Genomic DNA, 72,089 nt, shown 5'->3' with positions numbered 1-72,089 from the left:
TGGGCCACCGCAGTGGAGCACGCGAACTTAACCACTCGGCCATGGAGCCGGCCCCACAGTTGTAATTTTCAGTGCAAATTAATTTGTGCAAATTAATCTGAAATTAAATGAAACTGTTCAAAATTTGGAGAGTAGGAATAAAGAGATTATCTTCCTGTTGCTTTGGTTTGATCCTGAAAGTGAGATTTTGGACATTGAGTTTTCTGTGTCAGTATTCTGGCGACTAGACAGATTTGTGACTACTGGGAGATAGTTGCAGCCACAGCAACAAAAGTTTCCTGATTCTTGGATGGCAGCACGTGTAGTGTCAAGAACTCCAATTGCAGCCTTCTGATTTCCCACCTACCTCTTCGTAAAAGAAGTAGCAGCTCTCTTGTTGGGCCAATTCCATAGTTTTGTTCTGAGAATCAATTGTGAAGACCAATCTAGAGTCCACACTTCCATCCATTCAGAATGATTTTGTCAACACTAAATTGAATGTATGAAACTTATTGGGGCCTTAAAATAGCTTTAAATGATTTCCATTTCTTGGAACTGCATTGTTGTAACCAAATATTTTCAGGCAGTCCTCAAAATTGTAAAATGTAACTGGTTATCTAATCTACTTAGTTTTGAGAACAGTGAAAATCTGGTTCTCAAAAGAAAATATGACACTGCTAGTTCAGGATTTGACTTGGCAAAAGAGGTCCTTAAATTATCACATGAGATTATCCAAAATGTCTTGTCAAACACAAACTTGGCAAAGGGAGTAGGTGTTGAGATAACTTCTTAAAATGGAAATGAAGAAAGGGCCATCACAAAACAGATGTTGGGGAACTTAATGATGGAATGGTTGCTTTGCCAAGGTATGGACACACTTTGCTGGCAGTGGAGTCTATTCTGACGGCTAATCTGTGAGATACTAGTTCTGCTTGGTTAGAGATATTTGGCTATTTTCTTCTATAACCATTCTGTCGTGCTAATAATCCAGAAGAAAATCCACACTACTTAATTATATACAATTGTAAGAATAAAATATGTAAGATTAATGAATATAGGAGAACATATTCAGCAGTTATTTGTAAAGAAAAAATAATGTAAGATCAGAAAATACAGAGATGATTACTAAGACTTCAAAGATTATTACAAAAACAAATGATTTCCCAGTTGATCCTGGTAGAGATAGTGGAAAAGCAGCATCAATCCCAGTTGGAGGGGGATGCAGGCCGTTTATTACACAGGAGAGAGAATTACTTTTATATTGTCTTTATACCTGAGCAAGAGGGTTGTATGTATCACAAATACACTCAACAATACAATTATTAAAGGAAATATGTACATTACTATCATATGATATTCAGAGCGCCGAGCTGATACTGTACAAAGTATGAACCAAGGTACTCAATATTTTGAATAACATCAAACAAGTCACTAGTCCAGTCAGGTTCTAGACCCCTTGCATCTCTTTAACTATTTCCTCAAAACAAACGGAGCCTGTTCAGATGTCGTGAAGTTTCATGTGCTCATTACTGTCAATGTTGAAGAGGGACATTGGTTCAGAGTGTAGGGACACTTCAGCAGCAAATAGGCTAATTTGGCAAACCGTTCCTCTCAGAGGTAGTATAACAAAAATTTTTACCTGGTAGCTCCAAGGAGCAAAACAGGATAACAAGAATATGGAAGAATAATGTGTGCTTATTTTATTAATCATGCATTCATACAACAAATAGACATATTCAATGTCTCTATTTTTTGGTCACCTTTGACTCAAATTAAAATTCCATTTATGCTTTTCTTCAGGCCCTGCAAATGTTCCAGGTAGATCTGAATGACTGTCACCTTTATGGAGTCTCTAGATATTAAGGCATATTTTGCCTCCCATTATACTGTGATCACCTCTAGTGCCTGCCCACCCATAGCGAGGTTCTAAATCTTGTCCTACGTTACATCATTGCATGTATAGAACACTATTTACAACCACAGAATACATATTTTCATATTTTTTCCAAAATGGTGCTATAGTGGTGCTGCAATTCAAGTCTCATTCAATCTCAAAGGGTTGAAATTACAATTCTTATGTTATCTGGCCATTATAAAATTAATTAGCAAATCTGAAATTATCACTAATAAGACCATATTTTTAAAAGCTCTACATTTTTAATAAAGCTATACGTTTTTAAATAATTCATAAGTCAATGAAAAAATAGAAATAGAAAATATTTTGAAATAAAGGTTAATGAAGATATTTTAAGATGTGGTCAGAGATTTATTGCCTTACATGTGTATGTTTTTTAAAAAAAGGAAGTGAAAAGTCAATCATCTAAGAATCCATCTCAAGGTATCAGGAAAAAACAACAAATGAAATACAGAAGGTAAGGAAGATAAGACAGAAAATAACAATGAGAAATAAAAATAGCATATAATTGAAGATGAGCACAGACAAAAGTTAGTTCTTTAATATGTCTAATAAAATTGATAAACTCTTGAAAGGACTAACCATGAAAAAAAGAGAGAAGGTATATATAATCAAATCAGAAATGAAAAAGAAAATATCAGAATAGGTCTTTTGGATAGTAAGTCACAATATATGTGTACTATGAAAAATCTTTATAAATACCTGTGAAAATGTTAGCAAATAGAAAAATTCTCAGAAGAACACAGCTTACAAAACTGAAGCAACAATAAGGATAAATTATTAATTATTTGATAAAAATTAGGAAAACCTGAGTCTGAATTTTAAACACTTCCCACAAAGTAAAGTAAATGACCAAAATGGATCACTGGTAGGACTTAAAAAAACTTGAGGAAGAAATAAAAATCTTCATTTTACCAATACAGCCAGAAGATAGAAGAAAATGGACCATTTCCCTACACATTTTATGAGACCATCTTATCCTTCATAGCAGAAGCTGACTAAGACATGATAAGTTCAGAAAATTAGAGACATGGTTATTTGTATTGATGCAAAACCCTAAAAGTCAAACAAACAAATGAATTAGCAAAAGCTGAGAAATTCATGTAGTAACATATAAAATGTCACACACACACACACACGCACATGCACACACTCCCTGCAGGAAAGTAAGCCTTGAATTACATTTGAAAATCTTTATTAAATCTCGTTAACACAATAAATAAGAAAAAAGCATTCTATCATCTCAACAGATGCAGAAAAGACATCTGAAAAACTTGAAATCTATGATAAACAGCTCTTGGTAAGTTAGAAACAAGAGAATCATCCTTAATTTGATAAATGGCATTTACAAAACATTGCAACCAACATGTTTCATGGAGATTTATTGAAAGAATTCCTTGATCAATACAAGATCAGAATGCCTATGATAGTTGCTTAAACTCAGCATTGTATTGGTGAATCAATATAGTGCATTAAACCATGAAAATTAAATAAACTTTATAAAGTTTAGGAACAGAGATATAAAACCATAATTATTTTTAAGCAAAATGTTTTTATAGCAGTAAAATTCAAAACCAGTTACAAGTAAATTATTAAAATTAACAAGTGAGATTTGTAAGTTTATAGGGTTAACACAAGCACCACTTGTATCTATATATACCATAAAGTTAGAATATATCATTTAAAAAAGATGTAATTAACTATACTTAAAAGACTTTTTTAAAATATATCGGCTATATAAAATGAAATGTAACAAAAAATCTATAAAACCTCTGATTGTAAAATTATAACCCATTATTGAGACACATTTTAAAAGATCTAAATAAATAATTATATACCTTGTCCATACTTCAGAAGATTCCATAATGAAAAGAGATCAGCTTTCTCCAAATTATTCTAAAGATTTAAGGTCTTTCAAAACAAGGATCTGAACTTTATTTTTTTTAATTTGGAAATTAACAACCTGTCCATAAAATTTATGCGGAAAGGCTAAGGGCCAGTTATAGCCAAGATCTCTTGAAAAATTAGGGTAAAACTTCATCAAATGTCAATTTTTAAAAAAGAAGTTACAGTAGTTAAAGTCATATGGTGTTGATGAAGAATAGGCAAATAGATCAATGGGTAAAAAGCAGAGTCTAGAAATAGACCCAGATATGTATTCATGCTTGATTAATAACAAAAGCTATTTCTGGGGAAAAGACAGTCCTTTAAATAAATGCTACTGAGCCAATTGGATAACCACATTAAAAATATGATAATTGGGGCCGGCCCGGTGGCGCAGTGGTTAAGTTCACAAGTTCTGCTTCTTGGCGGCCCAGAGTTCACCGGTTCAGATCCCGGGTGTGGACGTGGCACCATTTGGCAAGCCATGCTGTGATAGGCATCCCACTTATAAAGTAGAGGAAGATGGGCACAGATGTTAGCTCAGGGCCAGTCTTCCTCAGCAAAAAGAGGAGGATTGGCAGCAGTTAGCTCAGGGCTAATCTTCCTCAAAAAAAAAAAATAATAATATAATAATTGGATAACTATATCTCTTCACCATGCTAGGCGGTCAATCCAGAAAAAATTGTGAATCTATTTGTAAAAGAAAAATATGAAAAAATAAACAGAATATTAAATAAGGTCGTATCTTAGAATTTACTATTTAAAAGTTTATTTTTGTGATCTTTATGTAGAAAATCATAAACAGAAAGCATTCAGCTGTTAACTAAAGAAAACATTTCTAAATTTAACCGTAATGTTGGAACCTTGAGAGACACCATCAAGAGGGTTAAAGCAGAGTTAGAAGTTGTTTGCAACAATATAGCTGCCAAAGAATTCAAATCAAAGAAAAACCAAAGAACCCAAAAGAAAATGTGAACGACTCAGAGAAGATGTCCAAATAATCAAATTGACAGAAGCTTATTAATAATCGGCGATTTACAAGTCAAATCCACAATAAGTCTCCTTACATACTCAGTAGAATGGCTAAAATAAAGACTGATGACCCCTAAGACAGGCAAGGATGTGGAGTGATTTTAACTCACACAGTCCACTGGGGAAGTGTAAATTGGCTCAGAATCTATAATGTTTTCCCCCAAGAATTTTCATTATCAATGTGTGGTGATAACCACAGTATACATATGTTATTTGTTTTAATTCATGTGTTTATCTTATTTAACTTTAGGAAACAAGATGGAACAATAGAATAATAAACCTTATTCTGGATTAATTTTATTTCTCATGCTAGTAAACAGAGCTCATGTACAAGAAAAATATAAAAAATGCGACATGAAAGAATCTCTGTTAAAAACTAGCATGATTTACTGTGTCAAGTGGCAATCGCATACACAACTCATACATCTTAATACGTGTTATCGCGGAGCATGAGTTGCAAGGCATTTTATTGTGTTTCAGAATTAAAGAGATTTTTATCATTAGACATACTGACACAACTGACAGATTCAGTTAACACAAGCTGTAAAACATTCTATAAAGTCCAACTGGGAGACTCCTCTCTCAGTTGTATTAAGCACTATCTTCTAGCAGGGATGTTTTAAAAAATATATTTTCATCATAGTTTAGATAAGAGTGCAAGATACACATAAAGTCCTAGACGAGGAAGTTTTCGAATTGTCATTGGACCCCTTCTCTATCCCTTCTAAATATTTCTTAGCTGAAAAAATACTTTTACTTTAAACCATTCATGCAGCAATGAAATAATTATTACACATTGGATTTCTTTAAGATCACCAGTTGTCAACTTCTATGATTTTGAAGATGAGGTCCTTAGGGAAAACCAGAAAGAAGTCTTACATTGCTTCTAAATTTGTCTGTCCCCATGAGTTCATGTAATTCTGAGTGACTCCAGTTTGTATTTTTAGAATAAGTTAAGAGGGTTGCTAAAAATTAAAATGAAGGGAACACTGAATGTGCTTCTCCCCCTATATTCCACTTGAATATTGGAAAATTACACCAATCATAACAATGATCTTATCTGTTTGCTTTACAGATGTGATAGTGATCCGTTAAGTGAAACATGTAAAATAAAGTGAGGAAAGGACCACTTAATATTTTTTTGTTCAATGTTCCTGACAACAAATCTCACAGGGTCTAGTATATGGCAAATGCTTATTAAAATAAGTTAAATGAATATTAAGGTACCATTATAAATAAACTGCTTATGTAGCACTTTATTTACTTAAGTAAAAACTAAAATAATACAGGTAATATGACATACATAACTAGTAGTAAAATGGTAACATCTTGCAGGTTCATTTCTATGCCTCATTATGAAATTGGAATGTCATTCACGATTTTCTTTTTAAACCAATAAATTAAGATTTTGAAGGGCTGCCCCATGGCTGAGTGGTTAAGTTCGTGCACTCCACTTCTGCAGCCCAGGGTTTCACTTGTTTGGATCCTGGGCGTCAACATGGCACCACTCATCGGGCCATGCTGAGGTGGCGTCTCACATAGCACAACCAGAAGGACCTACAACTAAGATATATAATTATGCACTGCAGGGGTTTGGGGAGAAGAAGGAAAAACAAAGAAAGAAGATTGGCAACAGATGTTAGCTCAGGTGCCAATCTTTAAAAGAAAATTAAGATTTTCATGTACTTTCAGGGACACAAACATTATTTTATTTATTGTGGATATGGAAATGTGATCTTTCCTGCAAAATTTAGCCACGTTGTGTAAAGAATATCTTATTAGTAAGTGTGGTTTAGAAAATGATAGATAAAATATAAAAACTTTTTAAAATAAATGATTATTTAATATGTGCAATATAATAGGGATGCCTAATTTGGGGGCATGAAATCAACTATCTCACTTCTAAAACGTCAGACACATGAGTTATTTTATTGGCATATCCAAACATAATTTACTAGGATTGATAAGTTGGTAAGATTGTGATATACTTCATAATATAATTTCAATTGGTAATTTCATATTTTGCTGTCACACTTAAAAAAATTTTGAATTATATTTCCTAACCAATATCTAAATCAAGTATATATGATGATTTTTAAAATTATTTAATCATTACTGGGTTTTCTTATTTTGGTTACATTTTTGATTAAATTATGATCTTTTGATATTTTAATAATTATTGGCACAGATGTGATGATAAGTTTACTTGTTCTGCCCTTCCTGTACAAATTCAAGTATTGTTCTTTCTTGTTATGCTTACATATCAATATCATTAAATGATTAGTAACTGTGCCTCAAAATAAATTTAGATGCTTTCATAAAAAATGCTGAGTTCAACCATTAATTCCAACATAGTATATATTTTGTGATTTATGATATGAAGCAACATAGTATATAATTTATGATATGACACAAAATCTAAGATTCAGGAATCTGGTTATGCCAAACTACTGTTTTTAAAGAACAGGAATTTATAAGGAAATAATCTTGTTTTTAGTGTCATGTTATAAGGTCTATCATATTTCGCTCAATTTCTAACCATCTGCTGACTGCCTCAGAACCGTTTATAGTGCCTTTGATACAGACAGGCTTTGTATATATGGGGAATAAATCTACAGGCTACAATGTTTGTAGCCTTTACAAAGTATTAACAAGAACAAGTTGTAGAGTTCAGCATGGAATTTACACTGTTGTGATGCCGGCACAATTTAGCCAGCAGAGGTTAATTACCAAAGGCAACAGTGACTTTTCCAGATGAAGAATCCCCCCTAGCCAGGAGTTTAATGGTGGATAGAGTGAAAGCCGATAAGTATTCCATTTTAGGGGAGAAAACATTATAAAGTAATCACTTGTGCAGTAATGCTTGGACAGGCACTGCTCTTTTATGTAATTTATCAAAGGTTTTCTTGAAAATGCTGGAGTACAGGAGTATAGATGAAGAATTGGGATGGAAGAAATTTGAGTCTACTTTCCCAGCAAAATGAAGCAAACTACAACAATCCTTGAAGCTGTCCTAAATTTAGATGTTTAAAAAGACAGTTGAGGGGTCGGCCTGGTGGCACAGCGGTTAAGCGCACACATTCTGCTTCAGCGGTCCGGGGCTTGCGGGTTCAGATCCCTGGTGTGGACATGGCACCACTTGGCAAGCCATGTTGTGGCAGGCGTCCCACATATAAAGTAGAGGAAGATGGGCAAGGATGTTAGCTCAGGGCCAGTCTTCCTCAGCAAAAAGAGGAGGATTGGCAGCAGTTAGCTTAGGGTTAATCTTCCTCAAAAAAAAAAAAAAAAAAAAAGACAGTTGCTCTGAGAATCTTTATTCTTTAAATTGACCTTCTCATCTTAGTTGATTTATAAGTTGATTTATTAGCTACTGAATTTACAGTCATAGGACTCAAAGAAAATGCTTGTTTGATATTTAGTAAGTCCTAATTTGTTACTTATTAGTAAGTTGGTATAAAATCACTTGTTGCCTTTCTATTTTCACTCTGGTAAGTATTCACATGATACTATTAGGATTCAGTACACTTTGAAACAGAAAATGGACTTTATTTCAAAGAAGTTGACTAGACATTTTGGCAAACTTCTGAATGACAACAGCGAAAAATGAAGCCTGTAAGGCATAGTGCTAAATTGGTACACATATACGTTATGTGTTTATCACTTTAAAATTCATTCTCTTTTAGCCATGCTATTCACAACTTCAAGCTGAAGAACTGAGTTGCTTAACAATGTGGCCAACATTTGTCTGCTGTTCTAAAAATTTGATTTAATGAAATTACAAATAAGTAAAAATGGCTATCTACATTGTCTCTCCTTAAACATTTCAGTTGTACCATAGCTATAATAAATAACTGAATGAAGCAAATTGATCAATTATTTTACATACAGAGTAGCGCAATCTTCATCATTTTCATCCATAAAAAATACCAGCAGTTAGGGGCTGGCCCCGTGGCCGAGTGGTTAAGTTCGCGCGCTCCGCTGCAGGCGGCCCAGTGTTTCGTCAGTTCGAATCCTGGGCGCGGACATGGCACTGCTCATCAGACCACGCTGAGGCAGCGTCCCACATGCCACAACTAGAAGAACCCACAACGGAGAATACAGAACTATGTACCGGGGGACTTTGGGAGAAAAAGGGAAAAATAAAAAATCTTTAAAAAAAAAAAAAAAAAAAAAAAAAAAAAAAATACCGCAGTTAGTTCTAATTTGTCTGATATTGCGACAAAAAGATTTTTTTAAGATAAAATTTATAATTTTATTGGACTTGGTAGAATTAGAGATTTGTGAGGTAATTGACATTCCTGTATCTTATGAAAATAATTCATATATAGTATACAATCCTCCCTCTAATATTTTTATAAAACTATTTAAATAAGCATTGATATTACATGATTTAAATATCATTTATTTAGTAAAGATTATTGGAGATAAATTTCATGATATCATAATTGACATTTCCTTAGTTTATTATCAAATATTTCACTTTATAAATGCCAAATTATTGAAAAATCCAGTAATGAAATTCTCAAAAAATTATTCCAATGTTCAATGACTTGCATTTCCACCCCTCTATCTTCATATGTGGAACGTCGTCTTCATTCGTCAACACCCTTTTAGCGAGTTATCCTGGCCACATTAGCCTTATTTCTGTTCCCTGAACACAGCAAGCCTACTTCACCTTTAATTCATGGGTCAATTCAGAAGTAAATTCTAAAGCTTAAACAGTATATTACTTGTTTAGGAAAATGAATACAAAATTTTAAATACAGCAGTAGCTACAGGGTCTTTGGGGGGGCCTGCGTAAATGTGGGGTCGTGGAACTTAAGCTTTATTAGCCTCATGCTCATGGCCCGTCTGCCTCTGCTATGGGTCTTTGCTAGATGATTAGCTTTGCACAGCGATAGATCCGTGGCTAAACACCTCACATCCTTTAAGGCTCTGTTCCACCATGACTGTTTCAACAAGGCCTGCACTATCTATCCTATCCTACCTAGCCCTCCTGGATCCCCTTTGCGTTTCTTTTTCTTTTTTCCATATTACATCTCTCCTAACGTACCTAAAATTAAATTAGGCATTATGTTTATTGTTTATTTCTCTGCTAGAAGATAAGGTCCATAAGGCCAGGGATTTGTCTTTATTTGGTTCATTAATGATTTCAAATACTTAGATCATTATCTCGCATATGGCAGGTGTGTAAGAAAAAATAATTAAATGAATAAAGTCATAGTATTTTTACCAGTGATTTGTCGATACAGTGCCCATCATTCTTTCTCTAAACACATAAACTAGCTTGCTTATTTCTTTCAAAAAATTTTAAATTATTTTCCATTAATGCTTTCCCACTGAAGTTAAAACTAAACATCAAATTCTTAATATGATCTACACATGCTTCATAAACTGATCCAATGACCTCTCTCCAACTTTCTTCCAAGTCATTTTTTAAAAAAATCTCAACACAGCAATCCACCCAAACTGTATTTCTACCTCATTCAAACTCTCAAATACCTTTGTTTTTGCGTTCATATCCCCCTCATCCTTCATAATCTGCATTCTCTCTCTCTTTCTCTCTTTAAACACACACACACACAGAGTCTTCTTTACTAGATTGTAAGCTTCTTGAAGGAAAAATAAAATTATGTTATAATCATAAAGCAGAGTGATTGGCACATAGTAAATATTAAGCTAGTATTTGGTGAATGCATGAAGTTAACCTATTACATAACTGAAAATTCCTACATGATGTTCTGTCATAACAGAGTGTATGAAAAACATTTTTAAAAAAGGTTTTCAGGGGTTTGGCCCCATGGCCATTTGGTTAAGTTTACGTGCTCTGCTTCTGCAGTCCGGGGTTTTCCAGTTCGGATCCTGGGCACAAAGCTACATACCACTCATCGAGCCATGCTGTGATGGCACCCCACATAGAAGAACTAGAATGACCTACAAGTACTATATACAACTATGTACTGGGGCTTCGGGGAGGGAAAAAATAAAAAAAGAGGAAGATCGACAACAGATGTTAGCTCAGGGCCAATCTTCCTCACCAGAAAATGTTTCCATCAAAAATATCTGAAATCATAGTTGTCACTAAGGAAGTGTAAGCTGTATTATACATGGAAGAAAACAGTTATAAAAGAGTTTCAATGCTCTTGTCTTCTTCATTAAGTATATGGTGATAACCCTAAGTTTTTCTACTGAAATCATTCTCTCCTTCTCAGCTTCTTATTCAGTGTACTGATGCCAAGATCTCCAGGTGACTGGAAACTGATATTCAAAGAGAAAATTTACTGAATCTAGACATTTTGGCACCCACATAATCTCTGTGACCCTCACTGCTCACACATTCAGTCTATTAAATGGAATGGAATAAATCCATAGAGTGCCTGCATTTGAACATAAACTCACATTGTGTGTCCCACAAATTGTCCCAGCCTTAACCCCGGGATGCTTCTCTGTGGGAAGAATGGATAAAGTTCTAATCTTTCTACTCTCTTGGTAGCCATGGTTTTATATTTTTTTCCTTTCAAGATAAATCTACCTTGTTATATGACATTGATATATTTCTCCCAAGTCCTAGTGCACATGAGACCATTGTTGCCTGACATGGGAACACTGAGCACTCATATACATTGTTGGTGTGAATGTAAATGATAAAAGCAACCTGTGGTGGGATTTTTCTGTATCTAGCAAAACTGAAGTTGTGCATACACTTTGAGAAATGCGGTCCCTAGCTCTGCACCCGAGAGAAATGATGTCAGATTGACAACTTGAAAATCCATTGCAGCGTTGTTTAATGAAAAAATAATAAAGACGTTCAAAACATCCTTGAGATGTTGAATCAATAAATATTCTGGGGTATAATCATACAGGTGTGAAATAGATAATAGAGTTATTGATATAAACATTTATAAATTACACAAGCAGGTAAGGTGAAAATTTTTCAGAATAATATATACAATATGCAGCATATACCTTAAAATGGGTGACATCTTAGGTATAAGGAAATAAAAAATACAAAATAATGTTATTTTTCCTAAGCTAAACAGTGAAAATTGACCATAATCTGAAATTCTATGTCCTTGATGAAGTATCAATGATGATTTCTCTTATGCCTAGGAAACAAAGCCTTAAAAAATCCATACACGCCCACACAGGATGGAGGGAGAATATATGATCCAAACTTGGCTAATTACAGTCACCAGGAAATTTCTGATAGAGTTTCAAGAGAAGCTACCAACCGAATGGTTTTGGTAAGCTGGGAACATGCAGTTCCTGGACCGCTTATGGAGCTGTCACCTGAGGGGAGCTTGCCAGATATAGAGAGGGGTTAATTTTGGTTTCCATATTTTCCTTACTCAGCAAACATTAAACAGCATTTCTGAGTTTGAATGCCCTCTTTCAGCAAATTTATTCTTTCACACATGGATGAGAATAGTCAAACAATTATTTAAAATTATTAGATTAATACTGGGATCAGAGTATTTGCGTTAGAGATATCAAAATCTATAGTAAAATTAGAATTCTTAAACCACTGTGGTAACGATGAAAAATGAAGAGAGAAAACAACAAAAGAGATTATTGAACCCCAATGATATGCTGGAAAAATAGCTTAACATTTTTTGTCAAAATAATTTGGATACCTATGGAAATCATTTAAAAGTAGATACCAGGTGGATTAATTAATTTAATGAAAAATGGAGTATAAATAAGTAGAGATAAACATAGGCATTTATTTTCTGAAATGAGAAGGAAGAAATTATAAATAGACAAAAAGGAATTTCAAATTTTTGCATATCATTAATTCAATAAATGCAGATTAAAACAATTTGGTGTTATTTTCCCTATGAGTTTGTAAAAACAAATAGTTATTATGCTAAATGTTGCAAAGAGTGTGATTAAGTAAACATGCTATTGCATTCTTGAGAATAATATACTTAATTTTAAAGACTCTTAAGGAAAATTTGCTAGGTACATCTCATAACTTAAGATTTTGTATACCATTCAACCCATAATTCCACTTTGAGGAATTTTCAAGAAAGTTCTCATCGAAACATAGGTATTATTATGTACAGTTATGTTATCAGAGTGTTATTTTTAACAGAAAAAATAAATACTAAATACTCATCTATAGTGAATTTATTAAATAAATTATGACACATGCAATGTGAGATTGCTATATATTTGTTAACAGTTTCATTTAAAATATGTGATGAAGTATGCTTAAGAATTACTATTTAGGGGCTGGCCCAGTGGCGCAGAGGTTAGGTTCTCCAGTTCCTCTTCGGTGGCCTGAGGTTTGCCAGTTCAGACCCAGGGTGTGGACACACACTGCTTGTCAAGCCACGCTGTGGCAGGCATCCCACATATAAAGTAGAGGAAGATGGGCACAGATGTTAGCTCAGGGCCAGTCTTCCTCAGCAAAAAGAGGAGGATTGGTGGCAGATGTTAGCTTAGGGATAATCTTCCTCAAAAAGAAAAAAAAAAAGAATTATTATTCAGTGACAATTGCAAAGTCAAAAATATTACATGTAAAATTATTAAAAACGTATATCCCTATATTACAGGAAATATAGAGTGATTGTTTTTGTGTGAAACTTGATTTTTATTTTTTGCATATTTTCTATGGTGAACATGTATCTCCTTTACATGATAATGAATCCGAATTCTAAATTAATACAAACAAAATTGTTTAAACGCCTGCAGTTACGTCATAACAGCTATAAGGGGATGACTAGCTGTTCAGATTTTACATTCTTAAATCACAGGTGAGAGTCCTGCAGAGGGTTCCTTTAAAATACACAGAAGAAAGCACATGTAGTTAACAAGGAATGCCCACTGGAAATGCAAATGCTAGTCAAATCTCTAGAGAAACAGTATTTTTGGCGGGGGTGGGGGGGTGGGGGGGAAGATTAGCCCTAAGCTAACTACTGCCAGTCCTCTTTTTGCTGAGGAAGCCTGTCCCTGAGCTAACATTTGTGCCCATCTTCCTCTTCTTTAATGTGGGACGCCTACCACAGCATGGCTTTACCAGGCAGTGCCATGTCCAAACCCAGGATCTGAACCCGCGAACCCCACCGCCAAGAAGCGGAAAGTGTGCACTTAACCGCTGCACCACCGGGCCGCCCCGAGCAACAGTATTTCTATGTTGTTTGTGAAAGTAACTAGAAGATCCAGTTTTTTATTTCATAATTATAATTATGCTGTCTAATTTATAACTGAAGTAAAATCATTAATAATATTTTATCAATGAAAATATTTTATGCTCTGTATTAAGTTCCTATTACTGCTATAAAAACTTCCCACACATTTGGTGGCTTAAAACAAAAAGAAATTTCTTATCATAGAGTTTTGAAGGTCAGAAGCCCAAAATGGGTTTCATTGGGCTAATATTAATTTAACTTCAGGCCTGTGTTCCTTCTAAAAGCTCTAAGATCTATATCTTTGTCTTTTCCATCTTCTAAAACCTATCTGAACTCCTTGACTTGTGGCCCCATATTACTCTGACCTCTGCTGTTGTCACTTCTCTATCCCTTTGCTCCTGTTATCACATTGCTTTCCCTCTCTGCTTCCATTGTGACATCATATTCTCTCACTCTAACCCCACTGCTTCCCTTTTATAAAGACTCATGAGTATTTTAGGCTCACACCAATAATCCAGGATAATTTGCCTATCTCAAAAATCCTTAACTTAAAAATCCTCCATTTGCAAGATCTCTTTTACCTTATAAGGTAACATATTCACAGGGTCAAGAGTTTAGGGTATGGACACGTTTGGGGCCATATTTCAGCCTACTACATGCTCATTGAAGATTAATATTAATTTGGTGTATAAATTAAAATAGCTCTTTTGGGGGTAAGCTGATGTCTAATGTCAGATTTTCCTCTAGGTATCATATATGGGTAATTTCTGATTAAATTCATGACAATTTTAGGTGGAGATTAAACAAATACATTGGCTGTAGTGGATAGATTAGGTGAGAGTAAATAGCTTTCATATTTTTGACAGATTCAATGATAGCGGTAAAATGTGCACACAATTTATCACCACAGGGAGGAAAAATCAGTAAGATATATCAAAATTTATTTAGACATCATCGTCTCAAGCATCATCTTAAACATCTGTAAGTTATAGGATTCTAAACATATAAGATACGCACCATTCAAATTTTATGTTTAGTCAGAAAATACATTTATACAATTTAATATTCAAGCAAAAGTTCTTAGAATTACACGAAAATGTGTTCTTGAAGCCAAAAAAATTAAAAATCTAAGCAATTAATCAATCTCAGTGATTACCCCAGTCTTCTCTGAATAAGTCAAGAATTACATAATGTGATTTAGAATACAATCCCTCTTTCAAATTTTTAAGCCCATAGTATGGTTAACTATTTTAAAAAGTTTTTGTATATCACTCAAGGTAAGGAGAGAATCATTCTGAATGTCCATAGCTGTCATAAATGGCCTTAATTTATTGAAATGACCATTGTTTTCCTTATGTGTACATGTGTCCTTTGACCCTGGTCAACTTAAGAATCTAGTAATGTTAATTTACCACAGAGATGTATGGTCAATCTCAGTCAGTTTTCTTGGTAAGAGATTATCTCTAAGACAACAAACTATGGAAAAAAAAAGCTAAGGAAACAAAAATCTTTATATTCACATTTTTATATTAGAATGTATAGATAAGTAAGTGGCATTTATGCTGAGAAGTGATATATACATATACATTTTTTTATATTTTGTATATTTACACTGATTTTTTACAAGTTAAATTAATAAAATAATCCCACACTTGAGTGACTAAAGATGTCTCAGCTGACACGTTGAATTAATTACTAGTTTAAAAATAGTTTTATTTTTTATTATTATGTAATTAAAAAATAATGCTACAGTTGAAAATCTAATGTAACTAATGGTTGTAACATGAAAAAAACTTGGCAGTTGATGATTTAGGGTACTCATTTCTTGGCTTTTGCTAAAGTATGCTGTTTGCCTAAATAGAACTAAACCACAGATTAAATATATTTGTTGAGCTATAGTCCCTGCCTTGTATTTCAGAGCTAGCAACAATACTTCCAGCAACTTATTCCTATAATATTCCCATAATAGAAAATGTGAAGTTAAATTAGATAAATAATGATTATTCATTGTTTTAAATGAGTTCAACTTAGTTCTTGGGAACTGTGAATAAAGATTTATCAGATAATATAAAAATGTATAGTTATCAAGGAACCCATGGACAGGGAATAACTTTTAGCAAGTTTATTCCTTATCTATGTTTATACTTTTGTTATCAAATATATTCACTTGTTAAGCTTCATTCTCTTGAGTTTACTATAGTGTATATTGTTTGAAAGGACAGAAAATCAGGTAACAAGCTACATGATATAGATACTACGTTTTTTGTCAAAGATTGAACACCATTCAGTTTCTCTCAGATGGAGAATCTTTAGCAATAGCATAGCTATTGATTACAGAATATTTAAGATTAAAAGTAATTATGATCATTGTCATCATAATAATATAAAAGAGCAAGCATATAAAAATAACATAACAATTATTTCCAAGATAACTCCATTCTTATTATCTTTGTGATCATAATAAAAGAGAAATTTTAACTTTTCTTTACAGAACTTGAAACAAACTCATCAGTCTTCCTGCAAGTACTTTGTTTAATTTTACCACAATGGGATTGTACCGATTTCACTAATTCATCACATACGTAATGAATGTCTACTATGTTCCTAGCACTATCCTCAGTGCTAATATTCAAGTTTGAACAAATCTGTTACAGTACTTCCTACAGATAATATTCAGATAAGTGGGGGAAATTAATACTAGATAAACAAACGGGTAGGAAAACAATGGAGGAGAACAAAATAGAATCCTGTGAGAGTCCTTAAGTGGGTGGCTGCTTTAGGTTGGGAGGCAGAAGACGCCATTGTTGAGCAACTCACAGGTGTCTGAAGGATCAGGAGGTTGCCATGAGAATATCTGGATTAGGACAAGATCCTTGTGATCTAAGGACAAAGAACGTCTAGCACAATGAGTGTAAAACAGGAATGATCTTTATGAAGCCAAGAAAACAGGAGAAGGCCAGAAGGCTGGAGCATAGTGAGTCAAAAAGTAAAACATACATGGTAATGATAAAGGCCAATGTAAGAAGATTGGATTTCCTTGAAGGTATAATTGGAGGTCAGGAAACTATTTTAAGTGAGTAAGTGATGCTGACTAACATTTTCTCATGATTTGTCTGGATTTATTAAAGGAATAGAAAACAAAACGGAATTCAAGACATGGTCTAGATTTTTGGCTTGACAACCTTGTGGTATACTGGTGCTGTTTGCTGGAATGGAAATCAGTAAGGAAGAACCAGCTGGAGAAGGACAAAAGAATTCACTCCTGTTCATATTAGTTTGAGACGACATTCAGAGGAGAAATTAAGAAGGCCAGTATATCTACAAGTCTGGTGTTTCAGGATATAAAACCCTCAAAATCTCAGCAGCTAACTAGAACAAATATTTAATTCTTCATCACATTACATGAAAGTTACAGGTCGCCTTGCTTTTGCTATGCTAAGTTCGGCTCAGCCACTTGGGCTCTGCTGGGCAACACCTGCCTTCCAATTCTAGATCCCTGGCTGAAGGAGCATTTACTATTTGGGGAATGATTTTTTCCTAGCAAATAGCAAAATCTCAAAGGGAGGATGGACAGAGACAAACTACACAGTTATACACAAAAGTTTATGCTCAAGAATGGCTTATGTTATGTTTACTCATATTTCATTTGCCTTAGCAAGTCATATAGCAAATCCAAAGTTAATGACGTGGAGAAGTATAATCTTACCATCAAAATGATGGCAAGACTGGAGACAGAACAATCAATTGCTACAGGTCATAAAACTTAACATATTAACAGACATTATATTTTGCCTACATCATTGAGCTATATGATATTTATTTACTGAGTACAATAAAATTCACCCACTTTAGGTGCACTTTTTTCCCCTAAATGATAGAAATGTGATTACAATGCTATTGCAACAGGGACAAGTTGCTATCTGCCAAGATTTTTAAAAATTCATTGCCATTTATCTTAGTAATTCATTATTGCCACTTTCATGACCCTCACTTTCAGTGGCTTAGAAACTGGATCATTAGAGCATCCCTGATACAACTGAGAGGTGCTGTCTCTCATGAAAATCCACACTAATTGCACCCAAAGGTTAGATTTCCTGTTAAACTGTGCTTAAGAAGCATAAACATAGACCATGAATCTCTTGTATGATTTTTAAAGGTTTTAGCAGCTAGTAGCCTGGAAGGTTCAGATCTGTACCCTATAACACAGTCTTGGTAAATATTATTCCTTCTGTGACTGTCTACTCCCTTCTACTGAGGACTGACCTTTCCAACCGACACATACTTTCTATTCATACATTTATACTGTCTTAGAAGACTGGGCTCTGGGGCCATTCTGACTCCCCAGAGCCACTCTGTATATCTCCATTCTGATCCATTACAAGTTCATCCAGTCTTTGTTTTTGAAATTTGTGTCAGGTGTAATGTTTTTTGCTGGGGATGCAATCGCAAGTGATGCAGATGTGATTCAGAATTGTCCTGATATAACAGAGTTTACCATTTAACACTACTAAAACACCCAAGCCCTAAAGCCCTACTGGAAAGGAAAAGAATGTAACGTTACGAAAGAGCTTATTGTTAGTCACTAAAATAAATTGAGTTTAAAAAATACATACCCTGTACTCACATCATGCTTGAGCTATGCATTCCAATACATTTTAGAGTCACTTTAGATTACCTTTCTCTCTTTCTCTCTATCTTCCATTCTCACTTTCTTTCTCCATAGATAGATAGACAGATAGATAGATAGACAGATATATAGACAGACAGTTAGATAGACAGATAGATAGACACACAGATAGGTAGATAGACAGATAGATAGACACATCTCTCTAGGAATTAAGTAATTTACATGAAATAGTAGGCAGTCTTTTATTCAATTTGGAGTTCTTTTACTTATCTCCTCTTCTTGGTTAAAAAAAAAAAAATTAAAACGCAAATGAAAAAATAAACTAATTTTAAGATCCTGAAATTTTACAGAATTCTTAGTATATTTTGTTGCATTAGTTTCTCATTTCTGTTGTAACAAATTACTACAAAATTAATCACTTAAAATGGCACAGTTGTGTTATCTTAGAGTTCTGGACTTCAGAAATTCAAAATGAGTATCAGTGGGCTACAATCAAAATGATGGCACTGCTATATTCCTCTGGTGGCTCAAGGGGAGGATCTGTTCCCTTGCCTTTTCCAACTTCTAGAAGCCACTTGAATTTCTTAGTTTGTGGTACCTCCCTCCCTCAAGGCAACAATGGTCAGTCAAGTTGTTCTCACGTGGCACCGTTCTGACACTGACTTTCTGTTTCCTTACCTTGTGATTATCCTGAGAAGCTTCATAATTCAGGATAATTCTCCTTATCAAGATTCTTAATTGAATTAAATATGCAAAATCCCTTTGCCGTGTAAAATAATGTATTTGCAGGTTCCATGGATCAGGACTTGTTTATCTCAAGCAGCAGCATTATTCTGCCTACTGCATCTGTCTTCTAAAGAATATCGGAAATAGGAAATTCAAATTCTTTCTCTTCAAATGAGCTGAAAAATACACTTAGTAATAAAATACCAAAGGTATAATTAAGATGAAAGACTTGATAGGCTGGACTTAATTAAAATTAAAAATTTCTTCTCTGTGAAGGACACTGTCCAGAAAATTAAAACACAAAGCCACAGACTGGGAGAAAATATTTACAAAAGACAAATCTGGTAAAGGACTATTATCCACAACGTACAAAGAACTCAAAATTCAACAATAAGAAAACAAACAACCCAATTTAAAAATGGAGCAAAGACCTTAAGAGATACCTCATCAAAGAAGATACATGGATGGCAGATAAACATGTGAAGAGATGTTCCACATCATATGGCACAGGGAAATGTAAATTAAAATAGGGAGATACCACTACCTACCTATTGTAATGGCCCAAATCCAGAACACTGATAACACCAAATGCTGGTGAGAATGTGGAGCAACAGGAACTCTCATTGCTGATGGTAATGCAAAATGGCACAGCCACTTTGAAAGACGGCTGGCAGTATCTCACCAAATTAAACATACTCTTACCATGTGATTCAGCAATCTTGCTCATTGGTTCTGACCCAAAAGAGATGAAAACTTATGTCCACACAAAAACTGCACACAAACATATATAGCAGCTTTATTAATAACTGCCAAAACTTGGGAGCAACCAAGACGTCCTTTAGTAGGTAAATGGACAAATAAACTGTGGTACTTCCAGACAATGGAAAAATATTCATCACTAAAAGGAATGAGTTACCAAACCAAGAAAAAATGTAGAAGAACCTTAAATGCATATCACCAAGCGAAAAATTTCAATGTGAAAAGGCTACATTCTCTATGATCCCAACTATATGATATTCTGAAAAAGGCAAAACTGTGGACACAGTGAAAAGATTAGTTGCTGCTAGTGGGTAGGGAGGAGAGTGAAATGAGTAGGTGCAGCACAGAGGATTTTTAGCGCAGTGAAATTACTCCATATGATACTATAATGGTGAATACATGCCATTATACATTTGTCCAAAAAACATAGGCTGTACAACACCAGGAAAGAACTCTAAGGTAAACTAGATAAATTATGAACTCTGGGTGATTTTGTTGTGTCAACGTTGGTTCATCTTTGCTAAAAAAAAAAATTCTGATGAGTGATGTTGTTAATTGGGAGGCTATGCATGTATGTGGGCAGGGGTATATGGGAAATCTCTGTAACTTTCACTCAGTTTTTCTGTGAACCTAAAACTTCTCTAAAAAGTGAACTCTATTAAAAAATACATTTAGAGCACTTTAGTAAATTCAATTTGATTCGCTAGTTTTGTATTCAGTTCAACTCCACAAATATTTTGAGTATTGCATTGTACCAGACATTGCTATAGGTATGGATCGTTTTAAATATTACTATTAGGAATGACACAATTCTTTCTGACACACTATTTGCAAAAAGTATTTTTAGCTTTCTGTTTATTCTGAGATAGTTTCTAATTCTTACTCATGACATTAAGCCAGTTACACTGATATTATATGTCAATTCCTTTTTTCTGAGCCTGAGTGTTTTTACTAGTTCTACACAGCAAGTTCTATTTTTCTTGTCTTCAAGATCTAGATTAAATGCTCCCTTCTCTGTGATATCTTACCTGGTTATTCTAGCTATACTAAGTTGTTTCTTCTGTGATTTCAGAGATCGCTTGTCTTTTATATCTGCCATTAGATCATACTTATTTATTGATTTAAATAGTCATGTCTCCCATTGATTGAGGAGCCCTGGAAGCAGAATATCATATCTATCTTTGTAATGCTTATAACTTGAATAGAGGCTAGCAGTAAATGAAATGTGCTCCATAAATATTTACTATTTATTGAGTGAGTAATTAAATAAAGATGATTGAATCATTGAATGAATAATTGAGGAAAAAAGACATATATTGTAAGGCTGACTTAAAAAAAATACTGAGTATTTAAATATGACCTTCACTCTTCTGCCTCATTTTTTCCATTTCTCTTGCTTTTAATATTAAGGCCAGTAACAGCAGGAATTTTATATTTGCTACTTTAGTCTCTCCAGGTGCTCATAAATGTAGTAGCTTTATGGAAAAGCAGTTGGCTCTGTATTTCTGGGAGTCACTCTGAGAGTTTCCACCCAGGGGCTTATTATGCTGAAAGTCTTGAAGAGTCATTTTCATGTCAACCGTTCTACTCTACAGTGCTTTGCAGTAAGTGACTCCGGGCTGATTCACTTTGTTCTCTAAGTATCATCAATTCTAAAGCAATCCATTATAACTAGATGGCATTCATGTTATTTAAATATCTGCTGACAGTCAAAAACCTATTTCTGTTCTCTTGTGCCATTTTTGTTCATTCAATGCCTGCAGAAGTTTCTCTGAAATTCCTGGGGAAAAATGATTTAAAATTTTCATCTTAGTCTTTGCTACTGAGTAAAGGAATAAAAGGAAAAAATACAAATGAGATAAATTAAACATAGCAGTCAAGCTGTAATTTCAGAATAAGCAGACAATATTAAATGACGCAAATTCCAAGGTGAATATACATTCATACTTGGATATAAGCAAATAATAGGATTTCCTTGCTGTCAATAAAGCCACCTTTCTTTTTACCCAATTCTGGCATCTCTGTTATCTCCTTATCTAGTTGTTTCCTGAAAGTAAGGATCATACAGCTGTTAAATAGGAAAGTGACTTTCCTGTGTCTTTTCATGACTTAACAGTAAAGTCTTACTTTAAAAAAGCCAAAGACAGTGGTGTGAAAGAAGGAGAGAATTGTTTAGACTTTATGCTTTGTATTTAAATACTTACCTTGTAAAGACAAAAAGTTAAGGAGGAGCTGCCTATTTAGTTCTTTCCATATATATGTGTATATATACATATATTTCCAAGCAACAGTTATTTGTTCTTCACAACAGTCCCTCCCCAGAGGGAGGGAATTCTTACTTTAGTTCAATCAGGTTATTTACACAAGCATTACTCACATAGTAAGAATACATAAAATTATACAGGTACCAAGGCGCTATTGTATAGCATCACCAAGTTCCCCTAGAAAACAGTTCCCCGTATTAACAGTTCAGCATTATATTGTGCAAATCCTCTCTGAGTCTCCAGAATGTTAAATTTCAAGTGAAACCAACACATCGCTCAAGATATTCCTTCTTAACGTACTTAAACCCAGTACGTCTTTTGCTTTGGCTGGAAAACTGGAAGATACAACTGCCTCTCAGGGCCCCCTCACTGTGTAGCTTCAGTGAGCCCATTTCTTGGATGCCAAATTAGCATAAAAACAAACTGGGGCTTTTTCAGTGTGGCAATACTGTTGATACACAACCTACATGTAGATTAAGGGAATCCTGGAATATCCTGGCTCAGCTGACAGAGTCGGATACACCCAAACCCTAACTTTTAAGAGACTCCCAAGAATTCTGCAGCCATCAGAGTTTACCTGTATATTAATTTTTCTGAATACAAGAAGCATAATGACATATGATTCTTAACACTTATTTTCTTTCATATTCTACTGAATTTTAATAATCAGTAAACTGACATTATGCCTGTGAATCATTACCGCAAGGCACTGGTTTTCTATAGATCTAGCATAATTCCTAGCAGAGATGGAAGAGGTTGTGATGGACGCCTAGCCATTGGGATCTTTATATGGTGCTCTGGTACATGACTTAAATTTGGAAGAAATCCATTAATGCTTTCATCTTCTACATAGTTCTATTACTTTTATTCCTTTTCTGATTGTTCTTAGCCATTTTTACCTATTTACACTTCCAGAAAACCTGCATTTTAAAGTGCTATTCAAAAGCAGGATTAGTCAGTGTCGCCCATTCTCTAAATTATTATTTTGATTGAGATCACATTTAATTCATGGAATCGTTAGGAATTATTGACATTATGGAATCTCCTATCCGTTGACATGATGTGAATTTCCATTAATTCAAATGCTCCTTTCCATAACTCATAGTATTTAAGTTTAATGTGTTTATTTTTTATCTGCTTGCTTATTTTCTAGAAGCCACCTTTTAGACATATCTCTTGAGAGGTAATGAATTTTGTTGCTAAACAAGATCTCTATTTTAATTACTACAGTTTATCTATAGGTATGTTCTTAATTTTTATGATTATCTTATAAAATGGCATTTTATAAAAGTAGATGCATGCATTTTGAATTTGCTTCTCTTTAGTTTTCCAAGTATATAATGATATCAACAAATTATTCAAGTTTAATCTTTAAATACAGGTTTTCAGAAACTTCAAAAACATTTTTCTAATATACATAATTATATAAGGTTTCCTGAAATAAAATAGACTTTCCCAGAATCAATGTCATTTTATTTACTATTTTTATTTCATAATTAGTTTCCTCACTTTATCAGTGTGTATTTATGCTATTTCTTTAGGACTCTTTTATTCTTTTACAACACCAAGTGCACATTGCAGAGTTTCCATTGTTTTTGATTCTCAGTATTTCTAGCTTGACCTATAAGCTCATACTTAAATACTTTCAAGAATTTGGGGAAGAGATTGTCCACTCTTACTTCCACTGCGCTCCTGTCCCACTGCCCCAATCGCTAATCAGCCAGAGTAACTCTGTCTGATAGGGGAGATTAAAATACCTATATGCATAGCTCAGAACTTCTTACTTCTCTCTTCATTTGATAAATACTTCACTGATCCCTTTTCTGAAGACAGGAAAAGGAAGAACAAAGGACAGTCTCTTGTACCGGAGGCAGCAATTTCCCTTGCAGTGGGCTTGATGTGAGTCATTAGTTCCACAAACCAAAGGATTCCAAAATCTAGACATGAGGGCAATAGTTGAAAGCCTGATTTCAGCTATACATCTAACTTGTGCTTCCTATTCCAGATATACCATCAGAACCAGAATTTGATTCTTGCCTAATACCTACATTTATTTCTCACATGGATTGGAAGGCATAAGAAAAAGGTTGTCGTAGCAACTTTATACAGAGCTATGCTACAGAGTGACTTGGCTAGGACCTCTGGAGAAAATATGCTTAGAGACAACTGTAAATAGGAAGACTAAAGCTTCTGTTATAACCAGGGTGGAAATATCTACATTTTATGTAAACAATGGATCATTGCGATTCTAATCTTTGCCAGTCAGTACTGATACCAGAAAGCAGGGGATAGGATGCGCACCTAGTCTTTTCAAGAAGACCCTCTGTTGCTGATCTTGATCCTTCTAAGCTGATTCAGATAGGAGCAATTTTTTGGCTAGATTACCAGCAAAAGGGAGTTAATGAGTCCCAATAATGATCAGACTCAAAATGGACAGACTTTCAGATTAGTAGGTGAGGCTTTGCTGGAAAGACATTTTGCTATATAGTCTATGCTCCACAGCAAGGCCCCTAGACTGGAGTTCTGTAAAATGGCTGACTTTCAAATTATTACACAGGATTTTAAATTCAAGTCTTGGGCATTTGTAGTATTTAGCCACTCTGATTTTTTTTTATCTTATTAAATACCTATTCAAAGATAGGAAAAAATGATAGACAGACTAACCTCTTGAATTCAAGTGCATTTTTCAGACTCGTTCTTTAACATATGGTCTTATTATGACTGTGTTTGTTGACCATATAAGCAGTGACAACAGCTTAGGTATTCACATAGCAAGATTGCGGGTTCCATTACAAATAACTACCTTCCATTTAAAGATTATAGACAATATACAGTATACAAATATAAAGGATGTCAATCTTAAAATGCAAACTCGTTTTTTTATCTTTCAATTTTCGTCTCTGATTAACTGTATTATACTGTGATATTGAGTTAAGAATATTCATATTTCATTTTCCTAAATTTACATTTGATATCACTTAATTACATTGATGTATACTTGCTTTTATTTTTTCATTAAGATAGAGGTTATGCTTTTAGACTAAGGATTTTAAAAGCTAATTTTCTATTAATACTTATCTAGAGAAAAAGTAAAACACATGATAGTAGCATTAGAGTTAATTCTTAAACTTTCAAAATTCTCTTTCATTATTAAGGAGTGCAGTGGCCTAAAAGATGTAATAAATTCTCCCAATTGACAATGAAGAGCTCTTATCATTTATTCTACTCTTAAGAGTTTTCATGCTGACTAGCACTGGAAAGACATCTATATATTTAATATAAATGGTGTGTCACTTGCTGTTTCTGCTATAAAAGGTTAAACTATGTGATTGCTACATTATGTATTTTCAGCCTTTGAAAAAATGTTAGATTAAATGTTGTTCTGGAAGACAGAAGAGAATGAAAATTAAACTTTTATAAACGAGGAATCAAGATAAACCAATGCGTTGTATACTAAAGCTTAATGTTTAACTATATCACTATTGAAAAGACTAACATAAAACGAGGAATGCCAAGATAAAAATTGTAGGGAAAATATTTTAAAATTAATATGGTTCAATTATGTAATAAATGGTACTTTCATTCTAAAGTACATGATACTTTCAGGAGGGTAATTTAAGTGTCTGCTGTGCAGATAAGGAATTTATATTTCTCCTTTATTTGATTCAAATAAGCACTAACAAATGCACACTAAAAAAATATCTAGTAGGAGTCATGACTTATAGCTGCTTTCTTGTGTTATGTATATGAGGCAAATTTATTGTGTCATTTAGCCTCAAATAATATTTACTCTATGTATTGATTGTCACATAGCAAAAGAATAAATGAAGCACCGTCTTTTGAAACAAGTTGTATTTTTTACATGTGTTTGTAATTTTTTATATTAGGTAGACAATATTTATTTATCAAGGCAATTGGGCTTTTTCAGACAGATGAACACAGCAGCAAACATGGAGTAAACCACGGAAAGTTTCATCTACTGTCAGAGATACAGAAAGACTGTTTTAGCTACTGCTCCATCAACTGTTATCTTTCCTGACAGTTGAAGTGGGGGAAGAACTACTCTTGGGTATTACTTTCTTGATTCATGGCAGGATAGTTAGAGACTTCTGAAAGATTGGTGGCATGGAGAAAGACAGGCTATGTATTTGTGTGATAGATCTGGGATTTGATAAAAAAGACTCTAGCACCTTTCCATCAGCTGAGACGGTGATGTATGATGAATAATTGAATGAGACCATGACTAAGATAGCAAGAGTCAATGAGTTACATATCTTATCCTTGAATGTGACAAATCCATGCAAGTGAAAAATCCAAAATCCTTGCTGTAAACTAATTTTGCAATCAGTATAAAGGTTTGAAACATTGCCCGCATATATTTTGGTAGACTTTAATTATGGTAATTATTGTCATTGCTCTAATAGCCATATGCACAGTCAGAAGCTTTTATATTACATTGAAAGCCAAGAAAATATGCATCTAACCTTTTGAAACAGACTAGATTCTTTTTGCCTTTTTTAGGGTACCCTCCTTAATTCTACAACTCCCTTTATCCATCCTGATAGAGACACCTTTTCTACCTCAAAGGATAAACCCATGTTCATCCATATAGCATAGTTATAAAGAAAAGTAACTCTTAAAGAGGAAGAGATAGAGTTGAGTTGTATTTATTCCTGAGGACTGTCATAATAAAGTATCACCAACTGGATGGCTTAAAACAACAAAAAAATTCTTGTCTTCACAGCTCTAGAAGCTAGAAGTCCCAAATTAAGATGTTATCAGGGCTATGCTCCCTCTAAAACCTCTAGGGGTGGATCCTCCTTTGTTGCCTCTTCCAGCTTCCGGTAGCCTCAAGAATTCCTTAGCTTGAGCAGTTTAACTCTCACCTCTACCTCTCTCCTCACAGGGTCAACTTCTCTGTGACTGTGTCTGTGTCCAAATTTCTCTCTTCTTATAGAACCAGTCATACTGCATTAACAGCCCACCCTACTTCATCATGTCATCTTAACTAACTACATCTGCAATCACCCTATTTCCAAATAAGCTCACAGTCTGAGGTAGTGGGGCTTGGGTTTTAATATACCTTTTGGCGGAAAACAGTTGAAGCTAAAACAGATATGTCTGGAGGAAAAGGAAAGGAGAAAATGACAAGAAGGAAATGCATTTTTGCTGAAGATACTTTCCTGAATTCTCAGTGGAAGTTTGAATTCTAGCCATTTTCTTATTATAAGTTTAAATAATGTTAATTTTAAAAGGTCAAGCTATTTCTACTTTTTTCCCCTTTTTTTGGTGAGGAAGATTTGGCCCTGAGTTAACATCTGTTGCCAATCCTCCTCTTTTTGTTCAAGGAAGATTGTCACTGAGCTAACATCTATGCCAATCTTCCTCTATTTTTGTATATAGGATGCCATCATAGTGTGGCTTGATGAGTGATGTGTAAGTCTGAATCTGAGATCTGAACCTGCGAACCCCAGGCCACCAAAGTGGAGCATGCAAACGTAATCATTATGCCACCGGGCCAGCCCCTATTTCTACACTTTTTTCTTTATAAAAGCTAAAATATTTCTAAGTAAAAAGGATCATCTTAAGAGCTATTTAGCCATGCCAACATCAGAAAATTTATTTTTCTTGGGCAGATTTTTTCACTTGAAATTACCCTAATGCATAGGCATCATACTGAAATGTAAAAAGGCATCTTATATCTAATTTCCTGGTTTAGGACTTACTTTCCTTGTTTAATACCATAAATTATTTTAAGCTACTGTACATTGTATTAAATAAAATTGACCGGTGCTGCCAACATTTAGAGAACAGCAGAAAGGGCTCTGTCCAATATTCCAGTTAAGGCAGACCTGAGAGATCTGTGGCAGCTGTGAAAAGCAGGGACTTGATGAGACAACGGAATGTGACAGCTAGTTTCTTTTGTTGTCTACGCAAGCAGATCCTATCCCACTTTTTCAACTACTAGTACTAACTATCTCCTCTAGTCAATGGAGTGGATGAATGATGAAAGCTTGGGCAATCACACCCCATCCTACTTCCTTGGCAATATGGAAAAGATCAAGCAACAAACTGCTGTGACATGGCCAAATCTTATAATGAGTGTTGTCCTGATATTAGAATCAAAATAGTGGACATAAGTCATACTTGAGTGTTAGTAGATGTGAAGTTGCTAATTTGGAAAGATAGATATTTTGATTGACTCCCATTATAATTCAAAACATTTTTGAAACTCCTCTTCAGTTTTCTTTAGATCCTTTCATGTATTGTCTAAAATATAATAAAAAAGTTACAATATTTTCTAAGTTAGCCATTTAGACCTTTGGAATTAATCTAATATCATGAATGAGCTAAATCTGCTGCCTGAATTGAATGACTAAGCTGGACAATAGAAACGTGATGATAAAATAAAACTTTTTATGACTTAAAATATTTTCACTGGCAGCTACTCTAACCTGCAAATTATGAAGCTTGGGAATTAGTGATACACAACAGGGCACTGCATACCCTTTATGAACAAGCGGTTTCAAGACATCAGAATACACGAATTATAAAAGTAATACTATCCTTACATCAATGTGCCAAGTAAAGATTCCATATATCATATTGGTGGGTCAACTTATAATCATAAATATAAATTTACTCACACACACACACGTGTGCATGTATGTAAACACGTGCACACGTGAAACAGGTCTTGAAGTAAAGGGAATTGCTCCATCAACTCAAATCACTCTACTTCTTCCTAATCATCTGGATTAACACAGACCAAGGAATAACAGCTTCAATATTAACAAGTAAATGTATGTTCTTCAGATTGTAAAACTAATTAAATCCAGCAGTGCTATAAGACAGAGTTCAAGGTTAAAGCCTGAGCATCATTAGATATTGGTAATACAATAATGCATATTTTATTAACTCCTTTCATTTTGTTCTAGTCAAAGAAATCTTATTTTATTCATGAATTTAATAAATGCAATATTCATTTTTATTTTAAATATACTTTGATACTGTTTAGACACGATATTCGATGTTCGTAGATCACCTCTATGTTTATATAAGAGAAATAGCTTCTAAAAGTTTCATCAGTGGTTACAAAAATAATATATCTCTATATGTAAATGCCTTAAGAGTGTGAACATGTCACCCTAATCACCTAACTTATGGAGAAGGATAAAGCCAGTTACTTTGATTTCTTTAGTCATTTGAATATTTCATTTCATTGACATAATATTTTATAGAAAATAAAAATTGAGTAATAAATATAGAAAACTTTACCTTAGAGAACATTTCAACTGATTAAATCCCAAACTATGTATGGAATTTTATCTATCTATATAAAATATATATGAATACATGTATATTTAAATATATATATCCAGGAATATATACATACATATTTATATAAGTGTATGTACATATGTGTGTTTACAAATAAATACTAAGTCTAACCACCTTCTGATTTCATAGTGGTTCCAGAAATTCTCTCCACTTATATATCTTTTTCATCTTTGATTATTTCATTTGCATCTTAATGCTATCAGCTGAATCTGTCTTGTAAACTTTGTTTGAAATGAATATCAAAGGAGTAGATCACTTTAATGAAAGCTGTCTTCACTCCTATTTATGGATGTCTTGAACTATAAATATACATATGAGTATTATCCAGATATAAATATGAGAAAATAAAGTGTTATTTTTCATTAGGTAGTTTGTAAGTTATTCTTCAGTGTTCAAATTAATTCTGGGGAGAAAATGATATAAACATAGTAATAAATTTGCCCCTTTCTTACTCAGTTTAACCACAAAGTGCAGATTCCTGGCAAGGTCAACTTACCAAATAATACATGGGTGATTATAATACCTCGTTTTACAAGAAGTTCATGTAGTATGTTGAAATATTACTTATATTTGCATAATGTTTGCATTTATTTCTACTTATAAGAAAATCAAAATCACATTGTGATAAGGAACTATTTATGATTTATTACTAAATTCAGCATTTATAAAATGTGTGTGCAGTAAAGAATGCAGAAAACTGGAATTAAAAAAAAAAAACAAAACTGGGAAATATTTGCCATATATGTTATGAGAAAAGGACTAGTCTCAAGAATATATATCAAACTGTTAATTATCAACAAGAAAAGATTCAACACCTGAATAGAAAAACGGTCAAAGGATGTGAATAGATAATTAAGATATAATAAAACTGAAAAGGACAATGAAGATAAAAAAATGCTTAACCTTATAGGGAAAAATTGGGAAAATTAAAATTAAAATTGCAGCAAAATATGCTCACACATCCATTTGACTGGCAAAAATTACCAACAGTCAGGGCCAGCCCAATGGCGCAGCACTTAGGTTTGCATACTCTGGTTTGGAGACCCTGGGCTCACCAGTTTGGATCCTGGGCATGGACCTATGTGCTGCTTATCAAGCCATGCTGTGGCAGGTGTCCCACATATAAAATAGAGGAAGATGGGCACGGATGTTGGCTCAGGGCCAATCTTCCTCAACAAAAAAAATTTAAAAAAGAGGAGGATTCGAAGCAGATGTTAGCTCAGAGCTAACCTGCTTCAAAAAAAAAAAAAAAAATTACCAACAGTCTGGCAAACAGGATGCAGAAACACACAATTGCTTACATGCTATTTTCAAATTGGCAAAAACGTTTTGGAAAGCAAGTTGAGAAAAACCTAGCATATCTTACTTCTAGCTATGTTCTCTGGAGGAAAAGAAAGAGAATACTCATAGTATCATTGCTTTTAAGAGCAAAGAAAACAGAAAACATAAATTTCCATCAAACGGAGGTTAGATAAATAATTTCAGATATGTTCATGCACATGGATTGTATATAAGAAGAAGAATGCATTAATTATAATCCATCTCAGGAAGAATACTGAATGACAAAAGCAAGTAAGGAAAAGAATACAGAGAGAGAATGATATGTTTGACTATATTATAAATATTATAAAACATTCAAAATTTATTAGCAATACATATATATTTAGTAAAAGTCAGTGAGTTGCATGTGACTGATGAACACTAAATTCTGAATCCTAAAATTTGTGCAGAACCACAAAAGACCTGGAAGAGCCAAAGCAATCCTGAGAAAGAACAAAGCTGGAGGCATCACTGTTCCAGTTCTTGCTTTTAAACAATATTACAAAACTATAGTAAACAAAACAGCATGGTACTCGCATAAAAATAGACACATAGACCAATGGAACAGAATCCAGAGACCAGAAATAAGCTCCCACATATACGTTCAATTAATATTTGACAAGAGAATCAAGAATACTCAATGAGGAAAGGACTGTTTCCTCAATAAATGTTAATTAAAATGTTAGTTAAAAAATTAACTCAAAAAGTGGGTTAAAGATTTAAACATAACACTTGAAACCCTAAAACTCCTGGGAGAAAATAAAGGGAATAAGCTCCTTGACGTTGGTCTTGACAATGATTTTTTTTATTATGACACCAAAAGCACAAGCAACAAAAGCAAAAATTAATAAGTGGTAAACTAAAAATATTTTGCACAGCAAAAGAAAAAAATCAACAAAATGAAAAGGCAACCTATGGAATGGAAGAAAATATTTGCAAATCATATCTGATAAGGGGTTAATATCCAAAATACATAAAGAGCTCATACAACTCAATAGCAAAAAAACCCCTAAAAACAATCTGATTAAAAATTGAGCAGAGGAGCTGAGTAGACATTTTTCCAAAGAAGACACACAAATGGCCAACAAGTCCACGAAAAGGTATTCAAAGGTGGTGAAAAGGGAAGCAAGTGCCTTCACCCTATGCATCTGTAAATACAACTAAGTGATGATATCAAATCTTTTGCTTTTAGTCTTTCACAAAGCACCAAAATAATGTTAGCTTTTGCTTTTTGCATTATCAACTTACCGGCTTCCTTTCCATCACAATTGCTCCCCTTGTTCCAAATTGTCATCAATTTTTGCTCAGAGCTAACCCTCCCTCTCAGGCTAAGACCACCAGTTTCAGCCAAAGGACTGACGCATCAAGCTAACAGCAAGATAAACTGGCCGACACTTCTTCCTTTGTCCATTCCTAGTCATATTGAGTAGATGGAGCAGAGTTGGATAAGTATTAGCTTATGGAACTGTCTCATCCATTGAACAGGAAAGAAGCAGCAACTGTTAATACTAGCTTAGTGGCTGGCCCCGTGGCCGAGTGGTTAAGTTCGCACACTCTGCTGCAGGCAGCCCAGTGTTTCATTGGTTTGAATGCTTGGCGTGGACATGGCACTGCTCATCAAGCCACGCTGAGGCAGCATCCCACATGCCACAACTAGAAGGACCCACAGCGAAGAATATACAACAATGTACTGGGGGGCTTTGGGGTGAAAAAGGAAAAAAATAAAATCTTAAAAATAAATATACTAGCTTAGATAGGTGAGAAGAAGAAATAACCCATCCCATTATTTCCCTACGAATTCAGTGAGTAATATTTAGAGAAAATGTCATGGCATCATATTTAGAAATTGTTCCTTCCACCAGAACTCATTAATGCAATCCAGGTCCTGGTTGTTCATGAACCGGTGGAAAAAATAAAAAGAAAAGAAAATGCCCCATTTTCCCCAAAATAGCTAAAAAATAAACATGTTAAATTCTAGTATATACTCATTCAGTCTTTTTGGTCTCTTACCACACAGTTTAGTAAGCAGATATTTCAACTGTCCATTTCAGTTTTTAATCAATTTATTTTTTATGGATGATAAGATACATGAAAATTTCATTATAGGATGTTTCTTAGTCCATTATTGCACTGTTTCGGTACTAAAATGAGTTCCTTGATTAGATGATACATAAGAGGTCCAAACTGAAATAATATTTTCAGCTTTAAAGCTCTGATCATGTTAGAGATGATTGCTTCACTTAATGAATATACAAATCAACATCCAGAATGTGTCACTATCCTCATCAAGACTCATCAGTATCTACCTGAAACTATGGGTAATAGGCCAATGTAATCTGCCTGCCAGCTATGGGCTGTCCAGGTTCTGTCAACAGGCAATACGTGTCTGCTTTTAGGTTCTTTTCTTCTTCACAAAGAAAGTGTGGTATAGCAGACAGTTGTGCAAACTCTCCAGAAATCTGGTTACGTTTTTTCCACATCCCCAGAGCATTTTACTCATTCTGATCCAAGTGGCCTTGGGTCCCCTCTTGAGGGTTGGACCTAGAAACCTGGCCGTCCCCTTCTCTGGGTCACAAATCCTCTTTGCTGGTATCCTTTATATATATATATCAATATATATATCATATATATATATCCTTTATATATATATATCAATATATATATCAATCCTTTATATATTCTTTAAGAGATTTGTGTGTATATATATATATATATAAAGGAGATATATATATATATATACATATATTGGCATTTCACAAGGCTAGGATAAATTGAGCAAATCTTTTCTTTGAGGAGTTGATAAAACATTAAAAATGGTATAAAAATTGAGGAAATAAATGGAGTAGCTACTAAATTTTTGATGGATCAGTTTTAAAAGCATGTTCACTGGACTGAACCTACTTCTGGTTGGTTGATTTCAAAGTAAGAGCCTGACATTAATTGGTTGGTTTTCACACCGTGTTCACTGATTTAGTAGCTACTTCATTTATTTCCTTGATTTTTATGCCGTTTTTAGTGAAATATCTCAACACTTGCAATCAATTTAATCTTTCCAAAGTTTTTCCACCACTTTCATTTTTATTGTTTCTTTTATTTTGAAGAATACTATTTTTTTCATATTATTCAACCCCACTTTGGGGAAGCTGAGAGAGGAATACCATGACAGATTATTTCACATTATCCTGTTCCCCCAACATTAGTCACATAGGGAGTTTAACAGTTGGAACCCTTTTTATTACATCATTAATCATAACTTGAGTTAAAGGAATTAGAAGAAACTTAGTATCGTTATACGACCAATCCAAAGTTGCTTGCATTCTTAACATTCTGCAAACTTCGAAGTAGGATTCTATTTAAAACTTAGGGGTGGAGTAGGACAATTCCTCTTTTCAGGACATGTGTCACACACCTCTGCTTTTATTCAGATCTGTGTGTTGAGAGTTTGTATATCTATCTACATTTCTTCAAAAGTTTCAGCTATCTAGGTGCCGGCCCCGTGGCCAAGTGGTTAAGTTCATGCGCTCCGCTTCAGCCGCCCAGTTCAGATCCTGGGCGTGGACATGATACCATGACACTGCTCGTCAGGCCATGCTGTGGTGGCACTCTACATGCCACAACTGGAAGGATCCACAACTAAAAGCACACAACTATGTACTAGGTGGCTTTGGGGAGAAAAAGGAAAAATAAAATCTTTAAAAAAGAAGAAGTTTCAGCTGTGTAAATGTTTTGAGTAACACTGAAAATACCTCTCTATCCACAGTGTCGAATGCAAAAAGATGAGGTCCTTAATATGCCATGCGTAAAATCCATTTCAATAGCTGTTCCACAATGGGTCACAAAAATGATGTTAAAAGTGGCTCCTGATTCTCTCCCACTGAAACTGTGCAAAGCTTTTCAGAGATTATCTGTAGGAAGGAGTTATTCCAATCAAAGCACATCTTCCCATCACCTTTTGAGTTTCTATTCCTCCATCCTACCCATTCATCACCAACTGTAACTTCATCCTTGGACAGCCTCAGGTTAGTCCTTAGTTACTTTCAGTTTTAATTAATTTTCCCACTGCCTAGATTTTCCTTTTTGATCTATTAAATTTCCACTGACCTTTGATCTATCACCTCCAAGTCATTTATGTGATTTTTCTTTTATAATTAGTCACCTTGCTTGAGCGACCTCTCATCAGCTATGGCATAGAAGCCATTCTATCAACAAAGGTGTTTACCACCACTTTCCTCATCCCTCCACTGTAAAAATAAATAAATGATAACTATCACTTAAGTTATACCTTCAAGGGTTGGTTTAATTACCCCATTCATAAATATGTGCATGCAATGATTAAATAAAGAAAAAAGATAGAGAGAAAAATTTTAAAAAAGCACAAGTCATCATAAACAGGTCCAAAAGCGTTGAGGCACCTCTCCCAGGTTGTGTGGGCAGATAAAACAAGCATATATCATCAATGTTTTCATCCGTAAACAATGAAGGCACTCTTGCATTGGGGGCTTCCAGGGAGTTTGAAACTTTAAATACTTCAACCATTAAGAAAATTATAGAGATATTCTTAAAAACACTAAAGTGCATGTAACAAGATGGGATCCTAAAAAATATTCAAGTAACCCACAGAAGACAAGAAAAGAGAAATAGAGATAAGAGAAGTGGAAGAAAAAAACAGAAAACCCACTATAAAATGGCAGATTCAAGATCTAACATAACAATTATTACCTTGAATGTAAATAGTCATGATACATCAACGAAAAGGCAGAGATTGGCAGAATGGACTTAAAAATAAAAAGCATGGCCCAACTATACGCTGTTCACAAGAAACACTCTTCAAATTCATGGCTAGATAGATAGAAAATAAAAAGGGGGAAATAAAAAGATATATTAAGAAACTAATAAAAATTAAAGAAAAGTAGGAGAGGCTATAATAATGTTAGATAAAATAGAATTCAGAGCAAAGAAAATTACTACAGACAAAAAGGACATTATGTAATGAGATTGATTTATTAGGAAGAGATAACAATCCTACAAGTCTACACACCAAGCAAATATACTTGAAGCAAAAATGGATAGAAATATAAGGAGAAATAGACAAATCCAGTTATAAGTGGAGACATTTTATTAACTGACAGAAGCACTAGCGAGAAATCGTCATGGATACAGAGATCTGAACAACACAATCAACCAAAAGTAGCTAATTGTCAGTTCTTCCTAAACTGATTTGTCAGTATAATGAATTTTTGTTAAAAATCTCATCTTGTTTTTTGTAGAAGTAGACTAGTTATTCTAAAATTTATATGGAAAGTTACTGTCTCTAGCATGGGTAAAACAATCTTGACAAGAAAGGAAGTGGAGGGAATTACTCTGCTCAATATTAAAGTTTACCAAAAGAATAGTAATCAAGAGCATGGTAAAGGCAGAAAGATAGACACACTGAACAGGGAATGGAACAGACTTAGGAAATACACCCACACGAACAGGCCCCAACTTGTTTCTTTACAAAGTCACAACCACAGTTCAAGGTTGAAAGGATAGCCTCTTCAACAAACAGTGCTAGAGCAATTGGGCATCTATAGACCAAAAAAACAAAAAAAGAAAAGAAAAATCATCTTTAACTAAATCTCACAGCTTATAGAAAATTTGATCTAAAGGGTTACATACCTAAATGTAAAACATAAAACTAGAAAATCTTTAGAAAAACAAACAAAATAGCAACACAGGAGAAAATTATCAGGATCTAAGCCTAAGAAAAGAGTTTTAGGACCTGGTACCAAAAGCATGATATATTAGAGGAAAAATATAAAAATTTTATACTTTTTCAAATTAAAAAATTAAATTTGAAATCAAAATTTAAAATTAAAAAAATTTTTCTCTGTAAAAGACCCTGCTGAGAGAATGAAATAACATGTTAAAGACAGTGGTATTATATTTCCAAACCACCTATCTGACAAATGACTAGTATTTAGAGTATATAAAAAATCTCAACTGAAGAATAAAAAATAAAGAATAAAATTAGAAAATGAGCAAGAGACATAAACAGCTATTTTAGAATAGAGGATATACAATTGCAAAAAGCACATGAAGCAATGTTCAACATCATTCCCCATCAGAGAAATACAAATTAAAGCAGAATGTCCAAAATAAAAGTAATAACAACATCAAATGTTGGTGAGAAAGCAGAGACATTTGATCATCTCATTGGAAGAGTAAAATAGTACAGTCACCTTGTAAACAGTTTTGGAATTTCTTATAAAATTTCCATATGTTCCAGCAATAGCACTCTTAGTCGTTTATAGCAAATGAAAACTACATTCACACAAAAACCTGTATACTAATTTTAATAGCAGCTTTATACAGTAGTTAAGAGTCTCAAACTGGAAATAACCCCAGTCTTGCCTGAATGGTGAATAGTTAAGTAAATTGTAGTACTTCATACTGTGGAATACTAATCAGCAGTAAAAAAGAAATGAATAGTGATAATACACGAAATTTGGATGAATATGAGGAAATTATGAGGAATAAAGAATGTTAATATCAAAAAGTTACATACTGTATGATTTCACTTAAATAACATTCTTTAAATGACAAAATTATAGAAATGGAGAACAGAGTAGTGGTTGCCAGGGGTTACCAATGGGATGGAAGAAGGGAACAAAAGAGAAGTGGGTAGAGTTATAAAAGTCAGTGGTTAGGATCTACGTGGTGATAGTATTTTATATTAATTGTGGTAGTCGATGCATGAACTGCACATGTTGAAATAGCTTAGAACTAAAGGTAAACACACACATACACATACACACAAATGATTACTAGTAAAACTGGGGTTATATCAATCAAAATAATGGGTTATACTAATGTCGATATCCTGGCTATGACATTATATTATAATTTCGCAAAATTTTACCATTGGTGTGAACTGGGTAAAGAGCTTGGGAGATCTCTTTGTATTATTTCTAATTGCATGTGAATCTATAAGTATATCTCAAAACTTTTAAAAAGCTTAAAAATTGTACTTATAGAAATATTTTGGGCCTCAATATAATGGTATTTTCCATCAAAGAAGACTTTCAATCTCTCTTCCTGCTATTTGCCAATTTGCACTAGGCATCTGGGAACGCTTCAAACCCAGTAGGCATTGAGATGATTGGAATTGAAGGCATTCTACCATTGCCTGTGTCCTTCCAGTTTCCCTACCTCCTAGGCTGCAACCCCTTGACCTTCTGCCAAAACAAGAAGTTTACACTGGTGCCACCTCTTTTGGCAGACTCTGGACTCCAACAAGTGTTCCTCTAGCCTGGTGGTTCTCATGAGCAGCAGCATGAGAGGGAGAGTGATTTTGCTCTCCCAAATCACAAACCCTGGGAATATTTGGCAATGTCTGGAGACAATTTGGTTCCCACAATTGGATGAGTGCTACTGGCATTGAGTGGGTAGAGGCCAGGAATGCTGCCAAATATTCTATAAATCATAGAGCATGCCCTCACGAACAGGAATTATTTGGCCCACAAGGTAAATAGTGCCAAGGTTTAGAACCCCACCAGCTTCAGGAGGCTGATGTTCATCCCTTCAGCCTCATATTATAAAACTGAATATAATCTTTTCTAAATATTTTTATATATATTTTGACATTTCAGTAACACCAAGTGGAGATAAAATTATGATTATACCTTTTTGAAAAAAATAATTAAAGACTGCAAGGAATGGAAAAATGGGAATGGCAAATTATAGTTAAGAGCATATATTATTCTAAATGCAGCAATTCTGTTCTTTTGGTTTTTTTTAACCACCTCAGGGTATATACATCACATAATATGACTCTGTATAAACTGGGAAATCCTGTAGCAAAAATCGATCACAGCATCATTTCCTTTTGAGCCTGAACACAACCCCAAAATCATTTAAAATGTAGAAAAAAGCCATCACTAATAGATCATAATTCACATATGAAATTAAACCTATTTCCTTTGCTTAAAATATTTTAATACTTTTCTGTTCAAACTGGATGATAGAGTAGTGATCACTCAGAAAAGAATAAAACTAAAGACAAAAATGTTATAATTGCATTTCTTGAACATTAAATTAGTATGAGATACCATTTTTGGATCTGTAGATTAGTAATTTAGAAACATATTATCTCAGAGTTAATTGTTTGATTTTACACAAAAGAATATTCTATAAATAACATATATATATAAACTGATGTCTATATACTAACAAAACTAAAATATTATGAGTTAACTCCTCTAAAATCATAATATTGTAATAGCATAACTTGAGGTTTTACAAAGGTAGGGTTCATTTTCTTATGAGAGCTATTAATATTTATATTCTGAAGCCTTTGTGGTTGAGAAATCTTAATTATAAATTAAATTATACTCATACATAAATTTGAATATTCTTTTAGTCATGTCTATGTGTAAATATAAATATGTCTATATCTATATTTATCTATGTATATATATTAAAACACACTAATTAATAAAAGTGCATGGATCAACAGAAAAATAGAATTATATGCCTGAGACAATTCATGAGATAATTTTATATATTAGTATCATAAATCTATGTATTAAATAATAAAACATATCTAAGACAGAATTTTCTCTGGAAATACATATAATATGCACAATATTTTACACAATAAAATATACACAGGTTTTACATAAATATAACAGTTTTATCAAAAGTTAATTCCTTGTATTTTGAAGCAGAATGTTAAACTCCTGAATAATACAGTTTTTAAAATATTTAGTTAATAACAGGTTTTTCCCCATGTTCTTGATCGGAGTATCAATTATTTTATAACAAAGGCTTGCTTCAGTGTAATTTTATCTGAATGAAGTGTTTTGCTTTTAAAATATGAAAACCACTACTATTTGGCAGTTATCAAAAATCAGCTGATTTTTGACCAAAGAATAGTGTGGTTTTGGCTAAACAAAGTCTGTGTGTCAGAATTTAAAATTCCTCAGTAAGTATGCTGTATCTAACAATATTAAAAATATTTTGTGCAATCATCAAATATAATGTCCAGAAGAAATACAAGTAATGACAAATTAAATATGTAGTCACACAGGTCCAACATTTTGTGATTATTTTAGTGCTAACATAAAAAGAAATATTTTTAGCAGTCTTAGATGATTGATTTGTCCAGTTACCATTTTGAATCAACACTTTTGAAATGCAGTCCCATATGACCAATAATTTTATTATGTATTTTGCACTAAAGTTATCTCTTGAAACTAGAAAAAATAAAATAACTAATTCAATGTAGATTTGTAAAACACCTTTCATGAATTTAGACAACGGGTTATGAGTGAGCTTATAAGCAGGATTAAAGACTTCTTGATCATTATGTGTGAAAAGAAATCTAATATATCTTGTCAATGTAAGTCCTTCTTGCTTCTTCCCAAAAAGGTATTTTTGGAGCATAGACTTTAGAGATGCATGATATTTTAATGTTTTTCATTAACTTGAAAATTCAGATTTTAGCTCTAGGATCATCATAGCAAATTATCAGTGCAACCTGAAGCCCTCAACCTCACATGCAAAATTTTCGCACAAGACTTTTGAACTTTTTTAGATTCAGTTTCCATAAAAATGCACTTGTAAAAATTAAAACATATTTTAAAGAATGTTTTACAAAATATGTTTTTATATATTAAAATATAAAAATATAAATTTTCTCTCTACCTTTCTGTCTCCTAGTCTCTGTCTCTGTCTCTCTCTGTATGTATGTATCGTAGAACAGCTAAGTTGCAAAGTTATCAGCTCAATGACTGTTTGGAGTCTCAGGACCTATGCATATGTCTAAAGAGATAGGACCTTCCCAGGATTTAACAATACACTGCTTCCACCATCATTATAGGTTCTATTACTCTCGACAGGTCTCTTCTCCATTGAGTAGAAGAGAGATAACTAAGTTGCAGGATGGAAAACAAATTATAGGACATTGCTGCTGGGGCACATCTTTCTCTCTGTGGTTACTCTGGAATGGGACATTCAGATAGTGTCAGAGCCAACTTCACTCTCCAGGAACTGAACTTCAGAATTGGATGGTATGAAAATTATGTGACCTTGATTACAATTCCTGGTTGACCCTAATGATGTGTAGAATAGTAGTTTCTTACCCTTTTGTTTCTCTGACTCTCTGAAGTTTAAATCATTTATGATATGGCACCTGAGCAGTTCAATATCATCACTTTGATTAATTACATTGAGTAATTATGTTATATAAAAAATGCCTTAATTGTGTTGACAATATTTTAGTGGAGGATGCAGATAAATAATCACCCAAAGTAGCATAGGACAAAGTAAATGCTCTAAACTACAAGAGCAATGAAAGTTTTGAGAACTGGCGTGATCACTAGAGCACTCTGGGGACGGTTTTTCTGGAAGTGGTCCTTAACCAGGTCTTGACAGACATAAAGAACGTTGGTGAGTGAAAAATCAAAACACAATTTTACAAAATCTATGGAATATTGTGAAAAATATTAGAGATAAATAAGTATCTGTGGTTTTGTATAGGGAAAGTGAAAAAAGCAATTTGGTTAGAATTAAGGGATTTAGAGAAAACATAGTGTGAAATCTATTAGGAAATTTATAACGTGGCAGATTGTAACAGTTTATCATTTGTTTTTGATTTTATTCTACAGACTATAAAGACAGCCATTGTTCAGGGGATAAGAGAGAAACAACACAGAAAAGACTTTACTGCCTTAATCGTGAAGCATAATAATGAAAACTTCAAGCTATTTTGGCATCAGAAGTTGCTGATGAAAACTTAAAAAGAGGTATAAATTATAGAAGATCTCATTCCAATACACTATTGATTTCTGTTCGATGATTCATTCCTCTATATCATAAATACTGACTTAAGAGCTGTTTGGCAGGCCTGTACATGCACTGAGTACATGGACAGAACAGGCATGCCATCTACCCTTACAGAATCCAAACAAATTGAAAGCAAGCAAACAGATATCTGTTCAAATCATTCATTCCCTAGCATGGTGAAAATTTCCCTAATCACTCTCCAAAAAGATTTGATCCCTTAACATAATAATAGAACATTGAACATGTATTTGTTGATGCATTTATCTCACTTTTTAAAAATTTGTATTTCTGCCTCTCAAGCAAATGTGAACATTTTATGTACAGAAATCTTGTCACTGTGAATACAATAGAACCTAACTGAATGGTGAATATTTTGAAATGGGTTTGTGAATGTGGATGTCTGTATACACATTTATATTTGCATAGCCTGATAGACTCGTTCTTTTACTTTCATGTCTATTTCTATTTCCATGAATAAGAAAGTAAAAGTCAAACCAGTCAAGGATTAGATCTCAAATGTCCAGTAAAATTTCCAATGTTAATAGGCATATGCTTGGATCTCAAAATATCCTGTTCAAGAGGGTTGGTACCATTACTCAAAGGTTTTTTCTTGCTGGTTCAGTGAGAACCATCCATTTACAGGACTGTAATGTGCCCATAATTATTTCTTTCCCTATAATAAAACAAAACAAAAAACAGAACAAATGTATTTCCAAAGATACCTATAGTCCTTATTTTCAAGACCATATGAGCATAAAGCAATATCAATCACTCTTTCAATCTTTGGACACTTCTGACTCCATATGAATAAGGTCTTTTTGTAGTCAGTGTTCATGCACCTTGGTTTTATTCATGTGTCTCGTGCGGGGTTGCTCCCTGCTCTCCATCACTGCCACCATTTCTGTTTTATTTTTTTAATTCACCTTCACCAATCTCATCTAGAGATGGTTCTTTCTATATAACCAAGAAAATTTGGATAACTTGACATTATCTCTAGTAACACCCCTTTCTGCTTACTGAATTAACTAAATTCAAACCATTTTTAGTTTCGGCCTCGGAGTAGGAGTTGTCCTTAATTGTCAAACTCAACAGTTCTTCTCAACTGTTCCACCCCTCATATATATATATTTTTAATTTTATAATGAAACACTACACTTTATTTTTTAAAACCAAAGTAAAGGTTGTGGCAAGAATAGTACCACTGAGGCTTTCAGAAGGCCAGTTAAGTAGTTGCAACCTTGTGCTTCTCAGCCTGGCTTGCCCTTACATTCTTCTCTTCCTCAAGCTTCACGCTGTCCAAGCCTCTCGAGAAACCACTGTCACCATGGGGAGACACACAGAGTCACAGGCACTGAGAAGAAATTCAGAGAAGGCCTTCAAGGTATCTTCCTTCTCAGTGCTGGGAGCTGTGAATGGATTCTCCTGCATTGAAGGCTCGCTCTGGGATTCCCCAGCCAAGCTGCGGGGATTCCTAAATCCCTCCAGAATACACAGAAGAAACTTTCTACTTCAAAGAATGGCCTTCTCTGAACCTCTACTGGAGGCATGACCCAGTAGAAGAGGCTTCAGTAGGGTTTGGGGAAAATCGACACACTAGCTCAGGACAGCTTCAAGCAAGTCCTACAGTTCTGTGTATTGTGTGGGTGGAGCACTCTGATGATCCTTCCTTTTCTTAGCTTCTGGTGGTTGCTGGCAATCCTTGGCATTCCAAGGCTTGTAGCTGCATCACTCCAATTTCTGTGACTTTTTCACATGGCTATCTTCACTCTGTGTATGTCGGTGTCCTGTCCAAATCCCCCTCTCATTATAAGAACACCAGTCATTGGATTTAAAGCTCACATTGTATGATCTTATCCTAATTTGACTGTATCTACAAAGGCTTTAAATTTTGTCATTGTCATGTAAGGGTAAAATTTCTGTTGCCTCAATGTCCCTCCCCTGCCCACTTCTCTTTGACCCATTACCTAGTGTCCCTGAGTCTGCTCAACATTCATCCACTTAAACATACGCAACCAAGTGAAAAGCTTTGTGATGATGTCTCCATTTTCCCCCAAGATCACACCTTCCTGTTGATTCAATACATTCAAATTAACCAAGAATGTGCTTCCAGGGTGCTATATAGCCACTCCACCCTTGACTACCAGTAAAGATAGCTGCCTACCAGTTGTTTGTCTCTCTCTGTGCATTTGGCTAGAGAAACGCCACCTTGGGGTTTTGGGTACCCTGTGTTTGGCCGCCTAGGCATGCAATACCTCCCTTTTTTAGGACCTGTGAGTACGTAAATCACTTTCGCTTTGTAAGTCTCTCCATGCTACTATTCTGTGTCTGCACCAGGCTGATCATCAGGAAAAAAAACTCATTTTAAGTAACCTGATTATTCCTTACAAAACAGTCACCATCAGGTAGTTGTTTGACCTCCTAAAGATTATAGAAGATAAAAGCAGAGACTAATTCCGAAGGTTTTAGACAAAAGTTTCTCTTTTTATATGGACAATGTGGACAGACGCCTAAAGTGTACTGTTCAGAGATCTATCATAAAATTTGAAGCAGAGAAGGGACATGGATTTGGGTTTTGTGGATCCGAATTCTAGAAACACAAACATCCTAAATAAATTCAGGAATAAAACAAAAATGAGAACAAACACATAGAATACAAGCAAGCAAATTTAGAGGCCTGATCATGCTTACTAATCATAAATCTGATGTAAAAATTTCACGCATCCTTCAAAGGTATGCAGAGGCAGAAGCGTTTTAAGCCATCTGACTAATAAGAAGTCATACTAACGGAGGTGACTTTAGTTTGGCAGTAAAATTAGGATGATACAAAGGGATCTTAATTAGAGGAAACAAATAAAAAATAATTGATTTAAATGTCAACATTTTATGAAATCACTAAAAATAATATGCTTAAAGTGAGTAATGTAGTGGCCCATGCTTTATTTACACGAATATGCCAACACTGTGAGGAAATTTCTCCCAGGAAAATAAATTCTCCACCATCAATTAAATATTAACTAGAATGCTATTGCTTCCTAGAAGTACTTAATAAAACATCAAATCAGTAAACATTATTTTCATTTTTAAAACTGAAAAATAAAACTGTGTTCCTTGAAGTACACTTTGAAAAAACTGTTTAAAAAGCTTAATTTAAGACTGGACCGCCACATGCAAAAGAATGAAACTAGATCACTATCTTACACTATACACAAAAATTAACTCTAAACAGATTAAAGGATTGACTGAAGACCTGAAATGATAAAATTCCAAGAAGGAATTTTCATATAGGTGGTAAGCTCCTTGACATGGGTCTTAGAGGAATCTTTGTGAAACCAACTCCAAAGGCAAGGGAAACAAAACAAAAAATAAACAAATGAGACTATATCAAACTAAAAAGCTTCTGCACAGCAAAGGAAACCATCCTCAGAACAAAAAAGCAACTTACTAAATGGGAGAAGATATTTGCAAATCATCAATCTGACAAGGAGTTAATATCCAAAATATATAAAGAACTCACAATGCAACAATAAAAAAACAAAAAACCTGGTTAAAAAATGGGCGAAGGACCTAAATAGACATTTTTCCAAAGAAGACATACAGATGCCCAAAGACACATGAAAAGATGTTCAGCATCCCTGATTTTTAGGGAAATGCAAATCAAAACCACACTGAGATATCACCTCACACCTATTAGAATGGCTATTATCAAAAAGATAGGAAATAACAAGTGTTAGAGAGAATGTGGAGAAACAGGAACACTAGCATCCGATTGATGGGAATGTAAATTGGTGTAGCTACCATGGAAAATAGTATGGAGATTCCTCAAAAAATTAGGAATCAAACTACCACATGATCTAGCTATTCCACTTCTAGGTGTTTATCTGAAGAATACAAAAACACTAATTCAAAAAGATACATGCATCCTTATATTCACTGCAGCATTATTTACAATAACCAAGATATGGAAAAAACTTTAGAGTCCATTGATGGATGAATGGATAAAGAAGATGTGGTATATGATGGAATACTACTCAGCCATAAAAAGAATGAAATATTGCCATTTGCAACAACATGGATGGAACTTGAGGGTATTATGATAAGTGAGATAAGTCAGATGGAGAAAGACAAATATTGTATGATTTCACTCATACGTGGAATATAAAAAAAAATGAACAAAACAAAAACAGACTCATAGGTACAGAGAAAAGATTGATGGTTACCAGAGGGGAAGGAATTTATGGGGAGGGCAAAGTGGGTGAAAGGGGTCAATTATCTGGTAAAGGATGATAACTAAACTTTTCGTGGTGATTACTTTGTAGTGTACACAGATGTCAAATTATAACGTTGCACATTTGAAACTTATATAATGTTATATACCAATTTACCTTAATAAAAAATTGTAACTTAAGAATCCATCATTTAATTTAAGAATACATAAATATAATATTAGTTTGCTAGGGCTGCCTTAAGTAAATACCACAAACTGAAGGGCTTAAACAACAGAAATTTATTGTCTCCGAGTTCTGAAGGCTAGAAATTGAAGACGAAGCAGGAATGGCGTCAGCAGGATTGATTTCTTCTGACTACGAAGGAGAAACGATTCTTTACTTCACTCTTTGTTCTGCGCCCCTGCTGGCCAACTTTTGTTTTCTTGGCTTGTAGATACATCACCCTAATCTTTGCCTTGATGTTCACATAGCATTCTCCCTGTGTGCATGTCTGTCTCCAAATTTCCCTTTCTTATAAGGACATCAGTCATTTTGAATTAGGGTTCACCCTAATGACCTCATTTTAACTTGATCACATCTGTAAAGACCCTATCTCCAGATAAGGCCACAATCTGAGGTATGGAGATGAGTGCTTAGGATTTCAACATATGAATTGGGGAAGAGGATGAATAATTCAAGCAATAACAAATACCATTAACACTGTGTTAAATTTATTTCATCAAAAACAGCTGTGGGAGGCCGGCCCTGTGGCCCAGTGGTTAAGTTAACATGCTCTGCTTCAGTGGCCCAGTGTTTCACTGTTCAGATCCTGGGTGTGGACCTAGCACCGCACATCAGGCCATGCTGAGGCAGCATCCCTCATAGCACAACCAGAAGGACCTACAACTAGAATATACAGCTATGTACTGGGGGGCTTCCAAGAAAATAATTTAAAAAAAGGAAGATTGGCAGCAGATATTAGCTCAGGTGCCAATCTTTAAAAAACAAAAATGGCTTTGGATATTTCAGGAATCATCTTTCATATGTCACTTTTTCCTACCATATTTTCCATTAAATAATATATTAATAGCAATTCTTTAAAAATATTCTTGCTTGAATAATGTATCAAGCAGCGTTCAACTATAGAGACAGAACCAATAGGAGATTTTATTAGTAAATCTATATCTAGATATCCATGTATCTATCTTCCAATTATCTATTTGTCTGTCAGTCATTTATCTATCTATCTTTTACGGGGAGTTGGCTTATGAAATGGAGACGTGGTTCAGCAGTCTCCGCAAGGCTGTTGTCTCCAGGTCTGATGTTGGAGCTTGAAGTAGATGGGCAGTCAGAAAGGGAGGTCGCAAGCACGTTGAATCTCTGAGCAGGAGCTGCATTCCATGAGGATAGATTGAAACCTGTGTCTGGTCTTGTTGCCTCTGACCTTAGTAATAAGATTGTCTTGCAGAAGCCAGGGACCTTTCTCATGGGGCTAAAGCCACACAACCAGCCCAGAAGATGCAAAGCTGAAGAATCCAGAGGAAAACTACAAGCCATATCGAGAGCATGTCAGGAGTGACTTACTGACCACACACACTTTGTTCGGAGATTGAGTAAACCTAAACACTAATGTACCAAATTTAATTGGGCAAACTTTCTATGCCCTGTGCCACAGACATCTTCTTTAAAACACTTCCCCCCGGAAATCACTCTTTTGTTTACTATTTCCAAAGTTCTAGTCATCTTGGTCAATGTGTGGTACATCAGAAGCTACAGTGCCACTATGTGTAGCATTCTTCACCAAGTTATCCAAAACCAAAATGAAGGGTCTTCTTTCAGCTGCAACTCTGCAATCTGCACCTATGGACAAACTGCATGGCAGGAAATTAGTGTTAACTTTATTCATCTTTTATGTTATTTGTGTAAAAAATTTCTTGGAATAGAAGTATTAATTATATTGTAATTTTGGATAATTTCATGCGTTGTAAAGTACCTTAAACATGTCCTGATTTTGCCCTGACCAGGATTTTGAAGCAATCCAAGCACTGAAATAAAAACTTTAACTCCACAAAAGAGTAATTGTGCCCCACATATGTTTCATGCCAAGGAAGAGGTCAGCAACAACATGAGTGTGTTACAAAATGGCTGTTTTCCTTCTACCTTCCCAAATCTTATGAGAATTTTCTTTGTGGCACACTCTCATTAAAAACATAAAAAAAGGAGTTCTGGGAAATATAATTTAGTTTTCCTAAATTGACACATTAACAAAACCATCATACATAATAGTCTTTTATATGTTAAATTTTCCCTAGAGTTTAATTTTCTGCTTTTTTTTTCAATTTTCTGCTCTAAATAACACTACTACAAACTTCTTGATGTATAATATTTGCAAGACTTTCTTAGAACTGATTACAAAAAGTAGAATTATAAAGTCAACAGATCTGCACATTTAAAAAATTGCTCTATGTGTATTTTCAATATAGAAATTCCCATTTTCAAAAGCAATGGGATTCTTCAATATTTGTATATGCATAGTGAAAATATTGTTTCAATTTGAGTTTTACACTACTAAATGCTTACCACTACTGTTTCAAATATTTATTGGCATTTTATATCAGTTCTATAAGATTTTCTTATCAAGTGATTTAGTAACTTTATTGTTGAGACAAAATATTAACAAATTTCTATCACATACATTTTAAATGTTTTTACTCATATTTTAAAATTTGAGCTTAAAGGACCCAGGAAAAAGATAGTAGGATTCAAGTTATCAACCTCAGTAATGACATCTGGGTATCATTACTCATTCCTCAGTTATTGAAAGGCTAATAAGGAAACAATGAAAACAACTTTATGCTCATGAATTTGACAACTTAGATGAAATGGAAAAATTCCATGAAAGAAATAAAAGCACTATTGACTCAAAAAGAAATATATGTATTCTGAATATTCCTCCATAAATTAAAAAATAAATTAGTAGTATTAGATCTTCAAAAAGAAAAACTCCAGGCTTAGACGGTTTCACTGGTAATTTCTGCTAAGCATTCATAAGGATGAAATGACAACAATTCTTCACAATCTCTTCAAAAAATGCATGAAGAGAAAAACTTCCCAACTCACTTTGATGAGTCCGTCATTAACTTTATCCTGAAATGAGACAAAGATAATACAAGAAAATAAAACTAGTACCTACTATAAATATTCATGCAAAAATCCTCAACAATATATCAACAAATTGAACCCTGCATGCATAATAACAATACATCACAACAAAGTATAATTTATCCCAGGAATGCAAAGCTTGCTCAACACTTAAAAATCAATGTATTTTGGGCCCGCCCAGTGGTGAAGTGGTTAAGTTTGCATGCTTTACTTTGCGGCTCAGGATTCATAAGTTTGGATCCTGGGCACAGACCTAGCACCACTTGTCAAGGCACACTGTGGCGGCACCCCACATAAACTAGAGGAAGATTGGCACAGATGTTAGCTCAGGTCTGATCTTGCTCACACAAACACACAAAATCAATGTGTTCCATGACATAAAATGACATGTTAAAAAATAATCATATTAATAGATGAAGAAAATATATTTGACAAATTTAATATTCTTTGATGGTAGAACCACTCTGAGCAAATGAGTAGCAGAAAGAAACACTCAATTTAATAAAAATTATCTACAAATATTCTGCAGCTAATACCCTACAAAATGATGAAAATAAAATTGTTTTCCTCTACTACACAAGGAAGTTTACTCACACTACTCATTTCTTATCATACAGGAAGTTCTAGCATTTGCAATAAGTCAGGAGGAAGAATTCAAAACCATTTAGATTTTAAACAAATAAATAAAATGATGCCTGCTCATAGACAACATGATTGTCAATATAGAAAATCCCAAGGCACCTATTAAAAAGCAACAACAACAACAACAACAACAAACCTCTTAGAACTAGTAAATGAGTTGAGCAATGTCACAGGATATCAGATAATCATACAAAAATCTATCATATATCTGTTCACTAACAATGAAGATTGAAAACAAAAATAAAATAGAATAAAAATACCATCACTTAGATGAGTTCCCCTCCTAAAGAAAGTAGATTTAAATCAAATAAAATATGTGCAGGGTCTGTCAAATTACTGATGTAATATCTCAAAGAAATGGAAACAAATGTAAAGACATATCATGTTAATGGATTTGAAAGACCCAAAATAGTTAAGATGTCAAATATCTCAACTTGATCTTTAGACAATGTAATCTCAATAAAAAATCATAGTATGATTCTTTGTAGAAATAGACATGTTGATCCTAAAATTTCCATGGGTAAGTAAATGGAACTAGATTATCCAAAACATTTTGTGAAAGAAAAATAGAGTTGGTGTACTCAAAGTGTTACGGGTTAAATAGTATCCCCCCTCTAAAAAAATACATTGGAATCCTAACCCCAGTACCTCAGAATGTGACTTTATTTGGAAATAGTGTCTTTACAAAGGTAATTAAGTTAAACTGAGGTAATTAGGCTGGGCCCTAAACCAATAAGATTGGTGTCTTATACAAGGGGAAATTTGGACACAGAGACAGAACACATAAGGTGTAGATGAGGTGAAGAGGCACCAGGAGAAGATGGCCGCCGATAAGCCAAGGAGAGAGGCCCAGAACAGATCCTTTCCTCACAGCCCCCATGAGGAATCATCCATGTGGACACTATGATTTCAGATTTCTACTCTCCATAACTGTGAGACAATAAATTTCTGTGTTTTTAGCCACACACTTTGCGGTACATTGTTAAAGCAGCCATAGCAAACTACTACACACAGTAAGTGATTTTAAGAGTTAGTACAAAGCTACATTAGTCACGCCAGTGTGGTATTGTAAGAAAGATAAACAGAAAGACCAATGAAGCAGAATAGAAAATCCAGAAACAGACTCACACAAATAGGGTTAACTGATTTTTGACAAAAATACAAAGGCAACTTAATGTAAAAAAGACGGTATTTCGTCAAATGGTGTCAGAACAAGAGGACCTCCATATTTTAAAAGAAGATGAAGACTAAGACAGAGAGAAGAAGGAGAAGGAGCAGAAACAGCGCAACCTACATTTCACACCATAAAGAATTAGCTCAAAATGTATTATGGGCATAAATATAAAACTATCTATAAAACGCATAAGAGAAAATACAGAATATCTCCATGACCTTGAATTAGACAAAGTGTTCTTAAAACTGATATCAAAAGTATGCTCCATAAAAGAAAAAACACAGGATAAATTTCAGTTCATCAAAATTAAAAATAGTTTTTTCTGTGAAAGACGCTGTTAAGAGACTATAAAGACAATCCAGGGACTAGAAGAAAGTACTTGCAAATCACTTAGTAGTAGAAAAAGGATTTGTATTCAAAACATATAAAGAATTATCAAAAGTCAAGAATAAGTAAACAAAAACCCTATAGAAGTTAAACATGAATAGAAACTCCACCAGAGAAGATAGACAAACTATAAAAATGCACATGAAAAGATGCCAAACATCATTAGTCATTAAGGAAATGAAAATCAAAACCATGATGAGAGACTAGTAAACAGCTATTAGAACAGCTAAAACAAAAAGTTCTGAGAAAACCAAGTGCTGACTGACCCAGGGGGCATTAGGATCATTTGATATTGCCACTCAGGGTGAAAATTGTACAGCAACATTGGAAAACAGTTTGTTACTTTCTTACAAAACTAAACATACACATATATTATGACCTAACAATCATGCTTCTAGATGATTATCCTAGACAAATAAAAACTGATATTCAAATAAAAACCTGTGTACAAATGTCTATAGTGGAATTAGTCATAATTTCTCCCCAAACAACCCAAATGGCTTTTCAGTGGGTAAATGGATAAATAAACTGTGATATATTCACACAATGGAATGTTACTCAGCAATAAAGAGAAATGAACTAACACTTTATGGACAACATGGATTGCAAATGAATTACACTAGGTTGAAGAACCTCAAAAAGCTTTGAATACTATCTGATTCCATACTTATGACATTCTGGAGAAGTCAAAAACATAGGAACTAGCTGTTGCCATGAATTAGGAGTGCAAGAAGGGTTTGAATACAAAGGAACAGCAGGAAGGAATTTTTTGTAGTGTTGGAATTATTCTGCATCCTGGTTTTGCAGCCTTTACAATAATATAATTATGCCAAACTCACGGGACTGTGTATCAAAGACAGTGAATTTACCGTAAGAAAATTGAGCATCTTAACTTTTTTACTAATGAAAAAATTAATTGTGGAAGTCAAGACTTGAATAGAAAGATTTCAATTCTTCAAAAATCTTTGATATTTTATTCAATGTTTCTTTGTGCTATTTGCAGGCCAATATGTGTAAACAGTAAAGAAATCTGGGAAACTTCATGTAGATAACTATTTATCCTTTGAAAAAATTCTCTGCAACATCACGGCATTTAACATGCTGAAAAGAATTACCTGTTGACTCTTTCTCAGGAATATAACTTCAGTTTAATACATTGTGTACTTTTATTATTTTTCTGCAGAGCCTAGATAATATTTTTAAATGATTAACAAGTTACTCATTAAAATTAAATTTAAATTATTACAGTAAAAGTGCAAGCACAAATGAAACATTTATTCCTAATGTACCTATTGTGAGGTCAAATAATGTCACTTACTTTCACAAAAATTGCAGTCTAACCTCAAAACTCAGAATTGAGTAAATTATACTTATTTCCTCAGAATATGATTCTTTGGTGAAACTATCAAATCATTTTGATATAGAGTTAATCCCAGTAGAACCATTTTTGCATTGTTAAATCTAAAACTTAGGAAACTATACCCATGCATTTATTTGTTGCTGCAATATAGTTTGCATATTGAAGTAAATAATACCAGATTGTTGAACAAAAGGAAAATACATTATGTTGTTCATCTTCTAAATACTAATGAATGTCAACTTGTGTTCTAATGATCCCTCTAAGGGGAAGCCTATTGATCAAAAAAAGGCTGGATTCCAGAAAAAAGAATCCCAAGGCAGCGATTCTATGCTAGTCATAAAGCAAATTATAATCAAACAGATGATGGTTTGTTCTTTTTACAGAACACAAGTTTTAATATATTGGAGTTCATAACAATGGATTTATTCTTAAGAAAGTTCTGTTTATAGAGCTGTTTAATTATGGGGAAAGGCACAGAGTAAGAAATAATAAGTTTGGAGCATATGTCTACCTGATGACATACTTCTGGTAAATGGGGCAACTTTTGATGCTGTTTCAATATTTATTATATTGTTCTCAAAAAACGAATAGAGTTAGTTACTCTATGAATGAAAAATGATAAAAATCCAGGAATACACTATATAATACTATTCATTCATTCAAAAAATATTTCTTGATTACTTACTGTAGCCCAGACCCTGGCCCAGGAGGTTGGCACATATCAGGGAGCAAAACCAATAAAAGCATCTACCATCTCAAATTTTACATTCCAATATACAAAATAAATCTAATAACTAAGAAAATCATACAACGCTAGGAAACAATAAGTCATAACAGAAAAAAAGGAAAATTACAACGAAGTAAGGGAGATTGGGAAGTCTAAGGTTGCATGTCTAAAAAGGGGGCTCATGATTGGCATCACTAGGAAGATGCTATCTAAGCAGACGTTTGAAGAATGTGATACGGTCAAAGTTGCAGAGAACATAAAATTGGATTTTCTTTGAAAACATTAAAAAACTAATTCCTAAGCCACAAATTACTTTATAACTCTTGGACCCCAAACAGTGATTTGACACATACAAGATAGTCAAAAAAACAGAAATTGATTCCTAGTAAATTGTTTAGACCAATTAATATTTTTGAGAGACCATGGAATTGAAGTTCACTTTATAGATTTGAAGAGATTCTCATTTCTATGAATCTTTCTACATATAAGAGTGCCATAGGCATTGATCACACTGGAAATGAAGTGCTCAGCTGCCAAAGCAGTGCAGCAATCCAGGGAAGTCACAGCAAGAAGTCCCGGGGCTATACTGAGCAGGATGTCGGTAATAGTGTTAGTGAAATTCCTCTCTGACATGCCTTATTCTGACAGACAACCTCAACAAGAAAAAGCCCAGGGAACATACAAGACCATGATGCAGAGTAATCTTGGGACAAAAGAAAGGAGATAACCAAGAGTGATAAACTTTTTCCCAACGTAGCTCGATTCTTCTTTCATAAGAAAGAAGCAACTAGAACCACTCCACTCTACACAGCACCTTATTTTAGATGGTATAAGAGTTTTGTTAAAAAGAGAAACAACTGGGACCAGCCCGGTGGACTAGTGGTTAAGTTCATGCACTCCGCTTCCATGGCCTGGGGTTCATTGGCTGGGATCCTGGACACAGACCCACACACTGCTCATCAAGCCATGCTGTGGAGGCATCCCACATAGAAGAATTAGAATGACCTACAACTAGGGTGTACAACTACTTACTGGGGGTTTGGGGAGAAAAGAAAAAGAAAAAGAGGAAGATTAGCAACAGATGTTAGCTCAGGGCCAATCTTCCTCACCAAATACTTAAAAAAAAGAAGAAACAACAAAAACAACAAATTAATAATACCATGGACCTCATCATTTCTCAGAAACTCCCAAATCACTACATGAGCATTCAGATTTTCAGTTAATATATGACAGGAGAATTTTTACAGCATTCAAGTAGAAACTGGAGTTATGGCACAATAAATATGTTGATTGGGGACAAGTACAAGGAATGCAATTTAAGAATAAATAAATATGACCCAATAAAAGGTCTGAAAATAGAATGAAGTATAACAAAACACATAGCCCTCAGGTGGTAGATAAGAAGAAATTATTTAAGGAAATTAACTTAAATTGTTCCATGATTCAACCTGCAATTCCGGATATTCCTGAGTTCTCTTTTCCCTTCTGATCCCCTTCTCCTTTGAAGGCATCAACATCACTTAAATTATGTGGGTTATCAGAAGGTGCCTCTCGTTTCCACATAAATGCTGTGAAATATACTTCCAGGTTTACGTGTCCTCCCTCCATTTCTGGAATGCAGTGGGGAAGGGTGTGGGATAGGTCCTCCTCGACATTGCCACACTGTCCCTTCTGCCTTCAAAGCATTCGCACAGTAGGTAGGGTAAGTAGATACAAATTTCCTTCCTGAATTATTATTTGTAGGCAATCTAAGTAGAAAATTAGAACATAAAGAATTGAACTTCAGACTTCTAAGCTAATTTGAATTTATTTTTAATTTCATGCTAGAGTACTTAAAACTTTTAGGCTTCCACAACCCTATCTGCCCCCTACGCTGGCTGGGCTACTGTAAATTCACAGCATCAAATAGTCCAGGCAGTTTTATATTACAGAAGAGGCACATTAATCACATATTCAAGGCACCTGAAAAAGAGAATTTTAAAAATCAGAAAACAAGTATTTTTTGGAAATAGTTTCATGTATAATATATTTATGATATATGTGTGTGTATATATATATATGTATCTCACAGGAATGAGTGATCTTTTTGACATATGTAATAAGAACACTACTCACGATCCAAGTAAAGACATTTTTGTTTAAGGAGAGCACAGAAATAAAGCATATGAAATAAAAATATTTCTCTTATTACCAAGGATCTGGATTTGCTCTTGGAGACGTGAATTTTTATGTTAAGATTTTGGCAATTTTCTCATCAACTCATGCAACTATGGGCATCAGAATGAGACACATTCACTTTATTTACTTTTTGTAAGCACTGAAGTGAGTGTGTGTGATTTTAAAAGTTTACTAGAATTATTTATAAAATACATATGTGTATAACCACTTTTTGGATTAAGAAATTTAGTGCCAGGTGGGCCAGCCCAGTGGTACAGTGGTTAAGTTCACACACCCTGCTTCGGGGGCCTGGGGTTCACTGGTCCAGATCCTGAGCGTGGACCTACTACACACCGCTTATCAGACCATGCTGTGGCAGGCATCTCACATATAAAATAGAGGAAGATAGGCAAAGATATTAGCGCAGGCCCATTCTTCCTCAGCAAAACGAGAAGGACTGGCAGTGGATTTTAGCTCAGGGCTAATCTTCCTCAAAAAAAGAAGAAAAAAAAAGAAATTGAGTGCCAAAATTTAGAAGCCACTTGTAGACACTCATAGAGCTCATAAACTATTATTCTGATTTTTGTGACAAACCCTTCAAATTATTTTATATTACCTTAACTATATATTTGACTATTGTAAATATTCTATATTATCATTGTACATATGCTGTATCATATTATTATATATAATCCGCACCGTTTGTCAACAGCCTTTAAATATGACTCATTACAGTAAGTAGAATCAGGGCAATAATGAGGGTAATGTGAGTTAAACACTCTCCATTCTCCTCAGTCACAAAATGTAATGGGCAACCAAAACCTCAATAATAAAGTAAATGATATTTTAATACGATATTTGAAAAAAGTTAAATTTAATGTAAAAAAAGTTAATGATATCAAAATATCAAAATTCTAAATAAAGACTGGATGGCACTATTCAGTTGCACAACTTTCCCTCACTAGCTTCACCCTAACCTTGGCCCTAGGTGGGATACATTTTTCTTCGCCATTGATGTTCAGATTGTCTATGCAACTTGTTTTGATGAATGGGATGCTAGTATATGTGAGGCAAAGAGAGTCTTTCAATGTGACTGTGTAGTTTTGCTTGACCTCTTGCACTCTATGATCCTGGATGAGAAAAAAACACCTTGGAGAACAGCTGGTCCTAGCACATGAATACAGGAGACATAGATAAATATGACCCACAGTTTGGGAGCAAGATCAGTCAAACTGGGACAAGATCAACTGGACTCTAACAGAATGTGAACCAAGTTTAAGGCCTTTGAACGAGAAACACAAAAAAAAATTTGTTGTAAAGGCACATAAAAGTTATAGTTTACTGAACATTCTTCTTATTATAACAGTTGAAATATATACAAAAGCTTTCGTGTTACAATGCAGTAAAAGAGATTCACACCATGAGAATATAGTTTGTGAATAGAGAAGAAGGAATACATTAAAGACTAAACAACCGTACAAACAAAAAGAGAAAACCAAAGGGGAAGAACAAGTCATCATGAGGCATTACCATTCTCAGCTGTCAATAGTGTTTAAATAAGCAAAAAATGTCAAAACATGTCTTTAATAAACTCTTTAATGAAATTAACTAGAATATATAAAGAAATACATGAATACAAGTGTGCAGCTTCACGATTTATCAAAAAGCACACTCATGTGCTTACCAACCAGGTCAAGACATAGAACATTACCAGCAGCTCAAAAAGCTGTCAGGCTTCTTCTCAATCATTAACATCTTCCTATTCATATAAAAGTCTTAATGTCACCTTCTATCATAATTTAGTACTTTCGGTTATTTGTGAACTTTATATTAGAGAATTAACGTGGTGGTGTTTTTTTAATCCAACATTCATTCACACTATTGGTTTTAGAATTAGTTTGTATAGTTTTATTATTATATACATTTATTGCTATATATATTTATTCACTCATTATGTTATTGATGGACTTCTTTTAAATATTTTTTCCTATTCTGGTGCTATTCTGAACATGGGCATTAATATAACCTGGCATGTCTTTGGTTTACATGTGTGCATTTCCACCGGATATCAACATAGGACAGGAACTGGTGGTGCATAGGGTATTTGTTTACGCAATTTTGAATAGATACTGCCAAAGAACACTCCTGACAGTATTGGATAAGATAAAGACCTGAGGGAATAAACAGTACTGACAGTATTACCAAATGATTCCAATTTAATAGAGTGAAATTTTGCAGTATGTATCAACATTTTAATTGCCAATTCCTTCTGACCCTATAAATTATCAGAAAAGTTTTCTAACCATCAACAAAATGAAGAGACAACCTAATAATTGGGGGAAGATATTTGCAAACCATACATCAGATAAGGGGTTAATATCCAAAATATACAAAGAACTCATACATCTCAACAACAAAAAAAACAACAACCCAATTAGAAAATGGGCAAAAGATCTGAACAGACATTTCTGCAAAGAAGATATATGGATGGCCAACAGGCATATGAAAAGATGCTCAACATCATTAGCTATCAGGGAAATGCAAATCAAAACTACAATGAGATATCACCTCACTCTGCTCAGAATGGCTGTAATTAACAAGACAGGAAACAACAATTGTTGGAGAGGATGTGGAGAAAAGGGAACCCTCTAATACTGCTGGTGGGAGTGCAAACTGGTGCAGCCACTATGGAAAGCAGTATGGAGTATCCTCAAGAAATTAATAGATCTACCATATGATCCAGCTATTCCACTGCTGGGTATTTATCCAAAGAACTTGAAAACACAAATGCATAAAGATACATACACCCCTATGTTCATTGCAGCATTATACACAATAGCCAAGACTTGGAAGTAACCTAGTGCCCATGAAGGGACGAATGGATAAAGAAGATGTAGTATATATACACAATGGAATATTACTCAGCCACAATAAATGATGAAATCCGGCCGTTTGTGACAACATGGATAGATGACGAGGGTATTATGTTAAGTGAAATAAGTCAGAGGGAGAAAGTCAAATACCATATGAGCTCATTTATAAGTAGAAGATAAAAACAACAACAAACACACACACACCAATGGAGATTGGATTGATGGTTACCATAGGGGAAGGGGGAGGGAGAAGGGTGATTAAGCTCACATGTGAGGTGATGGACTATAATTAGTCTTTGGATGGTGAACATAATGTAATCTACATAGAATTCGAAATATATTACAATGTACATCTGAAAACTATATAATGTTATAATCCAATATTACTTCAATAGAACAAACAAATAAATATTTAAAAAAATAAAAAAATAAAGTCACATCTCATAAAAAAAGAACTATTTGGGTCAGAAAATAATCACCAGATAACTAGAAAGAGTAATTCTTACATATAAAAATAATTTCTGAACATTAACTTCATAACTTTCTATAAGTCATATAACAGAGAATGAGTACAATATGGGAAACATCAAGTCAGAGCTCCTTCCCAAGCAAAAATAAATTTCATTTCTACCCCAAAAGAAGAAAATGATAAGGTAATTCAGATAAAATATTATGTAAGTATGCCCAGGATATTTTATGATAATAGAATACTGGGAAAATTAAATGAATTATAATTTTTAGAAGATTGATTAAATTATTCTGGCTGCATGTTGAAGGAAAATTATCTGTCAAATGTTTATTATGACTGAAAATACCATATATATTTAAGAGAAAGAGGACTTTTAAAGCAAATATACTGAGTGACTTATTTTTGATAAAATGCATCATACATATTTTGATAGGAAAATATATGGGAGGATATACATCACATATTTAAGATTCTTTTAAAAAATGTGGGAGATTTAGAATGATATTTGTTTTCTTAATTCAATGTTCTGCGCTGTTTAATAATACTATATTTCAAGTATGTTTTTACATATAACATTTATAATAGCTTAAATGTAAACTAAAAATGTTACCCATTGCTTTAAAAAAAGTATTTAAAAACCTTTAAAATGTCCTCTAATTTTTGTATTATATGTACATATTTTTCTTTTTAAAGATTTTATTTTTCTCCTTTTTCTCCCCAAAGCCCCCCAGTACATAGTTGTATATTTCGTTGTGGGTCCTTCTAGTTGTGGCATGTGGGACGCTGCCTCAGCGTGGTCTGATGAGCAGTGCCATGTCCGCGCCCAGGATTCCAACCAACGAAACACTGGGCCGCCTGCAGTGGAGTGCGGGAACTTAACCACTCAGCCACGGGGCCAGCCCCTTATATGTACATATTTTTACCCAATATGAGTTTCTTATGGACAAAGGATTCATTCTCTTTTATCTCCACAATCCCCAGTGTGTATAAAGAGACTGGATGAGAGGTAGCATGCTTTAGATAAACAACTGTACTGGATTACCACTGATTTGGGAATTAGTTTTGAAATTAAGAATGATTTAAGACTTTAGCATATATAACTTCGAAACAAGATATCCATAATGTGCTTAAATTAATAGTTGTTTAGTGAAATATTTGGGGAGTATTACTTAAAAATCACAGCCCCTCAAGCTTATAACTGAAAAAAAAAAAGAAATAATAACTACCTTGAAGACTTATGGTTAAGAATTAAAGATAATCTATATAAACTTCCTGCAGTATTGAGTTGTTAGAAGTTCAGCGGATATTGATTTAAACTCAATAGCAATTATATTTTTCCTGTTTCAACATAAATTACCACTTAGTCAAGTAGAAATACAAATTAGAATGAGCTTATCCAGTTTCCCAATACTAGATATTCTGGAAAAGACAGCATAAGACATATATTTACTTTGAATTGTAGCTGATATATATGTGTGTTTATATTGAGAATGTGCCTCAGATATACACATATATATATCTCTATACTTTATATATATATATATATATATATATATATATATAGTGCAAAATCTCACTTTTAACTGAAAATCAACTAGACAAACCCAAGCAGAGGAATTTACAGAAAAAAACTGAGAAACTGAATTAAAGATGGTTGCATTCATTTTCACTGACTGCCTCCATGCAAAGTACCAGTTTCAAAGGATTGCAATGGTTAAACCTTAGGCCTGTTTAACAACTGATAGCTTGGATATGGTTGAGACTATTCTAAAGTACAGAAAAAGGATAACTTTAAAATCCTTTTTCTTAAAACCAGTATACAAATAATAAAGACATCTAACAAGTAAAAATACTGAAATATTTATATACACATGTATATACTTTAACTAGATAAAAGTATTTTAAAAACCTATTGACAAAGTGTAGATAACACCTGTCTGACTCAGTTGCACACATATACATGTATATAAAATATTATATGAATGTATAGTTATATAGTGATTTTTGAATGACAGATTTTTTAAGACAAGGCAATGTTTGTCGAAAAGTAGTATTTGATAAGACTTAATATCTTTCCTGAGTAAAAGAGAAGTTAAATCATAGAATTGCTATAACAATAAAATATGTACTAGCTCAATACAAGATGTTGCTTCTATAGGTCATAGCTCTATTTCATACTATTATTTCTTTAGGAGATGTTTCTTTTATTCATATCTTATACTGAAAAGTGAATTTTTTACTAACGATGTTTTTTCTAAAACAACACTGTTAAATTTCCTAGGAACCCCCTGTTAAATTTGTCAGTTTTCATCTTTCTTACCTGACGTGCTTTTTTCCTTTCTTCCTGATTGAATTCATCCTCACCAGCCTGTCTGTGGGAGCTCATCAGCACCCTCTATGGATCCTCACTTTCCTTTTATCAGCTATGAATTAATGACAATAAAAAGATAATCTTTTAAACTCTCAACTCCTAAGTCAACATGAATTTCCCAGCTTCTAACTCAAATTATGTGAATTTGCCTTCAACTGCTTATATCACAGCTCCACATGGATATATCGTTATTATTTCAGACTCATCCTGCCTAAAAGTGAGTAATATGTCTTAATTCCAATACTGACTTTTATTGGAATTCTGATCCTTATTCATGTTGGATAGTAGCATCAAGATTCTTTAAAAGGTTTGCAGAGGCAATTATTTTTAAGAGTTGACAATGCCTGTGTGAAGTTAGAATAACTTTACTACTTTATTGGGCAGATTAAATGTTACAGGCTTTTAAAAACAGAATGCATTTGTTTCATTTTCGATAATACATTCTAGCAGTCTGTAGAAGTGGCAGTGAACACTGATGGTTAGCATTTCTAACAACACAAAACTAACAACTATTAACTACTTGACTGTAGCACTTCAGGCTTAGATGTCTGTAAAATAATCATGTTTTACATATGTAATTCTGCTCATGAAAAACAGCCGCTAAGCTTTTAAGAGGACATTTTACAATTGATTATTGGATATGGCCATATCTTTTTTCTAATGTTATGGCACAAATAGGAAATGATTACAATACTCAAATATGTTTAGCTATAGGTCTCAAAAATTAATATATCTTGAAAATTAAACACACGTGCTGTCAAAGTTATTTAAAATCACTAAGATGAATATTTTTTTTGTAATTCTTAAAAAAAAATGGTTCACAAGAGAATCAGAGTACTAACACATGGCATAACTCTCTAGAGAAATTATTCTCTCTTTTTTTTGCCCATCAACCAGTGGTAAATCTTGGAGATTTTCTTGATAAATCTCCACTCTCTTTGTCACAAATAATACCCTCTCTATACTTCCTTTTACACTGCTCAGCATCCATTTGTATCAGGGAAAAAATGACACACATGACTGGGATGGTTCCTCACAAGCTTTTTTTTTACCCCCAGGAATTCCCTCCTCTTAACTATACCCCTTACATTATTCTGTTTACTACTAACAACTCAGTATTAGTACAATCCCATGAATTCAAATGTCTTCTCAGAAAACATTTATGCAACTCAGACTGAATATCTAAATAACGTAAAGATCACAAATTATGTTATTTTTCAATTGTAGAGACCTTATTGACCATCTAATTCACTTTTAGGACCAGAAAAAAAGGTAAAGGGGAAGTATCTGAGACAAAAAAAAAGACGGTATCTTAGGAAGAACTTTCCTTCTCATTCTCAAGCCCTAAAACTAAATACCAATCTCTTTGCAGCCGTTTTTTATTTTTCACTATCTTCTGAAGGTGTAGTTTTTCTCTGTCATTTTCTCTTCCTTTCTTAGCTATTGTTTTCTTCCACTATGAACAGCAAAAGATTGCTTGCCAGAGTTCAGTAAATCACATATTAAAATCCTTCAAAACAATTAATGTTTTTGCTCATTTTCATATCCCATCTATACAAATCCCTTCTACCCCACAGATTCCTAGTTTATATAAACTTATTATGAAATTTTTATAGTATCAGAAAGTATTCAAATTTGAACTAGATCTATGGGTTTATTCTCATCCCCAATTTTTTAAAAATTTTTAATTTATTACCTATTTATTTATTATTTGTGAGGAAGATTTGCCCTGAGCTAACATCTGTGCCAATCTTCCTCTATTTTGTATGTGGGATGCTCCACAGCATGGCTGACGAGTGGAGTAGATCCACACCCAGGATCCTAACCTGTGAACCCCAGACCGCCAAAGTGGAGCGCGCAGACCTTTAACCAATCGGCCACAGGGTCAGCGCCTTCATTCCAAATTTAACAAAGAAAATATGGTTAATCCAGAGAGTTTAAGTGTTGTGGTAATATTGCTGAAGATAAAGGAGGCTTTTCATATGAATAAGAAAATAGAAAAAGCTGGAATTCGAGATATAGGCAGTTGTGGACTTTGAAACTGTTTTCTGCCTTGGAGACCTAATAAAGTAGACTGAACTATTTTGTTGATATTCATGGTCTTTAGTCTATCGGCACTGAAAGGAACAAAGTATAAAACAAAAGGCTCTTCTAAGAAAGGATAAGTTTTTATGATGCCGGGAGCACTATTTCTTTCTGTTACTTAAAAACTATATGGTAAACTACTTTATCATGCTGTCAATGACAACTGCTAGAAAACTTGAAATGTCACCAATTGTTTCCACACCAGGTACCATTCAAGACTTAAGTTTTTCAAAGGTTAACATATCTAATATTTTGTTTAGTGACTGTGAAATTATATAACAACACATTTTAGTTCACCACAGTTTCAAATATTTTACGATAAGAAAAACTTCATCTTAAGCTTCAAGTCAAAAGATATATAAAGCTTTAACCTGGGGTTTATAAAGTTTTAACCATGATTATTTGGTGTGAAATAACAAAAGTGCTTTCAACTAGTGTGTTTTAGCCTGGTGGATTCCTGAAAACATTACACAGATGTGACAGCAAGCTTTGGAAATTTTATCTCATACATATTTGCATTTATATTGACAAGCATGACTACCTGATTGAAATTAGAGCTGAGCGGCCCATGACACTCAACATAAATATAAGTAAAGCAGAGTGAAATTTATTACATTTTGGCTTATAAAATGTAATCAGTACCACAGAGTTAGTGTATACTTACTAGAAAATATAAGAAATTTTCTGCCTTAACATTTAAGAAAGTGATAGGTCTACTCAAGTAATTATACAGGCCTGCCGCCCAGCCAAGTGAAGAACGAATGATTGTGAAAGATGTTGATTTGATATAAAGCTGAAATTTAATTACTATCCACTTTGTAATGTTGATTTGACCATCTTAATCCTTTTGAACTAGCTTCTCCAAATTCTAATATCTGAATATGTGTTTCAAAACCAAAACAAAGCAAAAGGATTGCAAATAAACTGGATTAAGCCAGATTGTTGGCAATGTAATATAACAGTGTTACATTGCCAACAATCTGGCTAATGCTAAGAAGTGCAATGAAATACTTTCAGACCAACTTGGATTCATTTATAGATGAACGCTTAAGGAAATTCTAAATGTAATCAACCCACAACAAAGTGAAATCTTTCAACTGTTATATAAGCATAGAACCAGCAGAGCACAAAATAGAAATGCAAAGAAAGGCACAAGACCAGAGAGAAACTATACAGAAAAGGAGGAAATGTCAGTGAAAGACCTAATAATATCGACTGTGTGGCTCTGTCAAAGAATGACTTGTTCCTCATTCACTCACTCAATTTATGGCAGCCAATCTGTTGGCAAGTCCTGGTTGTGAACAGAAATGCCTATAAGATTTTAGCTGCCTCAGTCTTATATATGAGCAGCCAGCCAAGAATGATAAAATAATTGACAAAAGTTCTCAATGTAAAAATACAGATAAAAGATAGGATAAGGGAACATGAAATATGCAGGAAAGTTAAATTCTAGGAAAATAAGACTGAAAAATAATCTCACTTATTACAAGCACGGAAGAAGAGAAGGTCCATTAACAATGCCACTTAAGTAAGATCCACAAATAAATCAATACATCAGGAAAGAACATTTGGAAATTTTTCTATCATAATTTCTTGTTTTTCTAACTTTGATGGCATAAAAATCATAATTTTGGTATTTACGCTATCAGAATGATGGTAGACTCTTTTTTATAATCAAAGTGTTAGAAAATAATGTTAACTACACCTCCTTGAAAGTAGAAGTGAAAGATAAATAAACCGTAAAAAAAGAATATACGAAAAAGAGAGTCAGTGTATGTCTAATATCCAACTATAGAATGAGAAAAATAAAGTTGAGCAAAAAATTCAGAGAAAAACTAAAATAAATTTTCAAAGAGAAATAAAATTTTACACTTACAAGAGCTGTTAAACTAAAAAATCAATGACTATAAAAACATACCCTATAATATACCACCACCAAACTTCAGCAGGCATATAATAAAGAGAAGTTCCTTAAAAAGTAAGAAGAAATAAAAAGGGAACAAGAAAGAGCAAGTACCGTAAAATGCCAAGAAAAAGTCATCATCATGTTTCTCAGTAGTCACATTTGAAGCTAGAAGACAATGAAGCAAGGCCTCCACATTATTCTTCGCATTCAACAGTGCAAAGTTGTTTCCCAACTGCCAAACCCATGTCACATTCGACAACGCAGAAGGAGATGACGCAATTTCCTATTCAACTGAAAAGAAAGAGATGACACTATTACACACATACAAAGTCTCATTATACGTATGCTCCCCTGAGAAACTTTTTAAAGTGAAGTCCTAAGGAATGTACTCCAACACACTATCTATGAAAGAAGCATATAGCATCCAGGAGGTTGGCTACAGAAAAGAGGATAGGAGTAATAGGAAGTCTCAGGATGAAGGTGATGGAAAGATCAATTGTTAAGACTGTGTCAGGCTCAGGGAAAACACATCCAGATGAGAGTACAGATATGTAAGGCTGCAAGAGTGGTACCAGTGAGTAAAAAGTAGATATACCACCTCATGGGTTTGGAATATTTTCAAAACAGAATTTAAATTCTATTTAATACTATGAGGACGAATGAACGATCACAAAAACTCAGTTGTATCATTGAATACAATTCAAAATTCATTTATGAGTCATTAAACTATGATACTCAATAAGAGTTTTAGTATAGTCAAAACTATCATATCATTAACTGCTTACTTAACCAAGATTGTTGCTATAACTCTAAGAGGAGAATGGAAGGAGTGCAGGTGGATATGTTTAGGTGTGGGGTGAATGAGATGACTCAATTTTCACTGTTAATGATAGAATGTCAAAAGATAAAAAATTAATCAATACGTTAAATCAAATGCTATTTTGATAATATCAAAGGGGACTGCAAGAGGACTTGAGAGTGATAGTCTGGGGTGTGTGAATTGGGGATGGAGACTATGGCAGTAAAGGACAGTTGATTTTTTATTATTATTTTAAGTCTGACAGTACCATTTAATGTTTTATACCACGTTCGTAGTTTATTTCACTAGAAATATAAAAATATGAAACATTTAAACTTTAAATTCATATATTTGAAAAATTATTATAGTCTAAACACATAATGAATAGATTTAATTACTTGTGCATGTATGTGTGTGTGTAAATTCAGTACAGCATCCCCCTTCCTCTCCTGAAGTCTGAACTAACAGAGCAATAAGGCCGAAGAGTCCTCAGATAGAGATCACAGTATCACATTACTGACATGTGGTTCATATTTGAACGCAAATGGGGTGCCCAGACCTAAATACCACACCTGGTAGCCAAATCCACCCAAATACAGCCAGTGAAACCCAAGTGCAAACCCCTGTTCCACATGGGGATCTGCCCTTGTGAAACACATGCCATGGAAGACAGAGACTGAACATCTGCTCACTCTATTTCTATGCAACAGCCTGCTGCCAAGAATAAAAAGAGAGAGAATAGCCAATCTTGCCTAGTTTACTCTCTTAATTTTTCAATAAACAAAAGCATTATTTATTTTCTAGGGAGAAAAATTGGAAGAGATAGATCAATGCCAGAAGCATTAAATGACTGGGGCTTCTTCCACTAGCAGGAATGGAAAAGATACCAGGAGCATGATTATACATCCAGAAAAGGAAATCTGTACTTGTATGGTTCTCCACCAACTCTTACCTCCTATTGCTCTTTTATGTGTTGTCTTGGGATCCCTGATTTGTACTGTAGATTTTTACATCAGAGACCAAAAAATGGTCATGAATTAATCAGATAATTTCACTAAAGTTACTTGTCTTTCAAGGCTGACAATTCACGCACTACTCAATTGTCCATCCCAATACATATTCAACTGCACAGTCCACCATGTATCAGAGGTTCAACAAAGACATCAAATGACATAAAGTGTTTTCAACAATGAAAGTTGAATACAAATATGCCCCCAATTTCAGTATAAATCCTTTGATAGTTTCAAACCATCGAAGGATTTGTACGTGTATGTACTCATGGAGAAATTAAAGCTTAATTTTAAATTCCTTCAAGGTTCAAACTCAAAAAGGCAATTCCCAAAGGACGTAAATTCTGCAATCACATTCTCTTTTTTCGGTGAGTGAAAAGGATCGTAAATTTAAACCTATCCTCGTATTTTCTTTTTTTATTCTGCTGATGTGTCTGTGGAGATATTCATATGGAATTTAGATCCTTTCAGTAAATGTAGCTTAATGCTGCTTCTATAGAAATGGGTTTGGTTTCCTCACAAATTCAAAAGTTGTTTTAGTCTCTCACATGCCTAATTTTTAGAGAACAAAAAATTAACAAGATATACAAGATGACCACATTCCAGGACCCACGCCCACTCTATTTTGAAGTCAAACAAATCCCTGGCTCCTTGAACAATTATTCCAATTAATATTTTGTCTGAAAGTCATTCAATTTAGGTTATTCTAATCCAAAAGCTTTGATAAATATTTACACAGAGATGCAGTGTTATCCATGTGATAATGGATATAGTGTAGACAAAATCTTATTTTAAGTTTCAGAAAGTTTATGTTGTTTATGCTAATTGTTTAGAGTTTACAACTTGTGAATTTAAATTTAGCTAAGACAACTCACCTGTGAACCTGCCACAGTTTATTTAAGTCGCATACTACTTCAAGAGGATGATACTGTATAGAACGTCTTCTTGCAGCAGAGAAGGCATGTGTTCCTCAAAATCTACACCGCCTTTCTCGTCACAAAGCTAGATTAAATTTCCCAATCTCATTGCAGTCAGGAGTGGCCAGTGAATGTGATGTATGCCACCTCCAGAACCAACCTATAAAACCCTCCTGTGCGATCTGCCTCTCTTCCTTTTCTCTCTACTTGCTAATAACAAGGATACAAGTGGGCTCTGAATTCCTAAGGGTTGGTGGAAGCACCAGATCGAAGGAGCATAGATCTCTGAAGGACTTAGCGGAATGCTAAAAGCCAAATATACATACTGAGGTGTTAGATAATCAATGAGAACAATAACAACACAACAGCGAACTTTCCATTTTGTTGTCCCCGTGATACTTGGACAGCTTATTACAGCTTACACTGCATAATAGAGAAGAGAGATGCTACCCCAGTAAAATCTAAAATATGTGACATGGGTTAGGCAGTTGGGAAACCAGCGGCAAGGAAATAGACATAACAAGGTGAGAGTTGGAAAGCCATTTTATGTACTGCAAAAATATTCTGCAAAATGTTGTCTGTGATAAGTTGGAAGAAATATGATGAGTTTAGTGACTCTGTTAGGGGTCAACTATTTGTAAAGGGTCAGGTAGTAGAAGTCTTCAGCTTTGCAAGCCATATGGTCTCTGTCACAGTTACCCATCTCTAGTATTGTAATGAGAAAGTGTCCATAGACTGTTTGTAAAAAAATAGGCATGGCTGGATTTGGCCTGCTGGCACTAGTTTAGTGACCTTCCTCTAAGGGAAGTGTTCCCAATAAGTCATAATGATCATAAATATTGAAGGGGGAAAGGAAAAATTCAGAATCCTCGTAGGAGGATTGAACCACAAAACAAACCAGCCATGGGACAAAAATAAATGTAATGGCGTTATCTTCCCACCCAGGCTATTGTGTCAAGTAGTTTCATCATTGCCGCTATTAAGTTGAGACACTGAAGCACGGGGTAAATAATCAAAGATATAATTCAGATTAAGAATTACATCTAGTAGAGAACTTTGGTGCATTGACTGTCCCAAAGAACTGACAAGGAGTGAATAGATCACAAGGTGCCTGGTAATTGTGGAAAGAATTGTATTGCCAGAGAAAAAATAAGCCATAATAAAACAAAAGAAAAAACAAAACAAATCATTTGTGTTTTAAAACAACCCAAAGGTTCCCATGCATGCCCCCGCCATAAGTGGACATCTACAACACCCAACACAGATAGGCACATGGAGATTAACAGACAAGAAGGAACCTCCCAAAGGGCAAAACTAGAACCTGAGAACAATTAGCAACTCCTTCGCAGGGGGCAAACTCAGGGACTAATCAAAGCATTTTTACCTACCGCTCCAAGTTGATATGGACCAATAGCTTTTGTGTTGTCTCTCATTCTCATTTTCCAAATTGACGTTTTTTTGTTTTGTTTAGTTTTTTTTCTTCGTGGATTTCTGTCTCTATTGCTCTGTTGTACACGGGTTATGTGTGGGAACAGGACTTGGAATGGCAGATAACAGTTTTTCTTTCTTTAGATCACAGGCCACAAGACCAAAGGAAGCCACATCTGTATATCGTGGAAAAGTCTGCAAATTACCCACTGATCCTGGACTTTGAGCTGGATGCATTAAATGTATAGGACTTTGGGCTGTCTCATGTTTCATGGTTGAAAGAATACATGAAATCTTTGTGACCATTAGCAGACAGACGAAGAGATGGATGGCAGAGAGATTTTTGAGCATATAAAAACAATTTCCTCTTCTTCCCAGGCACAAAGAATATTCTTGAACTTTCCTTGCTACTAAATGTTTTCAGGTGACTGACTTATAACCACTATAAAGTGAGGGGAAACAATATGGTCACTTCTAGGACTAATCCATACAATAAAATTCTCCTGTGAGTTCCTTCATGCTTTCCTTTCCTACCACGTGATGCAGAATACACCACAGAGGACGCTGAGACTCTAGGGCAGGAAGCACCATAAATGGAAGATGCTTAGATCCCTGAATCTATCGGGAAAGGCCACCCAGTGAATATTATTATCAAACTGTTAAGCATGGAATGGAAACAGCTTCTCTTGTGTTAAATGATGAGATATTTTGAGTTTTGTGTATGACAGTTTCTATTCTAAATAATATGCTTCACTGTCAGAGAGTAAAATCTAGACACATTTTTACAAGGTTTAGAATACAGACTAATTTGAGATGGCTTTCTTTGACTACACACATATTTAATTCCCAGTTCCACATTTCACAAACTTAAACGTTGAACTGTTTCTGGGATATATCCTATGGCATAGTCTCCAGTCTTGGGAGTAGACAGTTTTAATCCTTTTTCACAATGTTCATTGCCAGTCTCCCTTCTGTAGAATTGCTTAGGAAATTATCTTCTTTTCTCTCTCATCATTAGCTCATGCAGAACACAGGTGAGCATGAAAGAGATGATTACCTTCTCTAGAATGCATATGTTAGGCTCAGGCAAACTCAAGCCCACTTGCACTGTTTTTTTGTGTGTGTGTGTGTGTGTGTGGGGAAGATTGACCCTAAGCTAACATCTGTTGCCAACCTTCCTCTTTTTGCTTGAGAAAGATGGACCCTGAGCTAACGTCTATGCTAATATTCCTCTACTTTGTATATGGGATGCCACCACAGCATGGCTTGGGATCCGAACCTGTGAAATCCGGGCCACCGATGTGGAGTGGATGAACTTAACCACCATGCCATGGGGTTGGCCCTCATATTACCTTTTAAAATCAAATAGCTGCCTTTAAAGGAATATGATCATGTCTTATGGGCACATTACTGGTTTTTTTTTTCAGGAAGATTAGTCCTGAGCTAACATCTGCCACCAATTCTCCTCTTTTTGCTAAGGAAGACTGGCTCTGAGCTAACATGCACACCCATCTTCCTCAACTTTATATGTGGGATGCCTACCACAGCATGGCTTGATAAGCGATGCACATCTGCACCCGGGATCCGAACTGGCAAACCCTGGGCCACCAAAGTGGAACATGAAAACTTAACCACTACACCACTGGGCCAGGCCCTGGACACATTTTTGTATCAACTAATATGGTTTGCATATGGAATAAAAATTCGAACTACAAGATGTCCTGATTTCCCATATCTTCTATGTCTGGGACCATTTATTTAGGGAAACAAACATATTGAACATTTTCCATTTCCCAAGTATGTTACGGCCCTCCATACCTTTGAAATTTTTTTTTTCTAGGTGAGGAAAATATTGCTAAATTTTATGGTAAGATATTATGTATTCTTAAGTGTCTAGTTCAAACCTCACCAACGTTTTTTTATCTTTCATATCTAAAATCTCCAAAAAGTCCTCATTTATGAATCTCTTATTGAATTAAAATTACTCACGTGCTTTTGATTTTGGTACTAAACAGTGTTTCTCAGTAGTTTTCATTTTAATTGCATTGGATAACAGTTCAAATGATTCATAAGTGAATCCATATAAATATAATATAACTCACCTTAAAAATATTTGCATCTCCAATGTTTGAGACATACTGTGCCATCAATAAATATTTGGCAAATTGATAAATTTATGAACAATAATACTAAGTAGTTTGCCTTTGAAATTTTGCTGGCTGAATAACCTTCAAAAATAGAACAAGTTATTTTAGAGAAATAGCTGTTTCCATTAAAAGGAATCATGGATAAAATAACGCAGATAACCTTTCTTTGATTGTTAATCTTCTAATCTATGTGATTCTTTACAATATTTTTTATAACAGCATATTTTCAGACTCAAAGCTTCCACTTATATTGTATTCTAAGTAAAATTGCTTTTCCCTGATCTTACTTTTTATCATACCACTAAAGGTGTTTCTTGATTATCTATGATTCAGTAAAGGGCAGTTCATTTTTTTTGTTCCCGACTGTAAAACTTCAGTTAATTCACTTACATATTGAATTTGTTTTGAAATAAAACTTTAAGAACTGATCATTCACATTTTAAATATGCACATTAATATAAA

Source organism: Equus przewalskii, chromosome 16, assembly GCF_037783145.1.
Source record: "Equus przewalskii isolate Varuska chromosome 16, EquPr2, whole genome shotgun sequence".
Lineage (NCBI taxonomy): Eukaryota > Metazoa > Chordata > Mammalia > Perissodactyla > Equidae > Equus > Equus przewalskii.
Note: the sequence above shows the minus strand (reverse complement) of the source record.